The 72,089-nt window shown below is 35.5% G+C and overlaps 3 protein-coding genes, 1 long non-coding RNA gene and 1 pseudogene across 6 annotated transcripts; 3 read left to right on the plus strand and 2 right to left on the minus strand.

The window, feature by feature from the left end:
* The first annotated feature begins 1,392 nt into the window (after positions 1-1,392).
* Positions 1,393-8,939, plus strand: SMG7 (Telomerase activating protein Est1). Its single transcript, XM_086256541.1, has 8 exons — positions 1,393-1,571; positions 2,866-2,976; positions 3,255-3,860; positions 3,987-4,109; positions 5,131-5,360; positions 5,445-7,462; positions 7,552-7,692; positions 8,327-8,939. The coding sequence occupies exons 2-6, from the start codon at positions 2,920-2,922 to the stop codon at positions 7,441-7,443; spliced, it is 3,015 nt and encodes a 1,004-aa protein (XP_086112667.1). The 5' UTR covers positions 1,393-1,571; positions 2,866-2,919; the 3' UTR covers positions 7,444-7,462; positions 7,552-7,692; positions 8,327-8,939.
* A 4,308-nt stretch (positions 8,940-13,247) lies between these two features.
* Positions 13,248-16,519, plus strand: LOC147299408 (uncharacterized; annotated as a pseudogene).
* Positions 16,520-22,360: 5,841 nt separating this feature from the next.
* NPC2 (non-specific phospholipase C2) lies at positions 22,361-26,931 on the plus strand. Its single transcript, XM_086235093.1, has 4 exons — positions 22,361-22,977; positions 24,432-25,036; positions 26,176-26,355; positions 26,455-26,931. Exons 1-4 carry the CDS (start codon positions 22,475-22,477, stop codon positions 26,763-26,765), a joined length of 1,599 nt encoding a protein of 532 aa, XP_086091219.1. The 5' UTR covers positions 22,361-22,474; the 3' UTR covers positions 26,766-26,931.
* Positions 26,932-27,133: 202 nt separating this feature from the next.
* On the minus strand, positions 27,134-35,359 carry LOC147299410 (hydroxyproline O-arabinosyltransferase NOD3-like). Of its 3 annotated transcripts, none has more exons than XM_086235120.1 (9): positions 35,248-35,359; positions 34,132-34,784; positions 32,391-32,458; positions 32,098-32,299; positions 31,464-31,561; positions 31,287-31,356; positions 31,114-31,185; positions 30,460-30,573; positions 27,134-27,515 (listed from the first exon to the last, which is right to left on the minus strand). In XM_086235120.1, exons 2-9 carry the CDS (start codon positions 34,549-34,551, stop codon positions 27,444-27,446), a joined length of 1,116 nt encoding a protein of 371 aa, XP_086091246.1. In that variant the 5' UTR covers positions 34,552-34,784; positions 35,248-35,359; the 3' UTR covers positions 27,134-27,443. The 3 variants fall into 3 exon arrangements, with proteins under 3 accessions (XP_086091246.1, XP_086091231.1, XP_086091239.1); XM_086235105.1 differs by having other exon boundaries at positions 34,132-34,628; positions 35,248-35,358; XM_086235113.1 differs by lacking the exon at positions 35,248-35,359 and having other exon boundaries at positions 34,132-35,171.
* Positions 35,360-49,630: 14,271 nt separating this feature from the next.
* On the minus strand, positions 49,631-51,666 carry LOC147299411 (uncharacterized). The gene is made up of 3 exons (XR_015120064.1): positions 51,313-51,666; positions 49,991-50,134; positions 49,631-49,710 (listed from the first exon to the last, which is right to left on the minus strand). It is a non-coding gene; the product is annotated as an uncharacterized LOC147299411 (long non-coding RNA).
* Between the last annotated feature and the right edge of the window lie 20,423 nt (positions 51,667-72,089).

The following is a 72,089-nucleotide window of genomic DNA, read 5'->3' on the forward strand; positions in this document are numbered from 1 at the left end:
AAATTCTCACATAAAATTTTAAGAACCCAGAAGAAATCTTGGGGTGAATTGTTCAAATCTAGTTAGAAGAACCCAACTCAGATTATGAAAGAAAAGAAATAGTCAAATTCATCAATAAATCACTTTGGCTCAAACCTTCACACTTTGCGTTTGGTGTCAATCGGGGAGAGATTTGTGCGACTTTGCTTCAAAGAAAATATCTCCACATCCGAAAAAAACCCTAACCATCTCAAATTAACAATGACAAAACCAAAAATCAAGACCCATGCCTTCATATGTCCCGAAATCGATTATTGACTTTGCTTTAAACGATTTGATGTGGTTCCATTTTGCTTCTAATTGGCTTGTTTGACAGTGGTTTTAGAAGACTTAAAAGTGTTTTTGACTATTTAAAAACACTTTTACTTATGTTTGACAAAAAAAATAAGAGGCACTTTTGGATTTTAAAAAAACTTGGAAGCGCTTCCGTTTGAAGTACCTACCAGATACTTCCAAGTATATTAACAATAAACACTTGAATTTTTTTCAAAAAAATTTATGAATTTATAACAAAAGCGCTTCTAGTGAAAGCGTTACTGAGCAAAAACGCTTGCTACAGAAACACTCCTAAACAAGCCCTAAAAATTAAAGGTTTTGCTCAACAATGAAAAAAGAAAGAGCAACGTGGAAAACAGGAAGGAACAGAAGCGTGTAAAAGAGGAGTGAAAAAGTGGTTTTGAGTTTTTTTACTTATATTTTAGTTTTATTAAAAAAATAATATAAAAATAAAAGATTTTAATTGATGTGGCAGGAGCAGCCTCAGATGCTATATTAGATGGTATATAAATGTGGTATCTTAGATGCCACATTAGATGGTCCCTTAGCATTACCCATTTAATATTTAAGAGATCATTTGTGTCTCATAAGCCTTCCCAAGTCAAAGAAAAAAGATGACTAGGCTTCAAATTAAAAAATACAAATATAGAAAAAACAGGAAACAGGTCAATTAAAATTTTTTTTTTTTTTTGGCCAAGAGGTCAATTAAAATTCGTAACTTCGCAAAACAGAGATGAAAAATTATTTCTTATATTGAGAAAATAATAACTTATTTCGTAAGCAAAACAAAATAAAAAGAAAAAAAAATATAGTGTTCGACGGCCGAAGGATACGTAGCAATTTAGCATTTCCTCCCACATAAAAAAAGAAAAATTGTATATTATATATATAAATAGCATTAACAGGCACTAAAACGGCGGCGTTTACCGGATCGCCGCCTGAAACCAAAGCTGGTAAGACCTAATAAATAAATAGAAAAAGCAAAAAACAAATGAATAAAACAAATAGAAAAACAAAAAGAATAAAAAAAGGAAAGACATAAGAAATTGTCTCTCTAACCTCATCCCGTTTGGACCCAAAAACCACAAAAACCAAAAGAAACCAAACCACACCGTCTCTCTCTATTTCTCTCCACCCCCTCTCTTTCTCTCACCAAACCCTAAACGAAGACTTTCCTTATTGCTTTCTGAAATTTCAAAAATTCGAAATCCGATGTTCTAATCCAACCAGTCGCTGCGTGGATCTGGTTCAGAGAGGTTCGTTTTTTCTTTTTTCTTTCTTTTATCTTCCATGGCTTTTATGTATTTATTTATGCTTTTGGCGGAAACTTTGGAGCTGATTGATCTAATTATGGTATGGTTGTTGATTTAGTGGATCTAATGTTATTCGTTCTTCTTTGCTTTCCTTTTTTTCTTTTGATTTTTTTTTATCTTCAGGATTTTTTTTAAATATATTTTTCTGTTTTAAATTTAGGAAACGAAAGGGGAAATAAATTTGAAATTTGGATTGGTATGATATGCAGCTATTGCTGAATTTTCTGGGTTTTGTTTTGTTTTTATTATTTCTCCCGAAATCTCGCAGAAACCAGACATGGGTTAAATTTTGTCTTTGTATATAATATATTGTATGCACAAAGCGTTAAGGAAGTTGGGATTTTATTTCTGAAATTTTGATGCATATTAGGTTGTTGTATGTAATTGTTGTTGCGTATCCTAACCTTCAGTTTTACGAATATTGTTTTGTTCTCAAAAAAGTTTTAACAATATTGTTCAAATATTGCTGAAATCTGTGCATCCAGTTATATGAGTGTTCTGAAAAGAAGAAGGGTTTTTAGGGGGAACTGAGAAATTTTTCCTATGGTTAGCAAGAACGTAGTGATAATGTGGATAATTTGGGTCACTTTTTTTTTTTTTTTTTTTTTGAGGGGGAGGGGGTTTTAATAGATTGAGTCTTACGGGGAGTTTTAGAAACTGTTAATGGCGTTACTGGTTTTGGAAAAAATTTTTGGCTTGTAAATAATTGGTGTTTATTTTGTTGTGAGTTATGATCAGTAATCAGTATGCTTTCTAGATTTTGATATATGCTGCTATCTGGCAACGGTTCCATTATTGTCACCTTAATTGTTTTTTTTTTTTTTTTTTTTGGCCTTAGTCATAGGGTGTAGGCAATAATATTAAGGTTTTTATTTAGTTTCATCTTCTCTTTTAAGGCATGACTATTCCATTATGGCATGCTCTGATTTTCTTTTCTGTAATACTCATAAAACTGTTGCAATCATCATCTACAGTGGGCAACTAATTTAAAAACCTACAATTGAGAATTTTTCAAATTAAATTTTGATGGTAATATACATATTTGCTAGTTATGATGGATATTGTTTACAATGATTGATTTGGGATGGATGCTTAGCTAAAATATTTTTAGGTCAAATTATGGGAACATATTTAGGTCCCTCATCCTTCCTTCACTGGTTTTGATTTCCTTTTATTGAGAAACTATACTTGTTTAGTTTATCCTTCATCTAATTATGGGTTTTTGAACTTTCTGCAGATTGTATTCTGTTTGCAGTTAATTAAATATGTTTGATGGATGATGATCGCATAGATGGATAAAATGTCTGCTCCTCCATCGAGGGAGCGTGCCCAACGTCTGTATGACAAGGTATATACTTTTCTCATCATTGAAAATTATGTGTTTCTTGATTACTAGTTTTGGAACTGCCTATAGGTGAATGTGAATCTCAACTAATACGGGCTTGATAAAAAAATATTAATGGAAATTCTGTTAGACTTACAGTCTACATCAGGAATCTGTGTGTGTGCGTGTGCGCACCTGTGTGCTTGTGTATGCGCATGCTTGTGGGTGTGCTCTGTCTGTATATTCTGTATGACCATGCTCCATGATTTTCCTGCTGTTTACATTAATTTTTTTCCCTACAGGTTATTGAGTTGGAGAATAGGCGTCGGAGGTCTGCCCAAGCACGAATTCCATCAGATCCCAATGCCTGGCAACAGATGCGTGAGAATTATGAAGCAATAATTCTCGAGGATCATGCCTTTTCAGAGCAGTACAATATCGAGTATGCTTTGTGGCAGTTACATTACAAGAGGATTGAGGAATTGCGGGCACACTTTAGTGCTGCTATGGCTTCTACAGGTTCAAACTCATCTCAGGGTGTAAAGGGCCCTATTCGGCCTGATCGGATTACAAAAATAAGACTGCAGTTTAAAACACTCCTTTCAGAAGCGACTGGATTTTATCATGATTTAATAGTGAAGATCAGAGCAAAGTATGGGCTTCCTCTGGGTTATTTCTCTGAGGATTCTGAAAATCGAATTGTTATGGACAAGGATGGAAAGAAATCTTCTGACATGAAGAAAGGTCTCATATCGTGCCACCGATGTTTGATATACTTGGGTGACCTTGCACGTTACAAAGGATTGTATGGGGAGGGGGACTCCAAAAATCGGGAGTATGCTGCTGCCTCAAGTTACTACCTGCAAGCTGCATCTCTTTGGCCATCAAGTGGGAACCCCCATCATCAGGTGTTTGTTTTGATATTTTTTTTTACAGTGTATATTTATGCTATATTCGTTATATGTTGTTGCCTCAATGTGTCTGTTTATCACAATTACGATCTTTCACTATGATGAACCCTCTGCATGTTTCAGCTTGCTATATTGGCTTCCTATTCGGCGGATGAGTTAGCGGCTGTTTATCGATATTTTCGTAGCCTGGCGGTGGATAGTCCCTTTTCAACTGCAAGGGATAACTTAATTGTTGCATTTGAGAAGGTATTGTGTTTTTAATGTGACGTATGGCAATTGTTGTAACTGTCTGATGTGCTCTTGTTAATCATCTAGCTCTTCCAATAAAATTTTTCTTTCAAATTTTTGAGGATATAATTGAAGGTTTATGTTGTTTTTCTTTTGTCTTATCTCTTGTTAGTTCTAATTCTTGTGCTATGAGGATCATACAGACATATATATATATATATATATTACTTTTTGTGGAACCTTTATGACATGTTTTTGGAAATTTTAGTTATGAAAGAAAGGAAATATATGATATATGAGATAGGCAGGAAGTAAATGAAGAAAGTATTTATTTGAGTGCATTTATGGAATATTTAAGAATTAAAGAACACAAATCTCATTTTCTCTCCAAATCATTCCAGTTTTGAGAGAAAAATGTGGGCCTGGGGGGACCTTGGCTCCAAAAATCTGCTCTCTGCTTTCTGTTTCTCTCCACATTTATTGCCAACTTAGCCACCCCTGGGGTTTAAGTTTGAGTATCTTGATTATGTACCTCTAGATTACCTGAGAAATACGTAGAATGGTTGATTGTCTTATATTGTCAGGGTGACTCTTGAGTAGACATATTAATATCTTCCATGGGCTGTGGAATGTTTTTTGGAAACCATGCTTGAGAACAAACACCTCTTGTCGTGCAGTGGTACTTCTTCCTTTGATAAAGAGGTCTTGAGTTGGAGTCTTAATGGAGTAGCTTATCAAACCCTTATAATGGTTGAGAGGGGTTAGGAAAGGGAGGGCTACCTTCTTTTGCATAGCCAAGCTTAAAACTTAAAGAGAACTTCATCTGGTTATTCTTCTTTCAAGTGTAAATCTATCCAAACTAATAATCATGTACAATAACATGTGACTGTTTACTAATTAATTTCTGATTTTACATCACTAAAGCCTTTATCCAGTGTAACATCTTTAATTTTCTCACTTGGATTCCTTACTGTATTACCTAATATACTTTTACATAATTTATGTGATATAAATTTTTGTTTTTTTTGTTTTTGGGTAGAATCGTCAGAGTTACTCTCAACTGTCAGGGAACGCTAACACTTCTGCAGTCAAAGAGTTGCCTGCACGATCAGGCAAAGGTAGAGGGAAAGCGGATACAATACCTGCATCTAAAGATAACAACACAGAAGTGAGCCTTGTTAAGGAAAGAACATCCAGTATTCAAGAGGCATATAAAGCTTTTTGCATTCGGTTTGTCCGTCTAAATGGCATTCTTTTTACGCGTACTAGGTGAGATGGATCATCTCTCTCTCTCTATACATATATATATATTGTTTGGAAGATTACCCCCTTAGTATGACTTTCTTTGTGTAGCCTGGAGACATTTGCAGAAGTTCTCTCTGTGGTAAGCAGTGGCTTATGTGAGATTCTGTGTTCTGGAGCTGAAGAGGAGTACAATTTCGGCGCAGATGTTGTTGAGAATGCACTTGTCATTGTTAGGCTTGTCTCTATACTGATATTCACAGTTCATAATGTGAAAAAGGAAAATGAAGGTCAGACATATGCAGAAATTGTTCAACGTGCTGTTCTACTGCAGAATGCATTTACTGCTGTTTTTGAGTTGATGGGGCACATCTTAGAGAGATGTGTGCAGCTGTGTGATCCTTGTTCAAGTTCCCTGTTACCGGGCATTCTAGTTTTTGTAGAATGGTTGGCATGCTGTCCTGATGTTGCTGCTGGAAGTGATGCAGATGAAAAACAGTCATCTGTTCGATCAAAATTCTGGAATGTTTGCATATCCTTCTTGAATAAACTCTTGTCAACTGGGCCGATGTCCTTAGATGATGATGAAGATGAGACTTGCTTTAATAATATGAGCAGATATGAAGAAGGTGAAACTGAAAACCGTCTTGCTTTGTGGGAGGATTTTGAGTTGAGAGGATTCTTGCCACTTCTTCCAGCACAAACAATATTGGATTTTTCGAGGAAGCATTCTTTTGGAAGTGATGGCCAGAAGGAAAGAGGGGCCCGTGTTAAAAGGGTTCTGGCGGCTGGCAAGGCTCTAGCAAATGTTGTTAAGGTTGACCAGAAAACAATATATTTTGATTCAAAGGGAAAGAAATTTGTCATTGGTGTTGAGCCTCAAATGAAAGATGATTTGGTGCCTACCTCATATTTAGGCATGGCTAATACAACTGATAATCTTGAAGAAAATCAAGTAGAGAATACAATGAATATGGGAGTTTCATATCCGAACCCAGAGTTAACCATGGAAGGGGATGAGGAAGATGAAGTAATAGTTTTTAAGCCAATAGTGGCTGAGAAGCGACCTGATGTGGTAGGCACTACATGGGCAGCCTATGAGAGCGTGGAGCCACCTGGTATAAATGCTTCTCTGGGTGATCTAAATGTCAATGGCACCTATATTTCTTCCCCTTTTGATAATCTTCACCATCAAAGTGCTTTTGGTGGTTCACAAATACCTGTATCTGTTGCTAATGATATCCCCCAGCATTTGCAACCAATTCAGTCACATGCTTTGAACTCTTCAGTGGAAACTTCTTTTGGTGCTAGCTCACAACTACCTGTATCATTTGCTAATAATAGTATCCCCCAGCTTTTGCAACCTAATCAATCTCATGCTTTGAAGTTGGCAATGGAGGAAGAAATGTCTCTTGCTAATAGCTTAAAGAGCATGGGATTTATGGGGAATGGGCATGTACTAAAATCTGAGCCTGTCGCAGTTTCAGTTCCATTCCAACAGCCTGTCAATGGTAGTATTGGTGGTATGTTCTACAGCAACACTAAAGCTCCAGAAGCTCAGTTACCATTTAAGTTTGATTCTATTGCATCTTCTGGAACAGTTGTTGATGGTTCGACTGTAAAGACATCATCAGCTTTGCCCACTGGTATCCGAAAAAATCCAGTTAGTCGACCTGTTAGGCACCTTGGTCCGCCACCTGGTTTTAGCCCTGTGCCTCCTAAACCGGTGAACGAACCCACTTATGGCTCAGAAGCAATGAGTGAGAATCTACTGATGGACGATTACAGTTGGTTGGATGGATATCAGGTTCCATCTTCAACAAAAGGAAATGGGCTCAATAGTTCCATTAATTACTCATCTCATGTGAATCCCCATCGCTTCACTAACAACAATGGCGTAAGTGGCACAAACTTTCCCTTTCCTGGTAAACAAGGTCCACCTATGCAACAGAAAAGCTGGCAAGATTTCCAGATGCTTGATGATCTTAAACTACACCATGAGATGCAGGTGCAGCAACAGCAACAACTTATCAATGGACATCAGCACTTGACTCCACAGCCTGAGCAATATCAAGGACAGTCTGTCTGGACAGGCCGTTATTTTGTGTGATGTCAGCATGATTGTGATGGTGAGATTTTGTTTTGCTGTTCTGCATGCTTGTATTACAATTGCTTCCTATATGTTTCTTATGTAGATGTTGCCTTTATTGTCGTTAAGGTTCTTGAGGATGATCCTGGTGAATGTCCGCATTGCCTTTTGCTACCTAATTCAAACTCCAACTTTGAAGCTTTGTCAATGTTAATTTTCTGTTGGAGCATTGGTGGCCTTGGCTTCTTGCTGGCACTTACAACTACACAGGTGTGTTTTTTGTGTAAATTTATGTGTCTATTATTTGCAAATTACTTCAATTCAGCTCAAACCCCAACTGATCTTTTTGTGTGCATTTTTCTGTTGGTGGAAGTTCAATAATTATTTGGTAGGTTGATATCTGACATTCTACGGAAACCATGCCTGTAGATCTCCACCGTCTCTTGGAATTGATTTGTCCAATAATCTACAGAGCCTGTTTCCTTATATTTAGCAAATTGAACATATTATAGTCACAATCTTCTTACCAATCTCGAGACAATATATGTTCTAAATTTAAAAAAATTTGTTGACTAAAGGAATGGTTGTTGGTTACCTCTTTTTCCCAAAGCAAGATTAGCATTCCAATCATACTGTCTGCTTTAGGCTTTCCCTGCACTCTACCTGGAACTTTACAATGCTGTTTACAGGAATGTAGACTTCACCATACTGACCCTGATATATGGGGGGTTTGTAGCCTTTTATAAGCATGAATTGAGAGCTTCTCCAGAACTCATGATTGTGCATGTCTTAGTCTGCCAATCATTTAGCTCACCAACATACTCTTGAAGGTTGAACTGGTTTTTTATTTTGTTTGTTCTGGGTTATGGTTGATTTTATTTTTATTTGTTTTTGTTCAATACAGATTTTGCCAAGCTCTCCAGCCCGGAGGATGAGAAGTATGGATACATGTTTTGTGCTGCAAAGTTCGTAAGAAGTAAATGCCTTGTCTGGTTACTTGGGGGAGGATAGAACGTGTTAATAAGATCATCTGTTGGTTTTGGGGCTTAATGCCTCCAGCACTTGGTGGTGAAATAAAAATGGTGTACTCACTCTCTACTGAACTGTTGAAGCATATATTGCATATAATCGGGAGGTGATAGTATGTAATTCTACTTGAGTTTTCTTGTGACAAGCTTTGGAGAGCTCGAGTTTGACAGGTTGTTGGGAATGATACTTTGTATCAGAAATGGGATGGTAGATATATAAAATATTGCACTGTGAAGAGTAGTCATGTCGTCAGTTCAAGTGTGGTGAATGGTCATGGTGTCCAATTTGAGACTTATGTTATTATTGATCTTACTTAGCATGATGAGTGATATATTCTACCCTTGATGAAGTCAGTGTTACCTAGAACTTCATATAATGGAATAATCTCTGTTGAACCAGATCTGATGTTCATATTTGAGGTTTGTTTAATTTTCTTGGTTCTGTTGACTATATTTTATAGTACTTATTAGTGGTTGTTTATGCAACTATTTTCTTGTTACATTTTCTGGTGTTGTGGTTATTGAGAAATTATTATGTGTGACCGTAACATTACATGATATAATGACGTGGTGTTACAAATTCACTTAAATTGTAATATATGTATAATTAAAATGATACACGTGTTATAATTTTAGTGGATTAATAACACCACATGGTGTTATGGGCACATATAATAATTTTTAATTTTTTGTGGTTACGGATGATGAAAGTAAATTTAGGACAATTACTGGAGGTCTCCTCTTGGCTATGGAAGGTAGCATGACGCATTGCACTAGTAGAATATTGGAAGATCCACAGTTTGGAATATGGCTGTTATTGGTCTAACATCATGTACGGGATGCTTTATTTCGGTGGCATCAGATCCTATAAATAGCTGATGAAGCTATGCGAGCAAAATTTGAATCTACTTTCATCAAAAAAATATTTGAATCTACAATCCCTCACTCAGAAATGTTTTGAATGGCAGCTTTTGTCTAATACCAATCTTACCAAAGTCATCCCACATTAAATGTGGGAAGGTTTAGGTTGTTCAGGTCTTGCAGGTGTGAAGGGTCTGGGATTGTTGGTAGGCTCAGCTTTTGGGGGTCACAGGAATATATTTTAGGACATTCATAGTTTTTTGTTGATTTTTTCTTTTATTTATGTTTTTTTTTTTTTTTTTCCAACTTATGTGGTACTCAGTATGCAAATTACATCAAAATAAGATGTCCCCTAAGCTCGGATGAAAAAGTTGAGTGTGCATGAGGGAGCTTTAAGTAAAGACGCTCTTACTTAAAGAAAATAAGAATACCTACTCCGGCATACAATTCAATGATCATAAATATTTAGATTTTAAGAAATCTTTTAAAGATTATTTTTATAAAAAATTAGCTAAATTGAAACTGTTTAGTTAATTTATTACTATAAGTATCATTTTAATTATATTGTATTTGTTTGCGATTTGGTTAATATTTTTACAACAATGATTTTTTAGAATGAATTAAAAAATGAACGGTTTCGATCATTTAAAGAAAAGTAAGTAAACAACTTTATTTGAAGCTCCCTTTTCGTGGCATTTTTTATTTTATACTAGGTAATACATAGATTAGGATATGCATCAAGTCCTCTCCATCATGTAAATAATTGGGGGTTGTTAAGCGGCTGTGGTTCTGATCATTGTGTACTGAAGATACTGGTTTTCCATGGCCATTCATCCTACAAACACCTTTTCTTGTTTTTGTTGTTGTTTTTGTTCTTTTTTTTTTTTTTTTTGGTTTTTGGATGAGAAGTGCAAGAGCATTTTATTTCTTAATAGAATAATATCCATGTGAGATTTCGTTCAAGTACAGCTCAGGTCGCTGTCTACGTGCTGCATGGATAATTGTCAAGGCTCATGGAACATGCCTTGCACGGTCGTTCTTTCGATGCAAGTGTTGTAATTGTTATCCTGATAAAAGAAAACTGCATTATTCTATATTTGAAAAAAAAAAGTTGTATGTGTAAGAAATAATCTCAATCATGCGACATACTATGTCGCTATTCGGAACCAATTTATTTATTTATAGACCCAACACATTTTTTATATCTAACATTAAATTTAAAATTACAAAAATTTATTATCACACTCAATAAATTTCTCAAAAATACCCCTATTAAAACCCAACATCACAACCAACTTATTTTATTCTATGTACCCAACAACACACCCAATAATCTCAACATCATCACCCCCGCCACTTTAACATGCACCATAACCACCACAAATTTATGGTATGTATAGGCCGCACCTGTCGCTCCGTCCTCAACCCCTTTTCCACCGTCGATTACGCCGCCAAGATCTGGATCTGCGTCTTCTGCTTCACCTGCAACCACTTCCCCCCCCCCCCCCCAACTACGCCTCCATCTCCGACGACAATCTCCCTGTCGAGCTCTTCCCTTAGTACACCACAATCGAGTAAGACTCCGCCCTCGAAAAACCTACCTCGCCTCCGGTCTTCATCTTCGTTGTCGACACGTTTATGATTGAGGAGGAGCTCTCGTTTCTCAAGTCGGCATTGTCTCAGGCTCTGGGTCTCCTCCCCGATCACTACCTCGTCAGGCTCATCACATTCGGGAGCTTCGTCCATGTCCACGAATTGGGGTTCTTTAGATTGTGAAATTAGAGTATTTAAATTCCTAGCGTTAATTGAAAAAAAGAGAGAGGCTGTTTTGGCATTGCTCATCAGGTTGTGCATGCTTTTTTTGAACCTAGAATTTGTATGCTTCTTTCTTAGGTAATAGCTTTTTGGTTTGCTAAAAAAAATTGAGAAACTTATTAGAATGAATGTTCTATATCTCTCTCTTAACAATTTCAAATGAGGCAAGTGTTAGTATAATGCTGTTACATATAATTTGGGGATAAATTTGAGCAAAAATGAGGATGTTCATATATTTATTTAGGGGACTTTTAGTGTTTTCTAATTCTCGGAGTTTTTTTTTTTTTTTTTTTTTTTTTTTTTTTTTTTTTGTGGTCAACAACTTAGTCGAATTCTAATAAAATCGCTTAGGAGTTATTTCTGATTTTGTTTCTATTTAGATGTTGTTGTTGAATGCCAAAGTTGGGAATCTCGAGGGAGGATTTTATTTGTACCTTCTAATGATGACAATGTATGAAACTTGGTTCTAATTGGTGTTTCCTCTAAGTTACTTTTTCCTTTGATAGATGACCATGACACGGGTGTGAACTTTGATCCTCGAATTGGGTCCCTGCTGCATATTGAATTGGCAAGCTAACTAAAGAAGGAAGTGTAAAACAAGCTAATATTTGTATATATGTAATGTTGATTGAAATTAAAATTTTATATTGTTTACTATCAACAATTTAGCAACAATTTTCAAGTCTTCAAATGTGAAGATTGGTATTCATCAATATAATATTGCATACCTAGATATACATCACGAACCATAAAATAGTTTAATTTCAAACTAAATTAAATATCATATTTATAATTTTTGGATTTTTAATAGCTCTTCGCTTTATTTAGGCTGAAAAAGGGCAAGAACAAAGCATTTGAAAGTTCAAAGCAGTTTCTTATTGCCAGTCTCTCTCTTTGGTTTTTCTAATTCAAATTCCAAAGCTTTCAGGTATTAAGCTTCTTTCTTTGATTTTGTTAAAATAATTCTTTTTAAAGCTTTATATTCTTCTATTGATTATTAGTTATGTTGCACGTATTTAATGGTATCTTGATTTGGTTATTTCATTAGCTGACTTCTCATTCTGATCGTGTTGTCTGAATGATGCTTCTTACTGCTTTCGTTTTTTGGTTCACTTTTAACAAGTAAAAAGGAGAACATACTTGATTGATTTGGGGCAGGAAATTCGCTGACACTGATGCTTCAGCGCCCGATGCTCCGGTTAAAGCTGAGAAATTTGCTCCGAGGTAAAGTGTACTGATTGTTTGTGGTGGTTTGTGAGGTGGGTTTTTTGAAATGTCTGTAATGTGTTTTTGTTTTTTACTTACCACTTGGGTGTTGCATTGCAATTTGCGAGCACAAAATTAATGATGCTATTGCAAATGAAACATAGCGTTTAGAGAATTTGGTTAGAGAAATATTTGCAGGAAACATAGGTATGCAATTTTAGTATTTTATGATTGTTGAGATCGATTTTCTTATATATTGCTTTATATTATGTCGACACATTTACCCAAATATTAGAGATTAATATAACTCTTCACAGAAGAAAAAAAAAAAAAAAAACCTAAGCCTAACTATTTTACCCTTCACAGTCCACTAATTCACAAACCTTCATAACTTTAAATATATTTGAGAAACAAATCAAAAGACAAATACAATTTTTTGCCTAATCCATTGCAATTTTTAAGATACACCCAAAAAAGTCGTTCACACACTCTTAATTCTGCGCATCACATTTGAATTTCAAACTTCCATATTTCATAACACACTTTTTATATATTACCTTCATAATCTAGAATACATATTGAAATACAATTAATAAATACGAAAAATAGGAGGAGAGAGTGAGGATGATGGTGTGATTTTACCTTCTCTGAGTGCAGCCTACCATAAATATTTGGAATTGTAGTCAATCAACATGGTTGTCGTTATGCTAATTTTAAAGTACACCATGATATAAAAAACTTGACTGATAATTTTCCAAAAAAAAAAAAATGAACCCTAATATTTTCACACGTCTTTATTTTATCCATATTGTTTTTTATAGGATGAGTTCAACAGAATGGAGATAATCATTGAGTTCTTCACAATATAGCAATTATTTGGCTCGACGGCGCGAGGCATCTCGAGGAAAGCGACCAATGGTTGATAATGTTTGTGATGATCAAATTGAGGCGGACACCAGTAATAGAGATCAGTCATCTCCTGGTATTTTTTGTACGCTTAACTAATAAATATACATTTTTAGGGTTCTTATTTAAAATAAGTTCATATATTGTTTACACTATTAAATAGAATTTTTATTATTATTCTTCTTTAATTATAATTTTTTAAGCATGAAAAGTGAAATTAAAATTATATAATACTCAAGTGTAATCATCAATTGGATAGAACGAGTTGGCGATGAAGACAACAACATTGAGCAACCTCTTAGAAGACGTTTAACTCATATAAGACGAATGGCACGTTCGGGTACGTTGCGAATGGCCGACGAGGATAATCTAAATTCTGCTCCTAATGGTGAGTTATTTTTCGCATTGTTTTTAATTTGAATTACAATTCTTTCACTCAAAATTAAAAGTGAATTATTTAAAAGCAGAAGTGCCTAATGAAACAACGAATCGTAATGCGGGGCCAGGCAGTAATAGCGTACCTCGAGTTCAACGTAGGCCAAGAGAAATGAGAAATCATAATTGTGCTAGAGATTATTGTGAGAGCATGAGAGTTCCAGGATGCCAATTACCTATACCAACCATATGTTCAAAGTGCACATCGCAATTATTTCATAATGAGACCTCCAATATGTGTTGTTGCAACGAAAAAGTTGTCTTGCCATGGATACCATCTCCGCCAGAAATGGTAACACTTTTCATAGACCAAACATCGGAGGGTAGACACTTTAGGCAAAATATTCGAGCCTACAATCATATATTTGCCTTCACTTCAATGGGTGTCCATGTTGATGACTGAATTAATATTGGAGGACGTGGAATTTATACATTTCGAGCACAATGATCTATATATCATAAAATTGGTTGTCTTCTACCAAGAGAAGGTAATAGACCGCGATTTCTACAAGCTTATATATATGATACCGAGCATGCAATTGAAAATCGGTTGGCTGAGAGTGATATTCTAGATAGAAGTGTGGTTGAAAAGATACAACGGATTCTTAATGAACATAATCCGTTCGCTCAGAAATTACAACACTTAGGGCGACACCCACAGTTGCCAAATTGTAAACTCATCTTAAAGGAGCAACCAGCAAACCGGCCTCAATATAGTTTACCATCTACATCTCAGGTCGCTGCAATTATAATAAGCGGAGATGAAGCCACCAATCAAAATGGAAGAAATTTCATCGTTTAGACAGCTCAAGGGCAACTTATAAATGTCCAAGACACGGTTGGATTCTATGATCTTTTACAGTATCCATTGTTATTGTCGTATGGATCATATGGATGAGATATTAATAGTCGTGACGATCGTGGAAGAGAACTATCGCCTTGCGACTATTATGCGTATATTTTACAGGTGCGTAAAGAAATAAAAACCACCTAATTAATTTCAGGGAATTTTGAAATGTAAATCCAAACTTTGATTTTGCAGATACGCGAGGATGATCCATCAGTTCTACTTCGAGGGGGGCGTCTTTTACAACAGTACGTTGTGGATAATTACGTGAAAATTGAATCACACAGACTTAGATGGGTACGTTCCCATCAAACAACACTTCGAGCTGAACTTTACCAAGGCCTTCAGGACTCTCTAAATGCAGGTGAAAATAATGCGGGTATGGATCTCTCTCCACAATCATAACTAAATATTATCTACCATGTAAGGAGTGTGCAAAGTAATTACCAAACAAAAATTTTAATACCATAGGTAACATCGGTCGCAGAACCATTTTGCCATCATCATTTGTTGGAAGCCCACGTGACATGTATCAGCAGCACCAAGATGCAATGACTTTGGTTCAAAAATATGGGAAGCCTGATCTTTTCATCACAATGACATGCAACCCAAGTTGGGAAGAAATTAAAAGTGAATTACACCCTGGCCAAACGCCTCAAGATCGTCCTGACTTACTCACCAGAATTTTTCGAGCAAAATTTACAGACTTAAAGCAAGACATTGTGGATAAAAGGGGTATTGGGCAAAGTTGTTGCACATGCTTATGTCATTGAATTTCAAAAGTGGGGCCTTCCTCATGTGCACATGCTTATTGTGTTAGATGAAAATGATAAGGTTCACAACCCAGATGATTATGACCGCATTGTTGGAGCTGAAATACCGGACGAAGATGGAGAGCCGCAACTTTACAATGCAGTGTTAAAACATATGATACATGGTCCATGTGGAGTACAAAACCAACATTCTCCATGCATGAAAAATGGCAGATGTAAAAGAAGTTACCCTAAATCCTTTGCACCCGTCACTATTCTAGGGAGTGATTCTTATCCAATTTATCGAAGACGAGGAGATCGCATGTCCGTCCCTCTAGATCGACGTGGAACTGTAATGGTTGATAACAGTTGGGTTATTCCATACAATCTGTGGTTGCTTTTAAAGTATGATTGTCACATCAATGTAGAAATATGTTGCAGTATAAAAAGTGTCAAGTACTTATATAAGTATGTTTACAAAGGACCAGACAGAGTCACCCTTGAAGTACAGCCAGATCCTATTAGAGATGAAATAAGGCAATTTGTCGATGCAAGATGGGTTTATGCACCGGAAGCACTATGGCATATTTTCAAATTTACCATGAATAAGATATGCCCATTGGTATGGCGATTACAAATACATCTTCCGAACATGCAACAAGTCAAATATCAGGCTAATGACACTATAACAAATATTTTGTCAAATGATGGATTATCAATGACAATGCTTATTGAATATTTCACTCTGAATCGTACGGATGTGGAAACGAGAAGATATTTGTATCGAGAGATGCCTGAACACTATAGATAGATCAGTAAGGAGAAAATATGGACTAAACGAGTAGGCCTTCAAAGGGTTATTGGGAGTATAGACACAGTCTCACCTTCTGAAGGTGAAAAGTTTTATCTTCGCATCCTCCTTAATCATGTGAAAGGACCAAGATCATTCGAGGATTTACGAACTGTTGATGATGTAATGTGTCCCACGTTTAAGCAAGCAGCCGAAAGACGGGGTTAGCCAATAAAATCTTATTTCTTAATTTTCAAATGATTTGAATCAAAATTTTTTTTATTTTTTTTTACTTTCTTAATGTTGTTGTGGTTTTTGTGTAGGTTTATTAGAAGAAAATGGCAGTATTCAACAATGTTTGCATGAAACCTCTATTATGAGGATGTCATCAGCTTTACGAAGATTATTCGTCACAATTTTGGTGTATTGTGAACCAACTGGCGTACGGAGATTATGAGACGAATTTTATCCATTCTTGATTGAAGATTATCCTTCTTCAAGAGACGTAAATGATGTGTTCGTCGTCAACAGACTCTTGCGTGATTTAAACGGACTACTGGAGTAGTTTAACAAAAACATTTCACAATACGATCTTCCCCAAATGACAAGTGATGTCAAGCTCAATGGAGCCGAGATGTATTCAAGATGAAATGTTGATAAGCATTCCACAAGGGGGCCTCGATGCAATTGAGCGTCTAAATGACGACCAAAAGTTTGCATTCAACACAATAATGGGCGTAATTGACCGTCATGAAAATTCAATATTCTTTGTGGATGGTCCAGGTGGAACTGGAAAAACTTACTTATATCGTGCATTGTTGGCAAACTTAAGGAGATTAGGTCTAATAGCATTGGCAACAGAAACATCTGGAATAACGGCTACGATATTGCCGGGTGGGAGGACAGCCCATTCTAGATTCAAGATTCCACTAAACCCTGATGCATCATCAACGTGCTCTATTAGTAAACAATCTGATCTTGCAAAATTGATACAAAGGACAACAGAAATCATTTGGGATGAAGCCACAATGGCGCATCGTCATGCCTTTGAAGTATTGGATTGAACTTTCAGAGATATATTAGATGTCGATTTATCGTTTGGGGGGAAGATAATGATCTTTGGTGGAGATTTTCGACAAGTTCTTCCCGTAGTTCCGAAAGGGACCAAAGCTGAACTAATTCAAGCCAGTGTGCTGAAAGCATCATTTTGGTCACAAATAAAGATTCTAAAACTCAAAGAAAATATGAAATCTAGAAATGATGAACACTTTTCTGAATTTTTACTTCGTGTTGGCAATGGGGAAGAACATGTGGTCAAGGATGACATGATTAAAATACCAGAAAATATGGTTGTATCGTGGGAAAGCGAGCAATCCATTAATCAACTGATTACTGAGGTTTTCCCTAATTTGGAAGATCATGTATATAATGCGAGGTACATGGTGGAAAGAGCCTTAATAACCCCTAAAAATGAAGTTGTTGACATGTTGAATGAAAAGATAATTGGTATCTTTCTAGGTATGGAAGAGACTTTGTATTCATTTGACAAGGTCGAGGACGACACAAGAAATTTGTATCAAACCAGAATTTTTAAATGCAATAACGGTTGGTGGTTTGCCGCCACACAAATTGACGTTAAAGAGAGGTGCTCCAATCATGTTGCTAAGGAATATTGATCCGAAATTGGGATTGTGTAATGGTACTAGATTATTGTGCCGTGGTTCTTACCAAAACCTCATTGACGCAGAAATTCTAACTGGGCAATTTGCGGGAACTAGAGTTTTTCTACCAAGAATTCCTCTAAAGAATGCAGAGACTGCTGGACTCCCATTCGAATTGACAAGGAAGCAGTTTCCAGTTAAATTGAGTTTCTCCTTGACTATAAACAAATCCCAAGGTCAAACAATACCACACGTAGGTATTTATCTTCCAGATCATGTTTTCAGTCATGGGCAGTTATATGTGGCTTTATCGAGAGGGGTTTCAAGGTCAACAACTAAGATTCAAGTAAAAAAAGGCTCAATAGCCGATTAAAGTGGCATTTTTACCAGAAATGTGGTGTACAAAGAAGTTTTGCTCCAACCCGATAACGTATGACGTGTTTCTCATAAGCAATCTAATCATATGGATTATGGTGGTTTTCCCTACAACTTTATTGCTCATTTGCACATATATTTTGGGAACTATTTCAATAAATTTAGTAATTGCATTCTCAGTTAATCCATGCCTCAAAAAGTGATAACATTTACTACAAAGTGCGACGATGGTCAGAAGGGAAAAGCCGGTCTCTCACATGTATTACATGAGATGAACCCAATACTTAGACTCATAACAACAACTATTGTAACAAATTAACGGTGTATGCGTAAAAAATTTGATGCCAATCTAAAAAAAAAAGAAACGTTCTCACACTAGAAACAAAAAAACTTCAAAGGTGCACATTAATAAATAGAATGTATGCCCACAAATTAACGTATGCGCAATAGAAAGAGCCGTCTCGCGAGTGCGGAGAGGCTAGTAGAGAATAAAATAAGTTGGTTGTGATGTTGGGTTTTAATAGAGGTATTTTTGAGAAACTTGTTGGGTGTGATAATAAATTTGTGTAATTTTAAATTTAATGTTGAATATAAGAAATGTGTTGGGTCTACAGATAAATAAATTGGGTCCAAATAGCAGCACCCATTGTGGAACCACTAAAACATTTAATTGTAACGAAATAAATTGACAATCACATTATTTTCGATAAACATTGAAATTATCAAATGGTTAAATGGTCTTCAGTTTGTCTAATTTTTTACGTAGATGATAATTGAATATAGATTTAAAAAAAGACGGTTCTAATAATTAAATTATAATACAATGCAAAGTGGATCTACAAGGAATCCTTTAAATAAGCTTATTTAGGGACTCATTGTGGGATCCACTCCTCATTGTATTTCAATGTTCTTGTTTTTTCTGTTTTTTTGGTGATGAATTAGATTTAGAAGTATATTTTTCTTCTTTTTTACGTCCCTTCTTGTTCTTATCATTTTTCAATATTCTTTAAACTTGAGTTAGAGGTCTTTTTTCTTCTTCCATCTTTTTTTTACCTGACCCAAATGTATCTTTTTTTTTTTTTTTTTTTTTTCACATGATCTAGATTATTGAATGGATGATCTCTATGAGTATTTTGGGCAGTGCTTGAGTATTCAAAAATGAGTACAACTTTGTCCTCACAACCAATCACATGAGCCTATAATAGGGTCCACCATGAGGGAGAAGGTGGTAGACCCCATCATGATCGAGCTTATGTAATTAGTTGTAAGGACAAGCTTGATACTCATTTATGAGTATTCAAGTATTTTCCGAGTTATTTTTCTTTTGATTGGTAAATAGCTTCAACTTCCTACATTAGAAATATGATTTTACTTGAATCTAATGCTCTCATAATTAAGGTATGGAAGAGATGGACTGTCATGGCTGCAGCCTTGGCAACCTTGAGTTTATTTTTTTTCTTTTTTAACAATTTAAATTTGTCCTTTTTTTGTAATTTCATAAAATAGTAAAATCGTAATTAAATTTTTTTAAAGAAAAGGGTGGGAAAATATGGTTGGTGGGTGGGAATAGTGCCACTCTTATTATTTTCTCTTTTATTTTTAAGGAAAGTGGAAGCTTACTTGTTCATTTTCTATAAAATAGGTAAATTTTATATATGTGTATTGAGTGTTTAATGTATTTATGATAGTTGCGTGTTTATATGTTGAATCTCATAATTACTAACTATATCAATTGTTTTTGAATTAGATGCAGTTGCATCATAAAATTTCGGCAATAAAAGTATTCAAAATTCAAATTTAGGATTAATAAATACCTAAAATTAAGGATTTTAAATTTTATTTTCATTATTGCCTTAAGGGGCATAATGGACATACAAAAATAATAAATAGGCCTAAATTGAAAACAAAAGATCTTTGGATTAAATCTAATAGTCACTCGATCTATTTGTTTGGGATGAAATCTAAGAGTCCCTAAAAAAATTTAAAAAGTTGAAAACCATAAAGATATTTAATTGTGACAAAATAAACAAAAGCCACATTCTTTTCAATAATACTATAATGTTCGCCATTTAATCAAATGATTAAATGGTCTCTGATTTTTTAGCAAACAGGAATCTTTAATCAAGACTTAAAAAGTAGATAGCTTTGATCATTGAACTAGAATGCTGAGTGATTCTAAAAAAAAAATGGTTTAAATAAACTTATATAAGGAATCCTTGCATAATATACTTATTTGAACAATTAATCATGTAAGTTCTTATCTTATTTAAATATAATTTATTTATCTTATCTAATATGATAATGTACGTTATCCAATACATAGAACAATAATTGTCAGCAATCCGTCTCAATATGAAAATAATAACTAATAGAAGTAAATCTAAATTATAAGAACATATTTAATAGTTGGATTTAACACGATTGTGAAATTAATAATGTATTAAAGTAAGTTCAACTCTTTAATGTAAGGTCCGTTGACTTTAGGTACCAAATTGTAATGTTTTTTCATTTTAACTACCAAAACATTTATATCATTTCACTTTAGGTACTAAATTTCAGTTTAGGTACCAACTTTAAAACATATGGTTATATTGAGCTGTGATTGTTTAATAGTCATAACTTTTTTATTGATTTGTTGTTTTTTTTCAATATTTGCAAGGCTTAAACTTTAATGTTTAGTCTTTGGTTTATATGATTTCATCCCCCAAGCCTAAATCAAAAGCATTAAACCCTTAAAAATTTGAATTTTTATAAATTTGAAACGGTCACAACTGTTACTGTTTGACAGTCACAAATGTATAACAAACTAATTTGTCACCTAATCCAAAATGTCTTGCTCTAGATTAGTACCTAAACTAAAAAAAATTAGTATCTTCCTGCTTTACTTAAAAACTATTGATATTTGGTTTGTAATCCTAATTTTCTTTTTAATGTATTGTCCTACATTTGTTTTTATGTTAAGTCCCTCATGGTATGAATATATATTTCTACATAAAAGAAATATATTTTTTTTGACAATTTCGTAAAAATATTATTTTTGCAAATTAATTAACAATATTGCTATTTGGGACATAATCATTATCCAAATCTCCACTTAATTGGCATATTATGGTCTCTATTCCTGGAAAAAAAAAAAATTTGGCATTTTATTAGGAAGAATACTATTGCTATCGTTTGATGAAAACTTCTAATAGAGTAATAGATACCTTAGCATATTCTACCCTTGCAAAATACTCTTCTTATGGATAAATTTTGGACAACTATAAGGAGTACTGGATAAAAACTTCTAATAGAGTAATAGATACCTAAGCATATTCTACCCTTGCAAAAATATTTTTTTTATGGATAACTCATTGTATTGATTTATCCATTGAATACAATAAATAGTAAATACTCACAATTGTTTAAAATTTGTCCATTTGACCCAAAAAAAGAATGAGACTCCCTACGCTATAAAGAAGAAAAAAAGGAAAATAGGTTTCCTTTTTTTTCCACACAATTTATATTAAATGGTAGTGTACGTGGCCCCACAAAAATAGAAATGAAAGGAGCACAATTTAAATTACTTTCCTATCTCAACATTTGCTTACATTCGATTTTATACTTGGCCGGCCATCTCAGTAGTAGACAAATTTGGTAGATTTTGTTGTTCCTATCCAAGGGAAGAGGATAATTGTAATTTTATCTTCAACTGTATTTATTGCTAGTTTCTTTTTTCTGTTGCAATTTTTATTTTTTTCTTCTTGTTATTCATCACACCAAACAAATGCTTCCAACATTTAAATTTTAAAATAATTGAAAAAAAAATTAGAAAAATGAATATGCTCTTAAAATGAAAAATAAAAATAAAAGCGTTATCTACACCTTTTAAAAAACTTGTTGCATTTAGAGTGTGAAAAGAAATCGTATTTGCAATGAAAATGGAATATTTTGAATTCAAAATGATTAGGTACAATGAATCATTTGCCTTTGAAATTCATGCATTTTCTCCATTTTATGTTATCAATACAAATACAAATCTTATGTATTTATTAATATTATATTGGCAAGCAATATATGATTATAATTTTACATTACAGAAAAACAAAAAAAGAAAAGTTGAGATCTGATGAATAATGATTTCCTCATAAAGCTTGTGGTCTGAGTATCCAGGTAATTAATAATTACACAGTAAGTGCACTGGCAATATGTCCCACCGACAAACCACTTCAGCCCTATAAAAAGGTGGTCACGGGCTTCAACTTGGAAACTGAAAACTTGGTTGAAGCCTTGAAGGCAAGGCAAGGCAAAGACAACCGGCCTCTAATTTCTAAAGCCCCACATAACCCTTTTGCATGCAACAGTACTACAACTAAACTATATCAATATTCCTTTCAATGTCAATGGGTCCCACCAGCAGCAGAATCAGAAGCAGCACCAGTCCCCTCCTGCTTGTGATATCCCTCCTCCTCCTCCTCCGCAGCACCACCATCCACGGCGGCGGCAACCCCATCAAAACCGTGGTGGTGGTGGTGATGGAGAACAGGTCCTTTGACCACATGCTGGGGTGGATGAAGAGCCTCAATCCTCAGATCAACGGTGTGGATGGCTCGGAGGCCAACCCACTGTCCACGACGGACCCGAACTCGAAGCGGTTCGTGTTCAAGAACGAGTCCCACTACGTGGACCCGGACCCCGGACACTCGTTCCAGGCCATCCGGGAGCAAATCTTCGGGTCAGATAACACGTCATCCGACCCGCCTCCCATGAATGGCTTCGCCCAACAGGCTTACTCCATGGACAACACCACCAACATGTCTCAGGATGTCATGAACGGATTCGACCCGGATAGGGTCGCTGTCTACAAAGCTCTTGTCGAACAATTTGCAGTGTTTGACAGGTAATTAATTAATTAATTAATTAATTAATAATTATTTTTTTCTTTTTTCTTATAAAAGTAATTAAGGTAGGTAGAGCACAAAATAGTCACAGACCTTCTGATGACAACTGTACACATAAAATTAAGATTTTGTAAAAGATAAGATATGCTATTATTGAGAGAGAGAAAGTACGTTATAAGTTTTCTCTCCCCCAAGTCCCAATTAAAACATATCTTATCTTTTATTTTTATTTTTATTTTTTTTTAGTTTACAATTTGACATATCTTATCTTTTACTAAATCTTAATTTTAACTGTACATCTGTCATCAAAAGGAGGCCATGTGAGTTTAAGTCGGGTTCGTTAAAAAAAACGTCGGGTCGTGTTTGTAGTTAGGTGTTGTTTAGTGTTCAAAATTTGTAGATTAGGTGAATGAGATTAATAATTTTTTTTATTTAGAAAAAAGGAGAGTTAGTACTTGAAACATTTGCAATATTATTAAGAGAAATATAGATGACAAGCTAGTGAGTACTAAGACTAATAGTTTTAAATACTTGAAATTAAAAAAAAAAAAATGTTGAATTTACAAATAACTTAAAATTTCCCCACCAAACAGAAAAACATAAACTCATGACACAACTTAAAAAAGATTAATATGATTTTTCATCAGAATTGAAAATAAAAGAAAGCTAGATTGAAAGAGGGACCTTTTGAAGATTAATCTGAATTTGATTGTCATCTCTTGTCCAGAATTTTGATACAAAATTTTATTAATTGTCTTTAAAAATTAAGAAAATGTTAAAAAATCTAGAGCACCTATTTTGCATGTTCTCTCTCATTTAGGAGGGTGTCTTCAACTGCGATTTTAATGAATTTTAAAGAAATTGTAAATTTCATAGATTTCATAAAATCCTTCAAAATTCAAGGGGAATTAGCTGGAATTCTCATAGCGTTTGTTATGTGAACAAAATCCATCCAAATCTACCAAAATCCATCATTTAATGAAATCCATGAGTTTTTTAAGACACTTAGATTTCTAAGGAATCTATTGAAATTCGAATTGGAGACACTTGAATTTTTATGGAATCTATTAAAATTAATCTTAATTGAGAACACCTAAATTTTGTTAGATATTTACAATTCGAGTTGAGGACACACCCTGACTTATTTGTTAATATCTGTGTTTTTTTTTTTTTTTGTGTAATTTTTTTGAAAACCTAAAATTTTAGCAAAAATTTATGACTTTAATTAGCATTATTTTCTCTCAAAAATGGGCATCACTAACAGAGAGTTGATAATGGATATTCTCGATAAAAACAAACAATTAATGTCCAGTTCTGAATTAAAGAGATGGTTATTTTGTTTCTCTTTTGTAGTTGTGAACTTGTCATGCAATAATTGTGGTTGTTAAATTAATATGCTAATTAATTAAGAATCTGGTGTACGTTTTGTGTGTGTGTGTGTGAGTGGTTTCAGGTGGTTTGCCTCGGTGCCGTCCTCAACACAACCGAACCGACTGTTCGTGCATTCGGGGACATCTGCCGGCGCAACAAGCAACATCCCAGCTCTCCTCGTCAAGGGCTACCCACAAAGAACAATCTTCGAGAACCTTCACGACCAAGGAATATCCTTCGGAATATACTACCAGAACATTCCAGCCACACTCTTCTACAGAAACTTGAGGAAGCTCAAGTTCTGGGGCAACTTCCACCCCTACAACAGCTTCAAGAGCCATGCAAAGAAAGGGAAGCTCCCGGCCTACACTGTCCTTGAGCAGAGGTACTTCGACATCAAGCTTGCACCCGCAAACGACGACCATCCATCGCATGATGTGTACCAAGGCCAGATGTTTGTCAAGGAGGTTTATGAGACACTGCGGGCTTGCCCGCAGTGGAATGACACCTTGCTCATCATCACGTATGATGAGCACGGTGGGTTCTATGATCACGTCCCCACGCCCGTCCATGGGGTCCCCAACCCTGACGGGATAGTGGGGCCGGAGCCTTTTTATTTTCAGTTTGATCGGCTCGGAGTTAGGGTTCCTACCATTATGGTCTCGCCATGGATAGAGAAGGGTACTGGTGAGTACATTGAAACCCAATTTCCTTAAACCATATCGTTTAAAAATTTAGAATTAAGCATCCTAAGATTTATATAAAAAAATAATTAAAATGAAGCCTAACTTTGATAACCCTTTTATTCTATTTTATTATGTGCATTATACTTGGAGCAAGCTAAAAAAATGTGAATAATTTGATAGCTAGCCCTCACAAGTTACGTACGTGGTGATGTTAGCATCTCAATAATTAGTTACTTGCATCTCATGACGTTTAACATCTTTACGTGTGAATATAGAAGTGCAGTTGGTAACTGTTTTCATATATGGCATCATTTTCACACAAATATAAACAGAATATGTTTTTTTTTTTTTTTTTTTTTTGTCAGGACAAAGAGAATATGTAGGGTACTCTATATAAGCTGCTGATTTCACACTATAGTAGTCGTTTTCACGTAACAAAAGTCTTAGAAGTCATTCACTTTTATATTTTCCTTTATAATTAAGAAAAAAAATGTCATATTAACAATCATTTGGTACAACCTCAACTTCTTGGCACATATATCTTGCCTCGATAACTTTGATGGTTTGTTTCCAGTTATACGCAAGTCAAAGAATTTAGCTGCCCATTTCACACTACTTTTTGAAAAGAGACAGAGATGGGGGGTCCTCATCATCCAAAGTTGAGGAGCATATACTTGTATGGATTCTCTCTGTCCTCAATGAACAGTCTTGGCACATAGTGAATGATTATCAAGCTTACCAACAAAATAATAAAGAGAGAATGGTCCATCTTGGTCTCTTTCCTTAACCATCAAGTACCACCACTGTGGTTGATGACTATAGATGTGAGGAAATATTAACAGGTTGGTTGGTTTGGGATTGGTGTTAGAGTTTCTTTTCTTTTTCCACTAAAATTTTGCATAATATGAAGAATACAGCAAAGGAAGTATGGGGCCGTAGACTGTTAAGTTCTTGAAAAGTATACCCTCAATCTGCTACTTGATACTGTCTGTCAATACTTTCATAGGAACTAAACCTCATTATCTTTGATTTCTAGCAAGCAGAGTAGAATAAGTTGGAATCAGCACTAAAGGCTAAATTTACATAAACTGAAAAAAAATGATTAATAGCATATTGTTTGCATTTGTGATGATTGTGCAGTTGTTCATGGACCTAATGGATCACCATTTCCAACTTCGGAATTTGAGCACTCATCAATTCCGGCAACAGTGAAGAAGGTCTTCAACCTATCCGCGCCCTTCTTAACGAAGAGGGATGAATGGGCTGGTACATTTGAAGGCATTGTCCAAACACGAACAGAACCCAGAACCGACTGCCCAGGTTAGTCACATTTCACTAGCTAACCAACTGGAGAAGATCATATGTAATATTAATGCATAAATCCATTATGTTACACAATATTCCTGCGATTTTGTATAGAGCAACTACCAACGCCAGTCAGAATCAGAGAGGGTGAGCCTAAAGAAGATGCCAAGCTTAGTGAATTTCAGCAGGAGATGATGCAACTCGCAGCAGTTCTAAAAGGAGATAACATATTTTCAAGTTACCCAGAAAATACAGGGAAGGAGATGACTGTCAAGGAAGGGAAGGAATACATAGATGATGCAGTTAAACGATTCTTTGAGGCAGGGCTTTATGCGAAGAGAATGGGAGTTAATGAGGAACAAATTGTCCAGATGAGGCCCTCCCTCACTACAAGATCATCCAAGGCTTCAACAGAACAACCATAGTTAACCAGACCACAAATAAATGAGATAAGGATCAAGGACTGGTAGTGGCAGGTACAAATGTAAAAGAGCAATCATATTTTCTATACAAATTCAAGGAAAGAGATGAAATAATATTCTAATGCAGTTTAAGCATTTTATGGAGTCTATATTATTCAGTTTGCATCGACCTCGAAAAGTTTATTGCATGCATACTTGATTAAACAAAGGCTAATGTGCAAAGCAACGGTGGTCAGTGCAATTCAATGGTCAGGCTAATTTGGGTCTTAAGCTTGCTGTTGTAGGGGAATGTTGAGGACATTATAGAATAGTAAAATGGCATAGAGGTTTAACACCAACCTCAAACCGTTGACTCTCACAGCCATACATACTGGAAAAATAACAGCCCTTCTTTATTAGTAATTCCTGATTAGCAAGGGCTCCAAAATCTTATTGTTCAAAACTTTCAAGTTTGAGGTCAAAGTGAAGTGAATGTATACAAAAGAATTTTGTAGCCTCTATGGCTATATGTCGAAGAATGTCAACAAACAAATGATCCTCTTTTTTGACTCATCAAGACATTACTCATCTATCTATAACATTCTTTTGCTATGCGTAATTCATATCGACAGAATCTTTGGCAGCCTTTAAAATATTGGTGAGCAAGAGAAGAATTAATGGGCTTATATCTTACTTTTCATCTCAGCCACCGGTTAATATGTCCCACCCAGGAATGTTTGCAGTAGCCTCATTAACCATTTTCACAAGCCTTACCTGCAAACAAGATCAGTGCACGATCTATTAACTGGAGAGATAAAGAGACTACATAATTTTCCTTCACATCCATGACAAACGGAATATTGGATGATTGGTATTATTATATCAAAGCATAAGCATGTGGATACCAGTTATCAAAATGAAACAAAAACATCGAAACCACAATTGGGCATATTTCTTAACAATGACTTCAGAAATAACAACAATTACTTGCAAAAGGAAACTACCAAAAAAACAGGTGCACCTCTGCTCTATTTACTTTCTCTAATTCATTTGGCCTTAATTATTGAGGCCAATTTGTTACCACCAAGAATGCAATGAAAGCAAAGCTGATTCAACCTTCTTATACTAATATCATTCATCACAACCATGCTCATGAGTAGAAAAAGAAAAACGGGAAAAATATTTTAACAAAACATATTCTATAAGCAGCAAAATTCAAGCACATAGAAAGCAGACACCAACTGCATGTTAGGCAGTGGCGGAGCCACAGCAGGACCAGAGGGGACACAGGGCCCCCCTCAATTTTTTGATTTTTTTTTTTCTTTTTAAATTTTAAATATATATATATTTTGTATGTATATTACAAAATTTACATCTTAGTGCCCCTTTCTCATGTGTCTTCCTTCTACTCTTTGTTTTTCTTTCACTCTCTCTCTCTCTCTTACTCTCATGCTAATTCTTTCAAGCCTTTCTCTTACTTTGGGTGTGGTCACACATCCTTCTTCTCTTTGATTAATATTTGCTCATGAAACAAATTTGATATTAAAGAGAGTACAAAATTAAATAAACTAAAAAAATAGCTTTCATTGTTTAGGTGCCCCCATTGTAAAAATTTTCTGGCTCCGCCACTGATGTTAGGTATAGATGAGCAAATTGATGCAGCCATTCAATGAAGACCATTAAAAAATAAGAGTACTCTTCTATTTGTACTCGTATGTGTTTTTTGTTTTGGTTTTTTTTCCCTCCTTTTGTAGTTAGAACAGTAAAAAGGAAGAACAGGAGAAGATGAAGATATATGTTTACAAATAATCCTTACTAAAGTGGAGTGGCTTGACTAGGGCATAAAATTGTAAATTGAAATTTTTTTAAGACATTCAACTTCTTTCCACCAATACTATCAAAATTAGAGGTATTGGTTTTGGCAGGCCCGGAGGATCTTCTCTCCTCTACCAAACAGCAAAAAAAAAACCCCATCAATCCATCCCCTTTACCCTCTTGCTCTTTCCATCCCTCCACCTTTCCTTCCTAACCAACATAGTGTAAGAGTCTTCATCAGTGTCATATGTTGCACCTACATTGACTGAACCCGAATGCTAAAGGTTATATATATATATATATATATATATATATATGTATATTAGGGCCCTTCCAATAAGGGATCCCTCATTTAGTGTTAAATGAGGGATCACCTTGTGGGGCCCACACGAGTCGTTTTGTGTTAATCTTAATCTGAACCGTCCATTTTTTACATCTTCATTGATAGATTATCCATGCAAAAAATCAGCCAAATCGGAAATCGTTTACCCGTTCGATTAAGCGGTCAAAGTTTAGGTTTTTATAGAGAAATTTGATGTTCGTCCATTTGTTTTAAACTTTGACTGCTTAAACGAACGGGTAAACGATTTCCGATTTGGCCGATATTTTGCAGGGATGATCTATCAATGAAGATGTAAAACATGGACGGTTCGGATTAACACAAAACGACCCGTGTGGGCCACACAGGGTGATCCCTCATTTAACACTAAATGAGGGATCCCTTATTGGAAGGGCCCTGTATATATATATATATATATATATATCTTTTTTTAGATGAAATGAACATTTTATTAATGCTAACAATATTACACACCAGTGGACAATGAGTCCACTTGATGCAGTAGCTACAGCTTGGTTGGCAAAGAAGTATCCTCTTTGGAAGCCCAAGACTACTCAGCTCATTGGCCCAACTCTAAAATAAGGCCTTTTTGGCCAAAGAGAAGTGTCCATGGTAGTTTAAGAGTCGGTCAATGATAAATAAGTAACTACATAAATCAGGATAAAATCTAAGACTTAATGTCAAGTTTTATTAAGAGTATTTCTTTGGGTCTTAGAAAAATACAATGTCTTTAAAGATCTTTGAGAGTCTCTTGTTATTTAATGAGTCTTTTAGTATTTAATGAGGCTTTTAGTATTGTAATAGGTCTGTTGGTATTTTAGGAGTTTATGGGAGATGTATTTGAGGCCTATAAATATGGTTCTCAAAGAAAATCAAATTTGATTGAATGAAAATTGATGCCTTGGTATCTCCTCTACCTTCTCCTCTCGCTTCTTTCTACATTCTCCATCATCTCTTTGCTTCTCTAAATTACAGCAGCCATAAACCCTCTTTGTTCTTTAAAAATACTATAACTTTTAACATTCCTATCGTTTTAAGCCCACCATAATCCTAGGAAACACTAATCTTGTGTTTTCCTGCATCAATCCTAACTAAATGGCACCATACTAAACTAACTAGAGCAGCAATTTACAACCACGAGCTGCTGAATTTGGGAGCAGCAAACTAAAGATAGAAAATATATAATTGGCGTTGATTTTCAGACTGATTCTCAAGGACATGACATTTATCCACACAAACCTGTGTTTGACATCCTTTAAACTCTGCACATTCACAAAAAAGTGCTGCATTTTTGTAATAAAGTTTTTTTATTGTAATAAAATTTGTATATAGTTGTTATTTCCAGATTTCCACAAACACAGATAGAAAGCAATGCTTATCATGCATGCATTAAAACACAACAGTCAAGCATGTGCTTAAAAATCATATGTAACAAATTTCTAAGCTTCCTGAAAGTAACAGTTTGGGAAACAGAATCTTGCCAACAAATGACAGCATTGACTAAACCAACTCCAATAAACTGATTCTCAAACAGGCATTAAGACATATTAGTGAAAGACTTACCACACTTTCAGGAACTCCTGGAGGGGGTAAGGAAAGGTTTCTTGGTGGAGGACCGCTGAGATATGATCTCTTGTCAAAACGCCATTCTCCAATCTTCCCATAAGTCAGTTCTCCCTAAATGATAAAAAAAAAAAAAAGTCATTTCCCTTAAAGGGAAAAAACTAATCACCCATTCCCCTGAGGTCAAAGAGCCAACCAATTATTCTATACAGTCCAGATGTTTGTCTTTTTATTTCTTTTCAGTCCATTTTTTTTTTTCATTCTTTAATTTTTTTTATGATCAATCTCCCCAAACCTCACTAAACTCTACCCTAATAAACTCCAGTAACCCCCTAATAAACCCCAATAACCCTTAATAAACCTTTAACTCTAAACCCTACTAAACAATTTTTTCATTAAGAAAATAAAAAAGGTAAAAATAAAAAGAACTGAAGAAAACATGCAGATGTTCATTAAGTTCCAGAACAGAACTTAAAAGAATACCAAAAGAAATAAATGAGCTGCCCATTCCATTTGGAATGTGCCCTTCCATTTTTCCTATATGATAATTATCTGGAAAAAAACCTCCAGAAAAAACAATACTGAGTAAGCAAAAATTGTACTCAAAAAAAGAAGAAAAACAAAAAGAAAGTACAGAGAGAGAGAGAGAGAGACCTTTAAATTATAGTCGCATCCATAAGTATAATGGATGATGAAACTCTTCCCAACTTCCAAATCCCATGGAGGCTGAAAGCTTAAACTGAAGCATGTTAGATCTTCGTGTGACTTCAGGCAATAAAGAAAAAACAAACAAAATAATAATAAATCAGAAAAAGTATCATTCAAACCTGCAACATAAAGTCTTTACGAAGAATATGTCGCACGCCATGCAATGCAGATGCTACAGCATATGCATACCTTCAGCAGAGAATTGACACCAACATCAGATAAAATATTAGCAATCCCATGATCCTTTTACAGCCCAGTGGACCGAAACTAACTAATAATTCTAGATTATTACTCACATCTCAAGCACCCATCCAAAAGCCTTATCAGTCTCTGGGTCATCTTTCATTCGCAAAGAAACATTCACCCATGTGGGAGCAATTTCCTCCAGCAAGGACTGAAGTAGATAACTTGGTAAGTACACATTTCAAAAGTATGGTTTGTTGTGAAAGTAAAATGGTCAGCCTGATTGCAACATAACTAATAACTATTATGAGATGCTGCTGCTGATGATATGAATAAAGCATACACACATATCACGCACATACATACACATGTATATATAAGAATAAATGTTCCATCATTCATAATCACATCAATTCAGAAACTACACTACCAATAAAATATTTTACCGTCTGTATGATTCAAATCAGAATTGCCAATTTGATCAATATCAGTCACAGGACTGTTTTCCTCATGATGAAATTTCCTTCTTTGTTTTTTTTTTCTCATTTCAAAAGTATGGTTTGTATCAAGAGTTAAATGGTCATCCTGATGACAAGATAACTATAACAATGATGAGGATATCAATAAAGCATCCTACACACACACAAACAGGCTTGTGCACACACAAACACACTATTTAAAAAAACAAATGTTCCATCATTCACAATCAAATTAATACAAAACTACATTAGCACTAAATTATTTTACCTTCTTTATGATTACAGGAGAATTGCCAATTGGATCAATATCAGTCACAGGACCTTTTTCCTCAGGATAAAATTTCCTAATTATTTTCTCATTTTCAGCTGGTTTAATGTAGAAAAATGGAAACCCTGCTGGACTGTTTCCATGTGCCAAGTTGGGCAAAGGATTTACAAATATGTGGTCAGGTTCGGCCATTAGAATGTATCTGCATTGATCATGATAGAGACCAGCTTTCTGATTTCATCAATGAAGAGAGTAAAAGTTTTCAAGAAATTAAAAAGAAAAAAAAAACTTACTCTTCCTCGATTGTTGCTATCTCCAGCCATTGCACAAAAGCCCATGGTCTATTTAGGACAATATAGCCCTGGATACAACATTAAATTAAGTCTGAAGAAATCTTTGGTAGCAGTAAAACGGAAACCCATAATGCAGCGAAAATGAACATAAATTTGAAGAATAAGGAACAAAAGAAAAATAATAATAATCCTGAAGTCGATATAAATAGCTTAAACCTTCTGGTTATGTAAACACAAATCTGCCAATTAAAACAAAATAGTTGGATCTGTTGGTTAAAAACAAACTAAACTGACAATGTATGTCAGTGTTTGATGGTTCAAGTAGTCTGGAGTAATGTACATTGCCTATGCAATTAGATTCAGGACACCCATTCATCTTTTTGCAGTGAAAAAAGTTTCATTTCAATTACCATTCCATGGGTGCGTATCCCATTGTTGCCTTCATTAAAAACACTGAGTTGCATGAAATGGAAATAAGTCCAGTTAATTATTAATTGTTATAAATCTCAGCATTCTTTCAATATATAAAATGTCTAGCATATTAACCAAAGAAATACATTTAAACTAAACTATACCAGAAAGTAAAAAAGAATACCACAAATCAGTTATAGTTATCACCTAGGTTCATTATAGGTCAAAGAAATATGGATGACGAGCATATAAATTTGACTCTCCTTTCTAATATCCCTTTGTCATGTAATGGTATCTTCATATCCGATATATGGCTCTTCTACAACTTATGATATTTAGGGACATTTCTAGCAAATGACTGTTTAAATATCTCCTTTCTGTCACACTAATTTTGTTAATGTTAAAAATGGTCAACATTACATCTTTGTTTTTGCACATTAATCTGTTCCTCTGATACTGGGTAGGCAAACTGTATGAGGACGAACCAATAGGAAGACTAAAAAAACTATTTCAAATTAGTATTTTATGAGCAATCCATAAATGAATGACTAAGCTTAAAGCTTTAGTTGAATGGGAAAAAAGTTCCCTACAAATCTTGACAAAGAAACATAAGTAAACCTTGACTAAGTAGTGTCAATTCAACCAGAAGTTACAACTTTCATTTATCCTGTCACAACCACCTTATCACATGGACCTAAGGAGATGCTTCTCCTTCATTTCGGAACTTTGTGACTCCACTTATGGTTGGGGACGTTAGATTGTAATAAACAGAACTTGTAATATTACCAGTACGTATGCTTGCGGAAAAAATGCAAATGCTTAAACAGAAAATTTAATGTACTCAAAAGGCAAGATATTACCACTACAACACTTTCTAGTATATTTCTCTCATTTTGTTCAAATTTTTTGAAAAACATAATTAAATTTACAAAACTGACAAGCCTAATCAATTTGAATTGAGTCAATTCCTCCCATATTTTGATTTCATTTAAACAAATGGAGAGACCGAGTTAATTCATGTTTTGTGACGTTATTCGCATTCCTTCCCAGCCACCATAAACATTAAGCCTTCTTAAATTAGGTACTGGCTAGATATCTGCAGAACCATTTCTCAAATATACTTTCATTAAAACAATTTATAACAATCCCTTAAAAATTACAAAATACAAGCATTGTCATACAGGGATATTTAAAGAAGAGTGAACTTGCTCATGAGATAAATTGAAAACTTATACAAAGTGCACAAGTGAAGCAAATTCCAACTTGCAAGGATAATGAATGCAATAGGAAGAGAGATAACTGAGACAACAGTGGCAAAATAAATTCTCACCCGATCCAAGCCTTCTGGAAGAGGATCAACCACCACGGTTGGAATCTCCTCCATCAAACTGTCAGCATTTCCAGAATGCAAAACTCGAGTGAACTTTCCCATATCTGATTCAGGCACATCTTTTACCTTCTTGTACCAGTAATACATAATCCGACACTGCCATTGGCTATAGGGAGCATCAGTGGCCGTAAGAGCAACATGAAACTTTGAATTGAAATTTCCTGCTCTTTTCACCTTCTCAGGCCTCTGAATCACGGGCTCTTTTAAGAAGCCTAGCCCATCTGCCCCCCAAAGCCCCGAGTAGGAAGCTTTGTTGTGTATTATCATGGTTAGCAAATTATATGTTGCAAAGAAGAACCCAAGTGCCAAAAGCACCAAAAGTATTGATGATGCACGCCCCATGTTTTTTCTCCCATTCATTTTTATGTCTCAATTAGAAGTACCCGGACTGTAAAACCTCAACATTCAACTCAACTCATTTCTGCTACCTACAAAATCTTTTAAATACAAACTCATTAAGCCCATGAAAACCCTCCACTTGAAAATTCAACTACACCAATATAGGAAAGACACACTCTAAACCCATTAAACACCATCCTTTTTCAAACTTCCACCGAGTCAATCACAAACCCAGAAACAAGAACAGGAAAAGTCTGCATTACGATTACAAGAGAGAAAATAATCTGTCAATGTATCACAGTTGGTGTTAGAAGAAAACGTTTCTTTTTTTCTTTTTCTTTTTGTTAAAGAAGACTACATTTCCAATAAACAATAAGATGAGCATAAATATTAATTCCAGACACTACCCAAAGAACAAGAAACTGCTGAGTTTCCAACAAACAAAATAATTCAGAACTACACAATCCCATTAAAATGGAATAGAATTCAGAGGATTATGAAATTGACACACACAGATCTAGAGTCATAATAACCAAATGGGGGCACTAAAAACTCAAAAAGAGCAAGATGGAAACACAGAGAGATGAAGCAATAAAGTGAGATTTCTGCCCCCCAGAAAGAAAAAAAAAAATTTAATAAAACCAATAAAACCGAAGGCACTTTGTAACTGAACAAACAATTTAAAAGAGAAATGAATGTGAATGAAAAGAGCAGTACCTGAACGAACGGCACACTCTGAGTCTCTGGGAGCGAGAAAGTGAGAAAAGAAAGATTTTGGAGGTTTTTCTGTCAACGCCCGCTTGAGTCTTGGGACTTGGGACTTGGGACTTGGGAGGTTTGAAAAGTCAGATACTGAATGTTGTATAAAAACCAAGACGAGTCAGACCAAACAAAATATAAATAAGCTTGTATTACCAAGAAAAAAGACAAACATATATCACTATATATATATATATATAAAATAGGGCCTTTCAATAAGGGATCCCTCATTTAGTGTTAAATGAGGGATCACCCTGTGTGGCCCACACGGATCGTTTTGTGTTAATCCGAACCGTCCATTTTTTGCATCTCCATTGATAGATCATCCCTGCAAAAAATCAGTCAAATCGAAAATCGTTTACTCGTTTGTTTAAGCGGTCAAAGTTTAAAACAAATAGACAAACAACAAATTCCTCTATAAACACCTAAACTTTGACCGCTTAATCTAACGGGTAAACGATTTCCGATTTGGCTGATTTTTTGCAATGGAGATGTAAAAAATGGACGGTTCGGATTAACACAAAACGACTCGTGTGGGCCCACAAGGTGATCCCTCATTTAACACTAAATGAGGGATCCCTTATTGGAAGGGCCCTCTATATATATATATATAATGTAGCACCGGAAAGAAAGATGTACAATCTTTAGCCAAAAGACGTTTTGGTAATGTGTATCTCACTTTGTTCCGTCATTTTAATTTTTTTTAATATAAGTACAGTGGTTTCATTAATATTGCAATTGGACCCAATCCGTCAAAACCGTCTACTTTATAGACGGAAAATACCGATATGGCACCACCTGATCACAATGTAACCGCCAAATGAGAGTCACCTCCCACTTGGACGCACATAGAAGCTATTTCTCTTATTTGAGTTGTCCATTTGATTATGAAGAAGCATGGTTGGGAAAATTGGGGAGAAATGATTTCTGCTTTTCTTGTGCGACGGCGGGTGAGTGTTCCAAATCAACCTCATCCATCTCAGAGCTCCATCCTTTTCGAGGTGGGCTTTTGAGTCGGGTAGCAGTGGGTTGACATCTTCTCTTCGATCTGGGTTTACGGGTCAAGCTGCAATGTCAACCTCATCCACAAGTGGTTTGTGCATATGTGGCAGATGCAATGCCAGAGGTGTGGTCAGCTTGACTGGTTGGATGAAATTGAGGAGGGTGAAGTTCGCGATGTTGTTGTTGCTCCTAAGGAATTGACCAAGGCACTCAAAGGAATCAAAGGGATATTGCAAGCAGTGAAGATGTTATTGCAAGTGATATGTGTGCTTTTATTGCCTTCTGTTATGCTGACAATGTAAGATGTTAATTCATGGAATATTTTGCAAAAAGAAATGGTTATTATGTTGAGTTCTTTGTAATGTTGTATGTAATCCAATATGACCAAAATGGTTGAAAACCAATATCATACTGCAATGAATGTACCAGTATCATCCAACAACCTAAATGGACATACATAATTGCACTACATAATACACTAAGTTGTCTTTCCAAAATGTGGCAAACTGCACAAAAAGTATTTAGCCAACCTCACTGCACAAAAAGTGGCTCAAGACCTCCCTGACAATCATGTAACATATGCCTAACTACAAAATATCAGATACTACACAAAAATCATATTTGACCAGCCATCATTGTTCACAAAATAAGACACCACAAGCATTTCACTTGGGCTGGTTCCTCCAAGGGTTTGACTCCCATCTGTGGTTATTGTTGGCATGGCCAGGTGGCTTCCATGGTCTTGAGGTTGGGCTAGGTATGAGATGCCTAATAAAAAGCCTTGCTTGAGTTGCTTGAGGTGTGCTAGTGAAAATGTTGGGGCATAGAATCCTTTGAGAAGGCCCTGCTGGAGTTGTCCTTGCTGGAGTGGACCTTCGGCCTATTGGGGGCCTACCAATAGTTGGGGCATGTGGAGTGATGAAAGTGTCACCTCTTGGGGTCCTTGTCAAGGTAGTTGTGGCAGGAGGTGGCCGTGGGAATGCTGTAGCAGGTGGAGGTGGTGAAACAACCTATCACAAAGTAAAAAAAGTCAGAGAATAAAAAAGTCACAAAGTAATAAAAGTTTAAAAAAAATGTCACAACATATTATTAAACTTTCTTACACTTGGACCCCCATTATAGTATTTTTCTTGAGTTTCAACCCTACTTTTTGTCAATACAACAAAAAAAGCATTTAAAAAAAATTAGTTATTAATCCATACATCAACCACTCCGAATTATGAAGCATTATTAATAGGCATTTGGAAAACTTGAAGCTTAGCAGGCCTATCAATTGGTCCAGCATTCTTCCTCTTTCCATTTCTTTGTGAGGTATTAGGAGGTCCATCAATTGCAAGCCTATCAGATGCAGGCCTATGATGAGCACTTTTATGATCTTGATCAGTGCCAGTTAGGATGGTCATTTAACCCAGCGGGCAAATATCCACAAAACCAAACTCATTTAAGTGAAAAATTTATTAAACTCATACCCACGTAACCCACCCTATAGTATAATGGGTATTACCCTTATCCGCCCCACCAAAGTAATGGGTTACCCAAACTCAACCCAAAAACCCACCATTCCTGTTTTTTTTTTTTTTGGTCCTGATTTCAGGTTTTTTTTTTTTTTAAGATCAGCTCTTACAGTACATAGTTTTTTTTTTTCCACTCTTACAGTACATAGTTACATAGTTACATGTTATTATGAACAATTATAATTATATAACGTACCTCTCTCTCTTTCTCTCTCCTCTCTCTCTCCTCTCTCTCTCCTCTCTCCTCTTTCCGCTCCCTATGTCTTTTTTTTTTTTGGCCAGGCTTCGCTCCCTACTTCAATCATGTTGCAATATATCAAATATTGCAACAGTTTAATTGATCCATTAGTTTTCGACCAAAAAAAAAATTGATCAATTAATTTACGTTTTTCAGTTTAATTGATCCATATGTTTTTTTTCTGTTTTCCTATTTTTTTTTTTCATTCATTAGTTTAATTGCAATTTAAATTTAAATTTCAAGTTCATTATACTTGAATTTAATGAAAATAAAAATAAAAATAGAGGGTTTGGGTAAACCACAGGTATTATCCATTCCCGCCCATTTTTTATATGGATATTAACATGTATACTCATACCCGTCTCATTACCCAATTACCCATACCCACACTATCCTAATAGAGTAGGTACTTGCGGGTACCCAAACCCACGGGTAAAATGGCCATCCCTAGTGCCAGTTGGTTGTGATTGGGCTTGCCCACTTGATGACATACCAACATTTGCATGTGAGAACCTCCATTGTTTGGCATGTATCCATCTCTTGTCAATGTATTTACCCTTAGGTGGAGCAGTAGGCTGATCTTTGCATGACCTTTTGTTATGCCCTATCTTCTAACATTAATTGTAGTTATTTTGATTATACCCTTCCTAGGTAGATATGTAGGATCTGCCTGTTGTGCCTTCTCCATCTCAGGGACATCCTTCTTTCTAGACTTCTTTGGCCTACTAGGCTGTTTTTTCACCATTGAAGGCAGTGGTACATGGGTCCTTGTTTGTTTTGGGCCACACATACTATACCCCTTCACAGGATGTATAATGGATTCATATGCTTTCATATATACAACCTTGTGGTAGTGATGGTTGACTTAATTCTAAATTTTATTAGTGGACCTATTGTATGTCAGTGCAAACATCGCATGCACACAAGGGATTCCATTAAGGTCTCACCTTCTACATATGCATGTATGTGCCAAGTGCACTACATACTGTTCTTGCAATGTATCACCAACCTGGAATATGTCTTTCCTTGAATAAATCACTGAATAATTTCTACTAGCCCACTTTAACACCTCAACCTTTTTCAAAATCTTTGGGCATATAACACACTCTAATTTCTCCATCCGCAACCTCTTAGTTGATAACCTTTTTATTAGATTACATCTAATCATCTTCATCATCGTCAATATAGGTTTGTCTATGGCATCTAAGATGTATGAGTTAAATATTTCACATAGGTTATTCAAGAGCATGTCACACTTGATCCTATCTGCAAACATATGCATGGCCTACCTATTATGGTCCCTACCTATCAACCAATTATAAGCATCTTCATTGAAATTCTTTAATTTATCCATTTCCACAACAAATTCAGGTGCATTAGGTGCCCTTGCAGCACCCCACAATAGGTCTTTGTATGTTTTACCTTTGAAACTCCCTTTGAAATTCTCATACAGATGTCTGACACACCATCTGTGATCTGCCCCTAGACCACACTAGTGAATGCCCTATCCAATCTCTTATTGAAACAATTAATCAATTATCTATTGTTATTCTCATCCTAATAAGTAATATTGTGCTTGCATATATAAATAAATAAGTATGTTCTGTTGGGACATTTGGTTTTGGTATGTTGTCCCTTAGGGTTATACTATCAAACTCTTAACCCTCACTAGTTGGATATTTTATTTTATAAAATAATTTGATGTTTATTCAAATATGCTTTTAACTACTTTTCGCTAGATCCAACCCGACTACTTGCTTCACTCGTTTAAAGGAACTTGGGATTGTAATGCTCGAAGATGGAGTATTATATTCTTAGGAGCCCTAAAACAGGTGCCCCGCACTGTGACATGGCCGGTCACGGAGCGTTACACTTAGAAACATGATCTCATAACAATAATTGAAAAAATAATAAATAGCACCCAACTTGTGGATATGATCATGTTTGATCTCTACCAATTTCTTCTTCTGGTCATGATGAGTAGGAGGAATATAGGCCTAGAACCTATTTTCCAAGAATTGATGTTCATTTATTAGTGGGGCAAATCATAGTATTACTATTCCCCTTTATATCATACACATTAAAATCTTTTTTTTTGGTGCCCCACCATAAAGTGTGCAACCTTTTTAATTAGATCATGCTGAAACATTGCACTTGGCTTAAAAATTTGTGTCTTTTATCTAGTTTTGATATCAACTAAAAATTAAAAACAAATATTGGGCAACAACGAAGTAGAGGATCCAAATGTGACAAGTACATGTAATGGACATACAAGGAAATGGTACTCTAGAAACAAGCAAAGCAAGAAATCCAAATCGGACAAGTAAATGGAATGGATATACGCACACTGTTTAGTTGTTTTAAATACTCTACTAGAAAAAAATTCAACTACGTCAATCTCTGCAACTAACATATGTACATTAAAAAAAAAAACAAAAAAAAAAGTGATATCAACCATAATCTACAACAAGCTTAGTTAATTAACCTATCTCGATCTGCCATGATAATTTGTTCTATTTTAATTCCCAATTAGTGTAGCTCTTGGTGTTGTTCTCTCACCTAAACCACTTAAACCAGTAGCTTGCAACTTATTATGTGGTTCATAACCTCATAAATTTTAGAACTCTAAATATGTGAACAAATTAATTAAATCATAAATAACAATTCCTTATACATAGTTATTTTTACTTACTTAATTTCCCCCCATATCTCATTATTCAATTCAAATCAATAGAAAAAAAACATATAGAAAAAGCAAACATTTATTCACTTTTTGTTATGTTTTTTTATAGACACCATATGCTCACTTACACACTAAATCTTTATTATGACATTATTCATTATTTGAATTCATTGTTCATAAATGAGACTCATGCTTATTTGAATTCATAATTCATGAATCATATTCATCTTTTTATTGTTAATACATCTTCATGACAATTAAGATCATGAACAAATTCTTATGCCAATTATTTTGTGGCCCCAAATGATGCATTGGATCAATCTATGACTACGCAAGTAGGCATGCATATTTAGTGTGACCATTAACTTGACTAGGCATGCATATTAGGTTCTGGTCCACTCACTTGGTTTATCAATAATGAGAGCCCAAATTACTTTAAAAAAAAAAAAAAGACAAAAAAAGAGAGGAGAAACAACAACCTCGTGATTAATTCCAAGAATAGGAAAGAACTTCCTTTGTGTTGCAATTGTGATGCATAAAATTTATAAAAGTTTTAGAGTTTATTGTAAGAAAATGATCGTATAAACGCAGAGCAAAATAAATTTTACACGATCATGCTTTGGATTGAGATATGATACAATAATATCTATGATTTACAAAATAGGATTTATACCTTGTTCTCTTGATTGTAAGCCTACCAAGGTGCGAATCCAAAAGCTCTCCGCCAATTGGTCATTCTAATCACACAAAGATGTATGGCCACTAATTAGTCCACGCTAGGAGGAGATGGAGGGATTGAACTCTCTGGAGAATGAGAGTCTAGCTTTCTTTCTCAAGATTGACCTTTTGATAGAAAAAATGTAAAGTGATTTCTCTGGAGTTTCACTTAGTCAGACAATTTGACTATTAGCCCATTTAAATAGACTTGAGTGGAAAACTCTTATTTCACAAAGAGGGTGCCGGTCACCTATTCTTATGGACCAAGTTGGTTGGTCCATTTGACTAGGTAATTAATCATTTAATTAATTAATTAATAAGCCCAAAAGCCCATCAATTTAATTTTCTTTCTATTATCATTTAGGCCCAATTAATTAACCCATTAATTAATTTTGTCCAACCCTATTTCTAATACCATCCCACATCTATTGGAATTTGACCTCTTAGGTTCCAATTGAATCCGCCAATGAATTGAGACACGTTCTCAAAATAACTCATTATGAGTAAAATACTATTTTACCCTTAGGTCTCCACAAGTCAAGATTGACACCTTGGAGAGTGTCATGACTACTCGAATTAACTTGAAGAGAGAAGAACTTATTCAATCTTCGATTGCAATACAATACAGTCTCTCTATCATCATATGTTCCTAAATTATGGTCAGGTATAGAATTCCGTCAACCTTAGCATAATCCTTGAGACCTAACACTTATTTATAGATTCTATTCGACCATGAAATCTTGTTTCCATGATCTAGTACATTAGCCAAAGATTCCTGAGTCTAAACATCTGTTGTCTCTTGAAACATCTCTCCTATTACTAGGAGTGATAGATCCTGTGTTGAACACAGACATGCCCCCATACGTCAGTGACTATACCCAATATGTACCTTTAACTAGACTCTAGGAATCTAGCCTTATGATACAGTCAAAGCATAGAGATCGAACACACAGGACAATTGTGGCGTCTCAAGTCTAGAGACCAGTTGTATTATTAAGACTTAACAAATTTCTGCTGACATGTGTGTAATACTCCATAACAAGTATTTGTTATATCGGTCACGTTTAATGAACCATTATTGGCACCCATGATCTTCTCCTAGTGTCTTTACACCGATAATCGGAGATTGATTATCCTAAACGTTAAGCAGAGATAGATCATATTGGCTTCACTTGATTGATATTAATGTCCAGTTATCAATCATGTAACCAGGAACTATTTAGACTTCAAGTACTAAGAGATAGAAGTCTCATTGTCCTATCTTCTTTAGGACATTATTGTCTTAACATGAAATCATGAACCTCTTTTATACATATACACATATATAAGATATAGTATGTATATGAAGGATGAAACATAAAAGACAGGTTTGCCCATTGTTATTAGAAATATACACAATACGTTTATTAAAACAAGGCCAAAAGTCATTTTTGGTCCCTGTACTATAGATGAGTCGCACTTTGGTCCCGTCATTTCAATTAGAATTTTTTAAGGACCGTGTTTCCATTAATATAGCAATCAGGTCCAATTCATTAAAATCGTCTATTTCAGAGCTAATCAGGTGGTGCCACGTCGACATTTTTCATCTCGGTTTTGACGGATTGAACCTGATTGCGACATTAATGAATGTGCAAATTGAAATGACGGGACCAAAGTGCGACTTACCCCAAAGTATAGGGACCAAAAATTACTTTACACCTTAAAACAATTTGCATAAGTGCATATTCCAACATTTATATGGTTTAAGGCTTTAGATATTTAGGTTTGAGGACTGAATCCTTACAACCTAAAGACTAAACACAAAGCCTCAATTTTAAATTAGAATAAAACAATGAATTAGCAAGACAACTGATATAGAGTGTAATGGTGAATTAATTAGTCAAAAAGTTGTGACTTTCATGCAGTCACAGTTAAGTTTATAAATTAATTAAAAAGAAAAATATTTGGTTGGCCGGTGAATCGGTAGAATGACTTTGGAAAATTTGGTACCGAACTAGAAGTTAGTACCTAAACTAAAATGACTTTAACTTGTGGTATTTAAAATGAAGAAACATTGTGATTTGGTACCTAGAATCAAAAGACCTTTTCATAGCTCCATCAACACGGCTATTAGTTCCGCCATTATTTACTTATGTGGCATCAACGCACCCCACACAATTGATGACGAATATATATCATGTGGATGCCACGTGGACCAAAAAATAATTAAAAACCCATCAAACATTTTAAAATATTAAAAATAAAATACAAAAAACAAGAACCCATATTCACCACCGCCCACCCAAACCCCACCAACCTCCCCTCCCTCTTACCAACCCATCCTGCCACTAGTGGTGGAAGCATAACCGCTGTTGGACATGAGCTGCTTGTTGGCCATAATAATTCCGCCGAAAGAGGTTTTTGGTCCCTGTACTATATGGCTATGTCACACTTTGGTTCTTGTCATTTCAATTTATTTTTTTTTAAGAATCGTGTTTCCATTAATGTTGCAATTGGACCTAATCCGTCAAGACCGTCTACTTCATAGACGGAAAATATCGATGTGGCAACACCTGACCAACACATGACTGCCAAATGAGAGTTGCCTCCCACCTAGACGCATACAGAAGCTATTTCTCTCATTTGAATATTTGATTATGAAGAAGCATAAGTTTGGGAAAATTGGGGGGAAAGGGTTCCTACTTGTTCTTGTGCGACGGCGGGTGGGTGCTCAAAATCAACATCGTCCATCTCAGAGTTCCATTCTTTTTGAGGTGGGCTTCCGGGTCGAGTCGCAGTGGTTGACATCTTTTCTTCGATCTGAGTTTACGGGTCGCAGTGGTTGAGATTCAAGGTTCTTCTCTTCAATCTGGGCTTACGGGTCGAGCTGCAATGTTAACCTCATTCACAAGCAGTGGCGGTTCAATGGAAAGTGAGGCCTAAGGTAAAACTACACAGAGGCCTTCCAAATATATTATTCAAAAATATTTTAAAAAATTATTGAAAAATCAATCTTCTTTCTTTTTGAGATGCAAAATTAGTGATTAAATTTTTATATTCAAGTTGTTTTACCAAATGTTTTTCAATAGATAACATGGCTAACCCATTTAATCTTTCTTGTGACATAGTTAACTATACCAAGGGTTTAAATTTCGAAATTTTTAGGGGTTCCGAAATTTTAACACCTATTCGACCAAATTTCGGAATATTGCGCTGAAATTTCAAATACCCTGAGAGCAAATTTTTTTGAATTTGAGAAAAATTTCGTCGAAATTTCACTCAAATACCTAGGACCCCAGCTAACCCGTAACCCCTAACCCTCACATTCTCACCTGCACATCGGCCAATCGCACACCTCTCTCGATCTGCAGCGCCGTCGCTCGACTCTCTCGATTTGCAGCGCCATCACTCGCCTCTCTCGATCTACTGCGCCACCGGCTCGCCTCTTTCCTCCGTCTTCTCGGACTGGACTGAAGGCTGAACGAACTCATTTATCTCTCTCTTCTCTGTTTGTGTTCTCGGACTGCTCTGTCTTCACACCAACTCCGGCACCTCGAAGCATCCGGCCACCTCGAAGCCACTCCGAGTCTCCGACCTCTCTCTGTCTTAAGTCTTAACCCCGAAATCAGTTTGGGTTGATTTGTAAGTAATGGATTTACAATTAGTCAATTACAAATTTACAATTTACAAAATTACAAAGTTACAATATATTATCAATTTATCATCACCTATTAATATTTAAGGATCGGAATTAATTGTATGATTTTGGGTTGATTTATATAAGATAAATTATATTGATCTTGGGTTGATTTATATAGATTTGGAATTAATTGTATGATTTTTGATTGATTTTGATTTGTATAATTTGTATGATTTTGGGTTAATTTTGAATCTTTAATTGTATAATTTTGGAATTGATTGTATAATTTTAGGTTAATTTTGATTTGTATGATTTGTATAATTTGTATGATATATAAATATTGATATAGAAGTTGAAATTGGTGATATGATATGGAATTGGAATTGGTATGATTTGCTAATAATTAATATGAAATTTGTATGATTTGTTAATAGTATCTAATATGTATCATGTATGGAATTGCCGAATTGATAATTTATAATTAGTGAAATTAATATGGAGTTGGTAATAAATTAATAATTAATATGAAATTAGTAATATGAAAATGAAATTGGTGATATGATATGAAATTACTAATTAGTAATAAGTTAATAACTAATATGATATTAATTTCTTGGTGATATACTGATATGATATTAATATAGAATTTAACTCTCCTGTTAATTGTTATTGTTCTTATGTTACTGTGTATGTCTTTTTGTTATTAGAAATTTAGAATTCAATGGCCAGTGGAGGGAGATCACGTGATCCAGCTTGGGATCATGCCGATCCACTACCAGGTAGCAGACAAGGTTCAATATGCAAATATTGTGGCCTTGTAATGAAGGGTGCTGGTGTGACACGATTGAAATACCACCTTAGTGGTTTGGTGGGACACAATGTGCATCCCGGCCTGCAATGATGAATTATCTCACTTCTGGTGGGACACAATGTGCAACGATGCAATAGTGTCCCACCAGAAGTGAGACAATTCATCATTGCAAGGATGCAATACAAATAACACGACCAAAAGAGCAAAAAAATACAAAGGATGGAAGAGCTTAGAGAAGAGCTTCGAGGACAAGGTTAGATTGAGCTGAGTGATGATGATGAAGATCATAATGATGATATGGGGCCTCAAGAGCGAAGAGAATTTTGAGCTGCACTTCGAGCCTCTAGAGCAGCAGAATGGGAGAGGGAACACTTACATAAAGTCCCAAATAGAGGACAAGGTTCTGGGTCTAGTAGTGGTGCACAAATGCAAAGAGCATCAAGCATGAGGGAATCACGACCAACACCTCTAGTAGCACCAAGCTTGTACAAGGCAGCTCAAGCACGCCAAAAGAGTGTTAAAAATCTCTTTTCCGAAGGGTCAATCAAAGATGGGATGCAACGCTTGATCAGCAAGTTCTTCATATATGAAAATGTTCCTCCTTCAAAAGCAGCATCTCATCATTTCAAAAATTTGGTGATAAGATGTCAACAGGCAAGAGTAGGAGTGGAACCTCCAACACCCTATCAGATACGCACCAGATTTTTGGACCAGGAGTTTCAAGAAATGCAAGAGCATGTTAACAAATTGAAGACCGATTGGGCAACTTATGGTTGCACAATCATGTGCGATGGTTGGATAGGTCCAACCAAACTGTCTATCATAAACTTCATGGCCTACTCAAGAGGGAAGTCGGTATTCCTTAAGTCCGTTGATTCTTCAGATTGCATAAAGGATCATAAATATATTTATAGGCTACTGAAGGATGTAATCACAGAGGTTGGAGAGGAGAATGTTGTTCAAGTTGTGACCGACAATGGTTCCGCATTTGTCAAAGCAGGTAAGAAGTTAATGAACAAATACAATGTGTACTAGACGTCGTGTGCAGCACATTGCATTGATATAATGTTTGAAGAGATGGGGAAGAAAGAGCAGGTTGCTAATGTGATTAAAAAAGCCAGAATGATCACAAATTATATTTACAACCATAACTGGTTGTTGGCAAAGATGCGAGAGATCACGAAGGGAGATATTGTTCGTCCTGGTGCCACCCGATTTGCTACAAACTATATTGCATTGGATAGTTTGTATGGTAAGATGATGGGGCTGAAGCAATTGTTCACCAGTGATGATTGGGGTTGTAGCAATTTTCGGCGTTCAGATGTAGGCATCACGGTTAAAAATATAGTTCTTGATCACTCTTTTTGGCAACAAATACATAGGTGTGCGGTCTGTTTGAACCTCTCTACGTAGTTTTATGTATTGTCGACACAGAAGTGTATCCTACAATGGGATCAATTTATGAGTTGATGCGTGTCATGAAGGAAGAGCTAGAAAAAAAAAACAGGGTGCATGGTGGGTAATAAAAATCATCAACGATCGATGGTTTAAAACGTTACAACACGATTTGCATGCAGCAGGTAACCCAATAATTTATTTGTTATTTTGGTCCCGCATTTTTTTAATTGATTTAGCTTTCAATTAATGAACTAAATTACTAATTATGTATTTCTATATTTACTTGATGCATGATTACAGCCTATTATTTGAATCCTCGCTATCAATATAGACCTGGCGTTGGAGATGATGGTGAACTTATTCGGGCTGTGCACAACGTATTCTCCAAATTGGATCCCTATTCACCAGAAGTTGGCCAATTTGGAAATGAGATAAAAATAATTTGCCATAAGGCCCATAAGAATCCTTACGAAAAATATTAATACTTTATAGAATTTGATTGTCTTAAATTATATATTTGATTGATATTGTATAATTTATATTGTATTTGTATCTAGTTAACATATTTTTAAGATGCCCGGAAAATGATCGGAGAGCGAGCTGCAAAGGCCGCTAGATCACGAATGTCTCCTAGTGAGTATACATCGTACTTGTATTAGTTAGATTAACTTAATTATTTATTTTTATAGTTACACTTCACTACAACAAAAATGTCGATAGATATCAGTCGTGGACTGATATCTATTTGGGTAGCCGCTTGATATAGCGCGTCGTGATATCTAATGTTCACATTTTAGATATCAGTTTTAAACTGATATGTAAACATTGTTTATATATCATTTTTGATATTATTACTGATATCTATTAAATCCGAATATCAATAGTTCTGATCAATACATATCGTATTTGAGGTAGAATATGATATAAAACCATGATATCAATATCAGGTTTGAGGTAGAATATGATTTAAAATCTTGGTATCAATATCAGGTATATGATAAAATCTGATATGTAATCTCGATATCAATATCAGGTATGAAACATACTCTGATATCTAAATATTGTTTATATATCAAGTCTGAGAGAGAATCTGATATCAAAATGACATAACATTTCAGTTTTTAGACTAAAAATGATTTGGAATGTATGATATATATTAGTTTTTTTTTTCACCTAAAAAGGATATCAATGAATTAAATACAATTGTGCCTATATTTTGAAATGGCCTGAAATTTGTGCAAGTATAAAATCTTTCATTCCCATATATTTCATATTTTAAGCACCAATAACATTCAAATTACCCAAAAAGGGATTACAATATAATATCCAACAAGTAATTCTATAGTTAAGGAAATACATAAAGAATTACTAAGGTATTACTGATGGTACTAATTTGAAGATACAAAAGCTGACAACTTCATCTAGCTAGTGGAGTAGAATCATTCACATCTTAAAGTTGTGTTGATTGAGACTAAATATACATAAGCTCTTCTCATGAACACTAGACCTGCAAAAGCATAATGCATGGTCTTTAATATTATTGGTTAATATACTGAACAAATGGTCCAAGATTTAAAACAAAATCACAACAATACACACAAGGAAAGAAAATATAGTTTGCTTTAACTTCTACATGTAGAGGAGGAGAGGAGACGGCCTTTAATTTGTGGTTGAAACATGTACGTAAAGGTGGTGCTATACTTTCTATTATAATGAAAATTTACAACTTTAGGCTATTTTATTTAATACAACCAGATTGTCATAAAAGGAAGACAAGATTGTCATAAAGAACCTGTACAACTAGATTGTCATAAAAGAAAGACAAGATCATATAGTACATTAAGCTTCTATTGAAAAAATAATTAATTGTAATGTCTTTCACGCCAAGGAATAAAGAATTTGATTGAATATTGAAGAAGCCAGATTAACAATGAATGATAGCAAGATAAGGTATATAAAACAAACCTCATATGTCATGTTATCATTATCCTAACTCTACCACCTGCATAATTACAAAGAGAAAAATATGGTATAAAGTCAGACTGCATTGTGATTGATGATAATATCAAAACAGTTAAAGAAAAAGAATAGATAAATATCAATCAAGAAGTACCGTAAACATAACATATATTTACAAAGAGAATATTATCTACTTGTTAAAGAAGTGCAAAGGTGACAAGACACCAAAAGGAGAACCCACTGCCAGAAGAAAGTCCCCGGCCCCTTTTATTGGAGGGTGACATGGTTACATTTGGCACATTCTAAACAGAAAAAATTAGCTATCTTCTCACATATATTACCAAGTCTGCAAACAAATGATAATGAAAGGTAAAAGCAGCAATTTACCTTGAAAAATAAGGATACTCCAAGAATGGCAATTCTTGTAGTTGACTTGCCCATAAGACTTAAATTCCCCAATGCTCCAACTGCCAAATCCACCTGGTTATCCATGACAGATGATTTATCATCAGACTTTACAAAGATTAATAAGAAATTTCTTCAGCATTACATGAAAAATGTTCTCTTTATCATGTTAACTTCTGTAGAATTCTCCAAAACCAACCAGAAAAAGAAAAGCTGCTTGATTCATCAGTGACCTATGTAATGGATTTCTCAATTACTTACTTTCCATGTCATGCAACAACAATAATCTCTAAAAGGAGATCTGCACAAGATGATAATTTATGCATCAATTCCCATAAAAAAAAAAACCTTGTACCTGTGTCTGAATAACATCATTTAGAGGCTGAGGATCATTACTATGTGAGGCTAAAGGCCAACCGACCTCCCATCCATGCCCTGGGGAGCTTAAAGAAGCTTCAATAAGTGATTGGAGTGCAAGAGCAGACCCATGAACATCAGTCTGTAAGCAATAGTTTGATCATCATCAGAAGCCATGAATTAATATGATGTAGCATGTTAATTTCAAAAAATTCATTGTATAGTAAATTTTAGCAATTACGAGAAACAAAATATATATATATATATCATCAACGCTATTTATTAAAGAAAATGACCTAGCATTAAAATTGACTTTAAGATTGCAGTCTTGTCTGACCTAGCATTAAAATTGATATTTATCTATTCTCTTTTTGGCTGACTATTGTAAAACACAAACTAAATAGAATTAAACAATTCAATCAGACATCATATCCAAGTGTACATTCACTACATGTCTATGTCCACTATGAATTATCAAATTGGGAAGAGGGGTGATGATACTACATGGAAATCCATATTAAACAACATTTCTTGTTTAGTTGTTTACCATGAATATTCACATCACCTAACCATTATCTAGCCAGAGTATATATTTATCCAGAAATAGAAGAAGGTTAAGAGATGATAGATGAGAGAAAGATAGAGAGAGAGAGAGAGAGATGGACCATGTGCTCTGCTACCTGCATATATTGATAGAAATTAAGAAAAGAAGTTTAATTGCAAATGCATAGATAGAAAAATGTTAATGAAATAAGATGTAGAACAAATATACCAAGATCGATAAAGCTGCATGATGAGCAAATGACATCGTTAACTCCTCTTGGCAAGATATATTCACATCACTTAATCCCTAATTATCCACCTAGCTCTTCTACTACTACCATCCACATTCAAATTATAGGCAATCCTAGGAGGAAATATCAAAGTCAAAGCTAGGGACTAAGGAACCAGAAATTGAATTTGTAGATAGCCACTGATCAATAGATATTTGTGCTATTGGCGTTAGTTACACAAAGACAACATGCCTTTATTTTGATATTAAGGCCAAACACTAAACGTTAAATGATGTTTAATTTAACTATATAAACACAAGAAATAGGAGTATGAATTAGCACCAAACCATAGCTAGAAGATCTAATTCCACGCATTTGGGATCTTTATCATTAAGCACAGACAACTGGTTCTATTCTAGAGTGAACATAAAAACAATAAAAACAACAAAAACAAAACCCAAACAAAATCTTTGAAATCAAAACCATATATAACATCAAAACCTAAACAAATCGAAGCCCTAAACTTATAAAAAATTGAAACCCTAACCTGATTCGAGGGAGCTGAGTATTCTTGTCTGGCTTAGTGGCTTTCTGGGATGACTAATGAGGAGATTTCATAGGCGACCTAAGCTAATAAGTGAAAGTGAGAGGGACCTAATCAAAGCCCTAACCTGATTTGAACCATTGTCGTGCATCGCTGTCAAGGCAAGTAAAGGCCATGGATAGACCCAGATCAACGAGAGGAACCCATTGTGGCCGGATTTGGGCCGCGACGCTGCCAAGATTAGGAGATCGTCGGAGAAGACCATCGGATCTGTGTGGCTCTATTCAGGTTTTTGGCTTGGTTTTAGGGCGAGTGAAGTACAAGGAAAGAGAGAGGAGAAGGAAAGGAATAGACTGGTGGTCATCTTGGCCACACTTGCCGGACAGCGAGAACTCGATGATAGATCGAGTTCGCAGGAGTGAGAGCGAAGGAGAAGAGGAGAGAGAGAGAGTGTGTGTTTTGGGTCTGGGTTTGTCTGATCGAGCTTTGTGAGGGTTAATGAATTAATTTGTAAGTGGTTGGAGTGGACAAAAAACAGATTTAAATGGGGAAAAAATATTACATATCAGGTATGTTTGGGTGGTAGGATACAAAATTTATAAGCGGTGTGTTAAGATATCAGTTGGCAGTTTATATTGATATCTTTACAAAATTCTTATAAAAAGAGAAAACATTATATATCAGGTAAAAAAATCTAGTGATTTCTAATAGACTTTAGAAATCAGCTAAAAAATTATCTGATATTATAATTTTTATAATATCAGTCGATTTCAAATCTGATATAAAATTGGTGATATCTATTGACAATTTTGTTGTAGTGCTTACACAAACAAATTTTTCATTTCAGGTGAATGGTGGATCATATATGGGAGTGATACGTCTACTGTGAGAAAGTTAGTCATCAAAGTTTTATCACAAACGGCGTCATCATCAGCTTGTGAAAGAAACTGGAGCACTTTCGCACTCATACACACCAAACAACGAAACAGATTTTCATATAATAGGTTAGAAAAGATGATGTATTGCTACTATCATATGAGGCTTGCACTTCGAGACAAAAAAGTAGGGGAGGATCACGTTGATGAATATGATCCGCTGGATATATATAATGCTGCTATAGGGGGTGATGATGTGGAGGAAAACCAGCTTTATCAGTGGATTAGGGCCCTCCATTTAGATGATGATGCAGGCAATCCAGACCATGATATTGCAGCTCAAGCACGTCAGGAAGGTATCAATGTGGGCAGAGTTCTAAATGAGGAGGTGAGCCATACTGCAAGTTTCAATGAACTTATGCAACCAAGGTCGACACATCGTATTAAGCCAGTTCCCACTAATCCTTCTCGATCAGGCAACTCTAGCACAAGATCGGGCACTCCTACCAACAGTGGAGGTAGAGGTAGTGGTGGTGGTGGTGGTGGAAATGAAGATGTCACTGGACATTTTCAAGAGTATATGAGCCCATTTTTTGTCGAAGCAAACTACACACATGCAACAAAAGATGAGGATCATGGGAGTAGGCGTGCCGGACCAGGAATTAGTGCCATAGAAAAAGACTATAGTCGCAGACAAAGAGGTCATGAGAGTTTGACACAAAAAGAAGAGGATTCATTATCCACCACTTTTGGCTCTATGGGGGTATGAAGTGACAATTACAATTATGAGCAAAATTCTCCAATATTCTACCCACCACATCTGCCTTACTTGGTTGAGTCTAATAGTAACTCATTGGCACAACAAGAGACAAACTCTTCAAATGAGTATGCTTATGGGCAAATTCAACCACAACAGGTTCCTGATCCATATGGTTGGCATGTTGGCAATTACATGCAAAATTATGCTGGAGAAGTATCTTGGGATGATTATTCTTCGCATTACACCTACTTTGGACATAATGATACTGAAGACAACGAAAATTTTGAACCTCGTAAAAACTCTATGTAGTATTGTTACTTTTGTAATTATGTGGCAATATTATAGTAAAAATAAAATTGAGGTGTTATTGAAGTAATTATTAATTAGTGAAGCATTTTTTTAATAGTATTTGCCTCCAACGCGCATTATATTCATCACATATCACATGAAACCTACCATATAATTTGGTTTTTTCAATGTTTTTTTATCAATGTAGTAGATAATATGTTAAATAAACATATGGTAAAGTTTCATTCAAAATTTCCGTATTTTGATAGTAATTTCCGTCGAATTTTTGTCGAAATTTAAAAATCTTCGAAATTTCCGTCGAAATTTCCATCGAAATTTCTTCGAAACCTGAAATTTTATTCCTTGGACTGTACCCAGATTCAAATTTTCTATTAGACATATTTGATATTTCTACTAATAATTAAACAACAAAGTGAGAAAGAAAAACTAATGAGATACAAGAACAATAAAACCTTGCTCAACTGCAATTTCAACAAGTAAATGACTCTGCAATTTTGAAGAAAAAAATCTTGATTAGTATAAAATTAAAATCATATCATTACACATTTACACATCCATTTTGAACAACCCAAATTCAAAAATCGAATGACAAATTGACAATTATAAAAAATTAAGAGAAACTTACCAGTTATGAGTTATCCCAATGAGTCTTGACTATTGAGTTTGAAGATTAAGACTATTAGAGACTAGAGAGTCAAAGAGAATAGAGAAGAGAAAATAGAGATTGAGAGCGAGACGAGAGCTTGAGAGTCTGATGGCTAGGAATAAGAAATGGACAACAAATGTAGAGTTTGATCACTGATGGCTTAATTGTAGGCGTGTATGTGCAGCAATTAGCATTAATTGTAGGCGTGCAACATTAATTGTAGGCATGTAGGCTACTAGGCCTCCACAATAACATTAGGCCTAAATTTATTTTTTTTTTCAAAGAGAAAAGGATGGAGGCTTTTAGGCTTCCATTATAAAATTTTTTATGCCATTATAATTTTTTGTTTTTTTAATAATAAAGTAGTAGACTGATGGATATGTGAGGCCTTTCCCAATTTGTGGCCCTAGGCCTGTGCCTTGGGCCTTAGCCGGCACTGTCCACAAGTGGTTTGTGCAAATGTGGCAGATGCAATGCAGACATGAAGTTCTTTGTTGCAAAAACTCCCAAAAATTCGAATAGGCCATTCTGGAAATGCCAAAGGTGTGGTCAGCTTGACTGGTTCTTGTCCAAAAATTAAGCAATAACCCAAAAATTAGTTATGTAGCAGAAAATTGCAAAGCAACTGAGAACGTTCATAGCCCACGCTCCCACATCTGAAACTGATGCCGACAATTTCTTCTGGCTGGATTCCAATTACAAACCAGCCTCATCTTTCTTTTTTCTTTTCTTTTTGTTTCTATTAATTAAAAAGTAATTTTAAATGATTAGTCCAGTTTGAAGCTTTGCTTGATATAAAAGCTCATTTGTTTTTTTTTTTTTTTCTTTTTTATAATGTTAAACCAAGCCACTCTATAGAATCATGGTTTTTTACAAGGTCAAGCACTCAACCCCCTTTCGACCAAAAAAAAAAAAAAAAGGCACTCAACCCCCTTGGCAAGTGTCCAGCGTGTCTTTTTTTTTTTTTTTACATGACTGGAACAACAATGATTGAACTTTTGTGTTTCTAACTTTTTTTTTTTTTTTTTGTGTTTTGTGTTCATTTATTTATTTTCGCGTATATATAACGAAAAAAAGATCTTGTGTAATATTATTTTATAAGATTTTAGGATTGAAATTGTAAATTGTTAAATAGTTTCAAAGTGTATTTTATTTTATTTTATTTTATTTTTTATATCGAGCACTTGGTGCCTGTGTTGCTTGGATCATTAAAAAGTGGACTGGGTTAGCAACCTCCGTGTGGGTGGTTTTATGTAGAGGGACCTTCATTTGGCTTTTGAAAAATTCTTCGAATTCGCATGAGAACGTGTGGCATGAGATTAAATCTAGAAGCAATGATTAACAACAACTTGACTATGATTAAAGGATAAGAAATTTCCTCACTGTTATCATTATTTAGGTGTACTGTGGAGTCATCTTCATCTGGTTCAGAAGTTGACATTTTGTCCACTTCGCCAGGAGCTTCAAGGAGTTGTTGCTTGAGGTCTTCTTGGGAAAGAGATGGGTCTGCTGATTTAGCAGCTTTGATTAGTCCTTTTAGGACAGGAATAGAATCCTTTTTAGAATGAGAGGAAGAAGCTTCTTTAGCTCCTACAAGGATTTCTTCAACCAATTTAATCTTGAATCTGGGGAAAACAAGATGAAGAGTTTGATATTTGTCCCACCATTTTATAAATAATTGTCTTTTAAGATGAGGGAGACAGATGAAATCATCTTCCTCAGGTGGGGAGATTTCATAAACCCATTTAAGAATCCAGATCATATCATAAAGGAAGAAAAACCATAATACAGCTTCCCAATATCCTGAAATATCAAAATTATGTTTTCTAAACTTGAAAAAGGAGTCTTTGATTTCAGGAGGTAGGAGGTCAACGGAAGGACCCCAAAGGAGAAACCATGCTTTAAACCAATTTGGAATGGGTTTTTTGTCCCTTACTTGAAAATTGAAAAACCAGGAGTGTGAGAAAATATCATTTTGTAAACACAAAGCATTTTCCCAGGCATGCTGGTAATCAAAATAACTGAAATAATTTGGATAAATTTTTGGGTTTCTAAAACGTCTTTTAGACATGGGATTGGAACCCCAATCTTCCTGGGATAATATCTTTAAGATATATAATTGAGAAAACCCAATAACTCTTTTAGAGTCACTTCTATAATTATGGGTTATTTTAACCGATCCAGTTTCAATAAGAATTGCTTCATAGAAAAACTGGTTTTTTCCCTCAAATTTAGGGTGTAGATGCCCTATCAAATATAACCTTGCTACTTCAGCTGGGTTTCTTTCTGTATGAACATCTTCAATGGGACCAAGAGGGATTTCCATTGAAGGAATGTAAGGAGACTTTTTAGGCTCCTCTGGTTGCATTTTTTGCTTATTTTTTCCTTCCATGGGACCTTTTAGATCCCTTGTCAGCTTCTGATTCAGTCTGTTGGCCCTGCATATTCCTCCCCTGCAAGAATTCTCTGGTTAGAAAATCAGGGAGAGCATTGTCTTTTCCTTTGATGTACTCAATATGAAAATCAAAAGCAGAGAGAATAGCCTGCCATCTGGCAAAAATTTGTTTGGAGGCTATGTTTTTAACATCTTTTGTTAAAACCTCTTTAGCTGCTTTGCAATCTACCCTAATCAAAAAGTTTTGATTTAATAAATCGCTTTCAAATTTTGTAACACAAAGGACAATAGCAAGGATTTCTTTTTTAATAGTCGAGTAATTCTGTTGGGCTGGTTTCCAGCTTCCTGAGGTGAACCTTACTAACTGTTCCTTACCTTGGATCCTCTGTTTTAAGATCCCACCATACCCTTGTTCTGATGCGTCAGTTTCAACTATTTTAAATGCCTCAAGGATAGGGATAGAGAGGCATGATAATTCTTTTGCTCTGGCTTTTAGCCTTCTTACTGCTTGAGTATGGTCATTGGTCCATACAGGTGGTTTCTTTTTTAATCTTTGATACAGAATCTTACTTTCTTTAGCAAGATTTTGGAGGAAGTCTGCAATATAATTTAGGCTTCCCAGAAACCTTTGCAGCTGGGTTTTGTCTTTTATTTCATCAGGAAATTTCTCTGCAAAAGCTATAGCCCTGTCAATTGGAATTATTGTTCCATGAAAAATATTATGTCCTAGAAATCTTACCTTTGTTTGGAAGACTTCCATTTTCTTGGCTGAAACAACCAACCCTGCATCTGTTATTAATTTTTTGAAAATTTTAAGATGCTTAATATGCTGTTCAAAAGAATCCGAGTAGACCAAGACATCATCAATATAAACAATGGTGAATGAGGAGTAAGGGTTAAAAATCTCATTCATGATGTTTTGGAATTCAGAAGGGGCATTCTTTAAACCAAAAGGCATTACATTCCATTCATAATGCCCAAAAGGAACCGTGAAGGCAGTTTTATACCTTTCTTGTTCCTTGATTTGTATCTGCCAATAACCTGACTTCATGTCAAATTTTGAAAATATGGTGGCTTTGCATAACCTGTTTAACAAATCCTTTTTATTAGGTATTGGATACCTAATCCATCTAAGAGCTTTATTTAGGGGTTTGTAATTAATTACTAACCTAGGTACCCCTCTTTCTATTTCTGCAGCCTTTTCCACATAAAAGGCTGGACAGCTCCATGGGGAAGTGCTCCTTCTTATGAGCTTTTTTTCTAAGAGATCTTTTATCTCTGCTTTGCATAGTTCTAAGTGGGTACTATTCATTTGGATGGGCCTGGATTTGGTTGGTATTTGGGCCTCCTTAAAGTCTGGTTCATAAGGTAGTGAAACCTCATGTTTCTTCCTGTTCCAAAAGGCATTTGGCAAGTCAGCACATATTTCTTTTTTAAGAGTTTCTTCTATTAGCTTTACCTGGGTTTGGGCCTGAGAAGTCTTTAAGACTTGTTCTGTATGCCGATGTTGGACTTCTTCTTTTAGAGAGAAAAGAAATCTCTCTTTCTTTTCTATTTGGTCTTTCATGCTGTTTATGAATTTGACCTGTGGTTCTTGAATAAACCTGAAATGAATGTTAGAACCTAATGCTGAAGCCACTATCCCTTCATTTGTTACCTGCATTGGGTAAAGCATATTTAAAAAAGGAGTTCCCAAAATGCAGTTTTGGGAAAGATCTCTTACCATTAGAAAAGGTGTTTCAAAGCAAATTCCTTGATTGCAGACTGCAGCATTAGAAAGTTTATAATCTATTTTCATCTTTCTACCATTTGCAGCATTTAGAGTTTGTGCAGTTTTTGTAAAGAATTTGGTTGGAACCATACCTTCCTTTAGACAATTAAGATCTGCACCAGAGTCCATAAGGGCTTCAGTGGTGAATTCAAAAGCTTGGCCAACTCTTATGGTTATTTCAACGAACCATCTTTGGGAGAAGATCTTGTCTATTTGATTGATCTGATTAAGACCAGTGAGTTCCTCTTCCTTGGGGATATCATTTCTTTCTCCCCTTTGCATTTCCTTCGCAAAGTCTTCTTCAAGTCCTTGTTCTTCAAATCTTTCTGACAACTGTGTTAGTTCTAGAAGATTGACTCTTGATTTAAGATCTTTTACTTCTCCTTTTATTTCATTAATTTCCTTTTTTAGGTCTGAAATTGAGGGTTCCTGAGCTTCCTTGTTTTTTGAGATTTCTATCCTATCCACAATGTGTTGGAAATTATATGGTTCTACTGGAGAAGGGAAAGTGCTTTCTCTTCTTTTCTGGGGTTGGGCTTCTTTAACCGTTCCTAGATAATGTTCTAAGGCTGTTCTTTTTTGCACTGGGTCTTCTATTTTATCAATTAAGTCTAGCAGGAGGCTATCTTGACTAGTTAAAACATTTATTCCTAGATGTCTAACCTTTTTACAGATGCATGAGATTGAAGAACCCTGGCTGCTTGAGCTTGAACTAGACCTCTCATAATATGTTTCATCTTCTAGTCCCAAGATTTCTTCACTAGAAGTTTCTCCTGAATTTAGGAGAATATTGAAAATTTCCTCCTTTGTTTCTTCATCCACTTGGAGGTTATTAATTTTTTCTTTCATTTTACACTCGTTTTTGTAATGACCTGTTTTCCCACATTTAAAACAGGTTGGAGGTTTTTTAGACCTGAAGTCTTTTCTTTTTGGAAATCTTTTCCTTTTTAGGAATCTATTTTCTTTTGGCTCTTTATCCTCTCGTGTTCTTGTTCTTAAAAACCTTTTGTGTTTATGAAACTTCTTCTTTCTTTTAAAAAGATCAGTGGTTTTAGAAAATCCAAATTGCTCGCAAAAATCTCCCATTTCTTTACCTCTAGAAGATTTTTCTTTTTCTAGAAGTCTTTTTAACTTCATATCTGTACATAGGGCTAGGCCTTCTGCACAGATTTCTGAGACCAAATGACCAAAGGTCAACTGATTGTAAGGGATGTTTCCCCCGTTTCTAGCTTTAAGCCTATTTCTTACCTTTTCAGCAAATAGAGGAGGAAGGCCAGAAATGAATTTCTCCTTCCAAAATTCCTGATGGCAATCAGACCTAGTATAAACCTTGGCAAGGAAAACATCTTTATACCATCTAAATTGGGACAGAGTAGGACACTTTAGATTCATTAAGACTTCCCTAGATCTTTCATGCTGGAGATCTATAGACCCTAAAAAATGTAAAGTTATTGTGTAAGCGAGAGTATTTACCCCATCTTCTGCTTCTCCTTCAGTTTCTCTTCCCTGTTCAAGTTTTACCACTTTTTTGGAGGCAAATAAAATCTGATTTTTTGTTTGTTCTGGCAGGAAGTCCCACCATCCTCTTAGTTGTCCCGAGAATCCTGTAACGATGGCCGAAGCCACCTGGCTTTCACTATTACCTGCAGCTCTACCAACAGTAGCATACATTAACATTTGTCTTATGACATCGATTACCTGGTATTCTGTTCTTCCATCGATGTTCCATTCAACAATAGACCCTGCATCGAATCTAGCTGTGTCAAAATGGAAATTTTCTTCAAATCCCATATCTACTGGTGTTGGTCTATGGTAATAATTCCTGCTTGGAGCCATAGGGATAGGATTTCTTTTAAAATTTATTTTGTTTATTTGAGCAGGTTCATCTTCTTGATGTCCTAAGAAGACCTTTTCAAGATCTTCTTCACTTTCTTCCCCTTCTTCTTTAGAGAGGACATTTACTACAGGATTCTTTGGTTTGTCTTCTTTAGACAAACTATCCTTAATTCCTAGTCTAGCTAGTCTATCAAGAATCTCATCCATCACATCCTTTTGCTGGTTGGAGGTAATAGGAGCTTTTAGCTTATAATTTTCCAAAGTCGGTGGTGGTTTAAACATAACCTCTTGACTTACCGATTTGGACTGAGAAGTGGAGGCTTCATGTTTTACTTGGTTAGGGCAAATTCTACTAATGGAATCTTCGATCCTTGAGGTTTGGGCTCCTAAGGATTGGAGAAAGAGGTTAGTATAGTTTCCCTGAGAAAGAACATGTCCAATATGTTATGTAGTGACTTTATCTATTCTGGATAGAGAGTCACTTTTGAAATGAGCAGCTAACCCTCCTTTCATTTCTATGGTTTCCATTGGGGGATGTATTGATCTAACTGTTTTCCCTTTTTTAGTTAGATAATTCTTGAAAGGACTCTCTAAGGTATTAATCACCTGTCTGTATTCATTTAAGTGATTCCTCCTGGCAAATCCTTCAAACCAAACAAAGAAAGCTATATGCCTTCTAAATCTGGTTATGTTGGCATTAAAGGCTCTATGTAGTATCTCCTTTTTTCTTTCATCAAATGCTTTTTCAAACCATTCCTTTTTTTTTTTATATTTTTCTCACACATGAATTCTTGTTTTAAGAGTTCATGGTCTATGTCAAAAGGCCTTTCTTCTTCTAACACATTAATAAAAAGATCCCCTTCTAAATCTGAAAAGGTTGGTGATTGGGGTCTTCTTACCTGGTCTGGCCTAGTTTCGCTAGCCTCAGTGTTGGGTGTTTCTACCCTGTACCATGGTTGGCTAACTTGGCTGTCGGTTTGCATTAATCCTCCCATGATTATTTTATCATGTTCTGTTTCTGTAACAAAAGATCTCCTAGAGCTTTGGGCTCTAGAGCTTTCCCCTCTTGAGCCAGTGCTTGCTCTTCCAATTCTTGTAGATCTACTGGAAGAGAATCTGATCTCCACGTCTCCATCCTGGTGCTCAATGATTTGTTCCACCTCTTGGTTTTCCAAAGGTTTAGCTGGAACCTGGTTCTGCAAAGTCCATCTTTCAGGAAGGTTTATGTCATTCCACATAATAGTTTTGGGAACTACTACATTGGCTTTTCCTAGGTTAGCTTGAAAGAGAGTGGTTTTACCTTTGGCTTCTAGGTTGTGTGCTTCAGGGCATAAAGTGTTCATTGCTTTGTAATAGACCCTATAAACCACAGCCATGTTTTGGGAACCTTGAATCATGTCAAACCCTTGGGTTTGAAGGTTCAAAGTTAAGGCCTTTAAGGCTCCTTCATCTGCCAGAGATATTGAGAAATTGGGGAAACAATTGAAGAATACTGGTCCATCACATAGTGATGATTCCACTACTCCTAAAAGGGAATCCGAGAAGATATTGTGCCTGCAATCTCTAACGCAGATTAAAACGGATGTTTTTAACCCTGTTCTGGTCAAGGGTTTTACTGCAACTTGGACTAATCCAATATGTAAATATTTAAAATCTCTTTTTTGATGTTCTTTTAACATCTCTTGTGAAAACAGTTGGAAGTTTTCATGGGCTTCAGAAATAGCCACAGTTCTTTCACAGGTTTTAATTACATAGTCACTTTTAAAAGAGAAGGATCCTTTTCTATAAATATCATAAATAGGAACCTTAGGGATTTTCCAGTTTTGTAACTGTTTTTCGTAATCTATGATTACGACTTCTTCAACATTTTTAATCCTCATGATATCGTTGGATCTAGATCCATCCGACCTACGAGACAGTGATCTAAACAAATTAGCCATTAAAATAGATTGAAAAATTTGAAAGCTTTTCGAAGTTCTCAACGGTGTCAAACGTCCTCAACGCCTATCCTCGGCTTAACACGGACTCCACCCCCCCCCCCCCCCCCAAAAAGTTTGTAAATGTATTCAAACTAAGAAAACAGCTAAATGTTGTCGATCAATGTTTGTAATCGGTGGATTAGGACCACTCCGATGTCACAGGGACTATGATTAACAACAACTTGGCTCTGATACCAACTTGGCTCTGATATTTGTCCCACCATTTTATAAATAATTGCCTTTTAAGATGAGGGAGACAGATGAAATCATCTTCCTCAGGTGGGGAGATTTCATAAACCCATTTAAGAATCCAGATCATATCATAAAGGAAGAAAAACCATAATACAGCTTCCCAATATCCTGAAATATCAAAATTATGTTTTCTAAACTTGAAAAAGGAGTCTTTGATTTCAGGAGGTAGGAGGTCAACGGAAGGACCCCAAAGGAGAAACCATGCTTTAAACCAATTTGGAATGGGTTTTTTGTCCCTTACTTGAAAATTGAAAAACCAGGAGTGTGAGAAAATATCATTTTGTAAACACAAAGCATTTTCCCAGGCATGCTGGTAATCAAAATAACTGAAATAATTTGGATAAATTTTTGGGTTTCTAAAACGTCTTTTAGACATGGGATTGGAACCCCAATCTTCCTGGGATAATATCTTTAAGATATATAATTGAGAAAACCCAATAACTCTTTTAGAGTCACTTCTATAATTATGGGTTATTTTAACCGATCCAGTTTCAATAAGAATTGCTTCATAGAAAAACTGGTTTTTTCCCTCAAATTTAGGGTGTAGATGCCCTATCAAATATAACCTTGCTACTTCAGCTGGGTTTCTTTCTGTATGAACATCTTCAATGGGTCCAAGAGGGATTTCCATTGAAGGAATGTAAGGAGACTTTTTAGGCTCCACTGGTTGCATTTTTTGCTTATTTTTTCCTTCCATGGGACCTTTTAGATCCCTTGTCAGCTTCTGATTCAGTCTGTTGGCCCTGCATATTCCTCCCCTGCAAGAATTCTCTGGTTAGAAAATCAGGGAGAGCATTGTCTTTTCCTTTGATGTACTCAATATGAAAATCAAAAGCAGAGAGAATAGCCTGCCATCTGGCAAAAATTTGTTTGGAGGCTATGTTTTTAACATCTTTTGTTAAAACCTCTTTAGCTGCTTTGCAATCTACCCTAATCAAAAAGTTTTGATTTAATAAATCGCTTTCAAATTTTGTAACACAAAGGACAATAGCAAGGATTTCTTTTTAATAGTCGAGTAATTCTGTTGGGCTGGTTTCCAGCTTCCTAAGGTGAACCTTACTAACTGTTCCTTACCTTGGATCCTCTGTTTTAGGATCCCACCATACCCTTGTTCTGATGCGTCAGTTTCAACTATTTTAAATGCCTCAGGGATAGGGATAGAGAGGCATGGTAATTCTTTTGCTCTGGCTTTTAGCCTTCTTACTGCTTGAGTATGGTCATTGGTCCATACAGGTGGTTTCTTTTTTAATCTTTGATACAGAATCTTACTTTCTTTAGCAAGATTTTGGAGGAAGTCTGCAATATAATTTAGGCTTCCCAGAAACCTTTGCAGCTGGGTTTTGTCTTTTATTTCATCAGGAAATTTCTCTGCAAAAGCTATAGCCCTGTCAATTGGAATAATTGTTCCATGAAAAATATTATGTCCTAGAAATCTTACCTTTGTTTGGAAGACTTCCATTTTCTTGGCTGAAACAACCAACCCTGCATCTGTTATTAATTTTTTGAAAATTTTAAGATGCTTAATATGCTGTTCAAAAGAATCCGAGTAGACCAAGACATCATCAATATAAACAATGGTGAATGAGGAGTAAGGGTTAAAAATCTCATTCATGATGTTTTGGAATTCATAAGGGGCATTCTTTAAACCAAAAGGCATTACATTCCATTCATAATGCCCAAAAGGAACCGTGAAGGCAGTTTTATACCTTTCTTGTTCCTTGATTTGTATCTGCCAATAACCTGACTTCATGTCAAATTTTGAAAATATGGTGGCTTTGCATAACCTGTTTAACAAATCCTTTTTATTAGGTATTGGATACCTAATCCATCTAAGAGCTTTATTTAGGGGTTTGTAATTAATTACTAACCTAGGTACCCCTCTTTCTATTTCTGCAGCCTTTTCCACATAAAAGGCTGGACAGCTCCATGGGGAAGTGCTCCTTCTTATGAGCTTTTTTTCTAAGAGATCTTTTATCTCTGCTTTGCATAGTTCTAAGTGGGTACTATTCATTTGGATGGGCCTGGATTTGGTTGGTATTTGGGCCTCCTTAAAGTCTGGTTCATAAGGTAGTGAAACCTCATGTTTCTTCCTGTTCCAAAAGGCATTTGGCAAGTCAGCACATATTTCTTTTTTAAGAGTTTCTTCTATTAGCTTTACCTGGGTTTGGGCCTGAGAAGTCTTTAAGACTTGTTCTGTATGCCGATGTTGGACTTCTTCTTTTAGAGAGAAAAGAAATCTCTCTTTCTTTTCTATTTGGTCTTTCATGCTGTTTATGAATTTGACCTGTGGTTCTTGAATAAACCTGAAATGAATGTTAGAACCTAATGCTGAAGCCACTATCCCTTCATTTGTTACCTGCATTGGGTAAAGCATATTTAAAAAAGGAGTTCCCAAAATGCAGTTTTGGGAAAGATCTCTTACCATTAGAAAAGGTGTTTCAAAGCAAATTCCTTGATTGCAGACTGCAGCATTAGAAAGTTTATAATCTATTTTCATCTTTCTACCATTTGCAGCATTTAGAGTTTGTGCAGTTTTTGTAAAGAATTTGGTTGGAACCATACCTTCCTTTAGACAATTAAGATCTGCACCAGAGTCCATAAGGGCTTCAGTGGTGAATTCAAAAGCTTGGCCAACTCTTATGGTTATTTCAACGAACCATCTTTGGGAGAAGATCTTGTCTATTTGATTGATCTGATTAAGACCAGTGAGTTCCTCTTCCTTGGGGATATCATTTCTTTCTCCCCTTTGCATTTCCTTCGCAAAGTCTTCTTCAAGTCCTTGTTCTTCAAATCTTTCTGACAACTGTGTTAGTTCTAGAAGATTGACTCTTGATTTAAGATCTTTTACTTCTCCTTTTATTTCATTAATTTCCTTTTTTAGGTCTGAAATTGAGGGTTCCTGAGCTTCCTTGTTTTTTGAGATTTCTATCATATCCACAATGTGTTGGAAATTATATGGTTCTACTGGAGAAGGGAAAGTGCTTTCTCTTCTTTTCTGGGGTTGGGCTTCTTTAACCGTTCCTAGATAATGTTCTAAGGCTGTTCTTTTTTGCACTGGGTCTTCTATTTTATCAATTAAGTCTAGCAGGAGGCTATCTTGACTAGTTAAAACATTTATTCCTAGATGTCTAACCTTTTTACAGATGCATGAGATTGAAGAACCCTGGCTGCTTGAGCTTGAACTAGACCTCTCATAATATGTTTCATCTTCTAGTCCCAAGATTTCTTCACTAGAAGTTTCTCCTGAATTTAGGAGAATATTGAAAATTTCCTCCTTTGTTTCTTCATCCACTTGGAGGTTATTAATTTTTTCTTTCATTTTACACTCGTTTTTGTAATGACCTGTTTTCCCACATTTAAAACAGGTTGGAGGTTTTTTAGACCTGAAGTCTTTTCTTTTTGGAAATCTTTTCCTTTTTAGGAATCTATTTTCTTTTGGCTCTTTATCCTCTCGTGTTCTTGTTCTTAAAAACCTTTTGTGTTTATGAAACTTCTTCTTTCTTTTAAAAAGATCAGTGGTTTTAGAAAATCCAAATTGCTCGCAAAAATCTCCCATTTCTTTACCTCTAGAAGATTTTTCTTTTTCTAGAAGTCTTTTTAACTTCATATCTGTACATAGGGCTAGGCCTTCTGCACAGATTTCTGAGACCAAATGACCAAAGGTCAACTGATTGTAAGGGATGTTTCCCCCGTTTCTAGCTTTAAGCCTATTTCTTACCTTTTCAGCAAATAGAGGAGGAAGGCCAGAAATGAATTTCTCCTTCCAAAATTCCTGATGGCAATCAGACCTAGTATAAACCTTGGCAAGGAAAACATCTTTATACCATCTAAATTGGGACAGAGTAGGACACTTTAGATTCATTAAGACTTCCCTAGATCTTTCATGCTGGAGATCTATAGACCCTAAAAAATGTAAAGTTATTGTGTAAGCGAGAGTATTTACCCCATCTTCTGCTTCTCCTTCAGTTTCTCTTCCCTGTTCAAGTTTTACCACTTTTTTGGAGGCAAATAAAATCTGATTTTTTGTTTGTTCTGGCAGGAAGTCCCACCATCCTCTTAGTTGTCCCGAGAATCCTGTAACGATGGCCGAAGCCACCTGGCTTTCACTATTACCTGCAGCTCTACCAACAGTAGCATACATTAACATTTGTCTTATGACATCGATTACCTGGTATTCTGTTCTTCCATCGATGTTCCATTCAACAATAGACCCTGCATCGAATCTAGCTGTGTCAAAATGGAAATTTTCTTCAAATCCCATATCTACTGGTGTTGGTCTATGGTAATAATTCCTGCTTGGAGCCATAGGGATAGGATTTCTTTTAAAATTTATTTTGTTTATTTGAGCAGGTTCATCTTCTTGATGTCCTAAGAAGACCTTTTCAAGATCTTCTTCACTTTCTTCCCCTTCTTCTTTAGAGAGGACATTTACTACAGGATTCTTTGGTTTGTCTTCTTTAGACAAACTATCCTTAATTCCTAGTCTAGCTAGTCTATCAAGAATCTCATCCATCACATCCTTTTGCTGGTTGGAGGTAATAGGAGCTTTTAGCTTATAATTTTCCAAAGTCGGTGGTGGTTTAAACATAACCTCTTGACTTACCGATTTGGACTGAGAAGTGGAGGCTTCATGTTTTACTTGGTTAGGGCAAATTCTACTAATGGAATCTTCGATCCTTGAGGTTTGGGCTCCTAAGGATTGGAGAAAGAGGTTAGTATAGTTTCCCTGAGAAAGAACATGTCCAATATGTTATGTAGTGACTTTATCTATTCTGGATAGAGAGTCACTTTTGAAATGAGCAGCTAACCCTCCTTTCATTTCTATGGTTTCCATTGGGGGATGTATTGATCTAACTGTTTTCCCTTTTTTAGTTAGATAATTCTTGAAAGGACTCTCTAAGGTATTAATCACCTGTCTGTATTCATTTAAGTGATTCCTCCTGGCAAATCCTTCAAACCAAACAAAGAAAGCTATATGCCTTCTAAATCTGGTTATGTTGGCATTAAAGGCTCTATGTAGTATCTCCTTTTTTCTTTCATCAAATGCTTTTTCAAACCATTCCTTTTTTTTTTTATATTTTTCTCACACATGAATTCTTGTTTTAAGAGTTCATGGTCTATGTCAAAAGGCCTTTCTTCTTCTAACACATTAATAAAAAGATCCCCTTCTAAATCTGAAAAGGTTGGTGATTGGGGTCTTCTTACCTGGTCTGGCCTAGTTTCGCTAGCCTCAGTGTTGGGTGTTTCTACCCTGTACCATGGTTGGCTAACTTGGCTGTCGGTTTGCATTAATCCTCCCATGATTATTTTATCATGTTCTGTTTCTGTAACAAAAGATCTCCTAGAGCTTTGGGCTCTAGAGCTTTCCCCTCTTGAGCCAGTGCTTGCTCTTCCAATTCTTGTAGATCTACTGGAAGAGAATCTGATCTCCACGTCTCCATCCTGGTGCTCAATGATTTGTTCCACCTCTTGGTTTTCCAAAGGTTTAGCTGGAACCTGGTTCTGCAAAGTCCATCTTTCAGGAAGGTTTATGTCATTCCACATAATAGTTTTGGGAACTACTACATTGGCTTTTCCTAGGTTAGCTTGAAAGAGAGTGGTTTTACCTTTGGCTTCTAGGTTGTGTGCTTCAGGGCATAAAGTGTTCATTGCTTTGTAATAGACCCTATAAACCACAGCCATGTTTTGGGAACCTTGAATCATGTCAAACCCTTGGGTTTGAAGGTTCAAAGTTAAGGCCTTTAAGGCTCCTTCATCTGCCAGAGATATTGAGAAATTGGGGAAACAATTGAAGAATACTGGTCCATCACATAGTGATGATTCCACTACTCCTAAAAGGGAATCCGAGAAGATATTGTGCCTGCAATCTCTAACGCAGATTAAAACGGATGTTTTTAACCCTGTTCTGGTCAAGGGTTTTACTGCAACTTGGACTAATCCAATATGTAAATATTTAAAATCTCTTTTTTGATGTTCTTTTAACATCTCTTGTGAAAACAGTTGGAAGTTTTCATGGGCTTCAGAAATAGCCACAGTTCTTTCACAGGTTTTAATTACATAGTCACTTTTAAAAGAGAAGGATCCTTTTCTATAAATATCATAAATAGGAACCTTAGGGATTTTCCAGTTTTGTAACTGTTTTTCGTAATCTCTGATTACGACTTCTTCAACATTTTTAATCCTCATGATATCGTTGGATCTAGATCCATCCGACCTACGAGACAGTGATCTAAACAAATTAGCCATTAAAATAGATTGAAAAATTTGAAAGCTTTTCGAAGTTCTCAACGGTGTCAAACGTCCTCAACGCCTATCCTCGGCTTAACACGGACTCCACCCCCCCCCCCCCAAAAAGTTTGTAAATGTATTCAAACTAAGAAAACAGCTAAATGTTGTCGATCAATGTTTGTAATCGGTGGATTAGGACCACTCCGATGTCACAGGGACTATGATTAACAACAACTTGGCTCTGATACCAACTTGGCTCTGATATTTGTCCCACCATTTTATAAATAATTGCCTTTTAAGATGAGGGAGACAGATGAAATCATCTTCCTCAGGTGGGGAGATTTCATAAACCCATTTAAGAATCCAGATCATATCATAAAGGAAGAAAAACCATAATACAGCTTCCCAATATCCTGAAATATCAAAATTATGTTTTCTAAACTTGAAAAAGGAGTCTTTGATTTCAGGAGGTAGGAGGTCAACGGAAGGACCCCAAAGGAGAAACCATGCTTTAAACCAATTTGGAATGGGTTTTTTGTCCCTTACTTGAAAATTGAAAAACCAGGAGTGTGAGAAAATATCATTTTGTAAACACAAAGCATTTTCCCAGGCATGCTGGTAATCAAAATAACTGAAATAATTTGGATAAATTTTTGGGTTTCTAAAACGTCTTTTAGACATGGGATTGGAACCCCAATCTTCCTGGGATAATATCTTTAAGATATATAATTGAGAAAACCCAATAACTCTTTTAGAGTCACTTCTATAATTATGGGTTATTTTAACCGATCCAGTTTCAATAAGAATTGCTTCATAGAAAAACTGGTTTTTTCCCTCAAATTTAGGGTGTAGATGCCCTATCAAATATAACCTTGCTACTTCAGCTGGGTTTCTTTCTGTATGAACATCTTCAATGGGTCCAAGAGGGATTTCCATTGAAGGAATGTAAGGAGACTTTTTAGGCTCCACTGGTTGCATTTTTTGCTTATTTTTTCCTTCCATGGGACCTTTTAGATCCCTTGTCAGCTTCTGATTCAGTCTGTTGGCCCTGCATATTCCTCCCCTGCAAGAATTCTCTGGTTAGAAAATCAGGGAGAGCATTGTCTTTTCCTTTGATGTACTCAATATGAAAATCAAAAGCAGAGAGAATAGCCTGCCATCTGGCAAAAATTTGTTTGGAGGCTATGTTTTTAACATCTTTTGTTAAAACCTCTTTAGCTGCTTTGCAATCTACCCTAATCAAAAAGTTTTGATTTAATAAATCGCTTTCAAATTTTGTAACACAAAGGACAATAGCAAGGATTTCTTTTTAATAGTCGAGTAATTCTGTTGGGCTGGTTTCCAGCTTCCTAAGGTGAACCTTACTAACTGTTCCTTACCTTGGATCCTCTGTTTTAGGATCCCACCATACCCTTGTTCTGATGCGTCAGTTTCAACTATTTTAAATGCCTCAGGGATAGGGATAGAGAGGCATGGTAATTCTTTTGCTCTGGCTTTTAGCCTTCTTACTGCTTGAGTATGGTCATTGGTCCATACAGGTGGTTTCTTTTTTAATCTTTGATACAGAATCTTACTTTCTTTAGCAAGATTTTGGAGGAAGTCTGCAATATAATTTAGGCTTCCCAGAAACCTTTGCAGCTGGGTTTTGTCTTTTATTTCATCAGGAAATTTCTCTGCAAAAGCTATAGCCCTGTCAATTGGAATAATTGTTCCATGAAAAATATTATGTCCTAGAAATCTTACCTTTGTTTTGGAAGACTTCCATTTTCTTGGCTGAAACAACCAACCCTGCATCTGTTATTAATTTTTTGAAAATTTTAAGATGCTTAATATGCTGTTCAAAAGAATCCGAGTAGACCAAGACATCATCAATATAAACAATGGTGAATGAGGAGTAAGGGTTAAAAATCTCATTCATGATGTTTTGGAATTCATAAGGGGCATTCTTTAAACCAAAAGGCATTACATTCCATTCATAATGCCCAAAAGGAACCGTGAAGGCAGTTTTATACCTTTCTTGTTCCTTGATTTGTATCTGCCAATAACCTGACTTCATGTCAAATTTTGAAAATATGGTGGCTTTGCATAACCTGTTTAACAAATCCTTTTTATTAGGTATTGGATACCTAATCCATCTAAGAGCTTTATTTAGGGGTTTGTAATTAATTACTAACCTAGGTACCCCTCTTTCTATTTCTGCAGCCTTTTCCACATAAAAGGCTGGACAACTCCATGGGGAAGTGCTCCTTCTTATGAGCTTTTTTTCTAAGAGATCTTTTATCTCTGCTTTGCATAGTTCTAAGTGGGTACTATTCATTTGGATGGGCCTGGATTTGGTTGGTATTTGGGCCTCCTTAAAGTCTGGTTCATAAGGTAGTGAAACCTCATGTTTCTTCCTGTTCCAAAAGGCATTTGGCAAGTCAGCACATATTTCTTTTTTAAGAGTTTCTTCTATTAGCTTTACCTGGGTTTGGGCCTGAGAAGTCTTTAAGACTTGTTCTGTATGCCGATGTTGGACTTCTTCTTTTAGAGAGAAAAGAAATCTCTCTTTCTTTTCTATTTGGTCTTTCATGCTGTTTATGAATTTGACCTGTGGTTCTTGAATAAACCTGAAATGAATGTTAGAACCTAATGCTGAAGCCACTATCCCTTCATTTGTTACCTGCATTGGGTAAAGCATATTTAAAAAAGGAGTTCCCAAAATGCAGTTTTGGGAAAGATCTCTTACCATTAGAAAAGGTGTTTCAAAGCAAATTCCTTGATTGCAGACTGCAGCATTAGAAAGTTTATAATCTATTTTCATCTTTCTACCATTTGCAGCATTTAGAGTTTGTGCAGTTTTTGTAAAGAATTTGGTTGGAACCATACCTTCCTTTAGACAATTAAGATCTGCACCAGAGTCCATAAGGGCTTCAGTGGTGAATTCAAAAGCTTGGCCAACTCTTATGGTTATTTCAACGAACCATCTTTGGGAGAAGATCTTGTCTATTTGATTGATCTGATTAAGACCAGTGAGTTCCTCTTCCTTGGGGATATCATTTCTTTCTACCATTTGCAGCATTTAGAGTTTGTGCAGTTTTTGTAAAGAATTTGGTTGGAACCATACCTTCCTTTAGACAATTAAGATCTGCACCAGAGTCCATAAGGGCTTCAGTGGTGAATTCAAAAGCTTGGCCAACTCTTATGGTTATTTCAACGAACCATCTTTGGGAGAAGATCTTGTCTATTTGATTGATCTGATTAAGACCAGTGAGTTCCTCTTCCTTGGGGATATCATTTCTTTCTCCCCTTTGCATTTCCTTCGCAAAGTCTTCTTCAAGTCCTTGTTCTTCAAATCTTTCTGACAACTGTGTTAGTTCTAGAAGATTGACTCTTGATTTAAGATCTTTTACTTCTCCTTTTATTTCATTAATTTCCTTTTTTAGGTCTGAAATTGAGGGTTCCTGAGCTTCCTTGTTTTTTGAGATTTCTATCCTATCCACAATGTGTTGGAAATTATATGGTTCTACTGGAGAAGGGAAAGTGCTTTCTCTTCTTTTCTGGGGTTGGGCTTCTTTAACCGTTCCTAGATAATGTTCTAAGGCTGTTCTTTTTTGCACTGGGTCTTCTATTTTATCAATTAAGTCTAGCAGGAGGCTATCTTGACTAGTTAAAACATTTATTCCTAGATGTCTAACCTTTTTACAGATGCATGAGATTGAAGAACCCTGGCTGCTTGAGCTTGAACTA

Source organism: Dryas octopetala, chromosome 1 (assembly GCF_963921425.1).
Source record: "Dryas octopetala chromosome 1, drDryOcto1.1, whole genome shotgun sequence".
In the NCBI taxonomy this organism is placed as follows: Eukaryota; Viridiplantae; Streptophyta; class Magnoliopsida; order Rosales; family Rosaceae; genus Dryas; species Dryas octopetala.

Excerpts from the sequence above, each read along its gene's own strand:
- NPC2 (XM_086235093.1), top strand. The coding sequence starts at position 22,475 with ATGTCAATGGGTCCCACCAGCAGCAGAATCAGAAGCAGCACCAGTCCC. Across the intron at positions 22,978-24,431 it reads CAATTTGCAGTGTTTGACAG|GTGGTTTGCCTCGGTGCCGT; the intron begins GTAATTAATTAA and ends GAGTGGTTTCAG. Across the intron at positions 25,037-26,175 it reads ATGGATAGAGAAGGGTACTG|TTGTTCATGGACCTAATGGA; the intron begins GTGAGTACATTG and ends ATGATTGTGCAG.
- LOC147299410 (XM_086235120.1), bottom strand. The coding sequence starts at position 34,551 with ATGAATGGGAGAAAAAACATGGGGCGTGCATCATCAATACTTTTGGTG. Across the intron at positions 32,459-34,131 it reads TTCCAGAAGGCTTGGATCGG|GGCTATATTGTCCTAAATAG; the intron begins GTGAGAATTTAT and ends TGTTGTATCCAG. Across the intron at positions 31,562-32,097 it reads CTCCTGTAATCATAAAGAAG|TCCTTGCTGGAGGAAATTGC; the intron begins GTAAAATAATTT and ends TATCTACTTCAG.
- SMG7 (XM_086256541.1), top strand. The coding sequence starts at position 2,920 with ATGGATAAAATGTCTGCTCCTCCATCGAGGGAGCGTGCCCAACGTCTG. Across the intron at positions 3,861-3,986 it reads GTGGGAACCCCCATCATCAG|CTTGCTATATTGGCTTCCTA; the intron begins GTGTTTGTTTTG and ends TGCATGTTTCAG. Across the intron at positions 5,361-5,444 it reads ATTCTTTTTACGCGTACTAG|CCTGGAGACATTTGCAGAAG; the intron begins GTGAGATGGATC and ends TTCTTTGTGTAG.